The sequence below is a fragment of the Vicia villosa genome, linkage group LG1 (assembly GCF_029867415.1).
Source record: "Vicia villosa cultivar HV-30 ecotype Madison, WI linkage group LG1, Vvil1.0, whole genome shotgun sequence".
Taxonomy (NCBI): domain Eukaryota; kingdom Viridiplantae; phylum Streptophyta; class Magnoliopsida; order Fabales; family Fabaceae; genus Vicia; species Vicia villosa.
The window spans coordinates 45,823,199-45,886,911 of record NC_081180.1 but is presented as its reverse complement, the minus strand read 5'-3'; the positions used below and the strand labels follow the sequence as shown (position 1 = coordinate 45,886,911).

Here is a 63,713-nt window from a genome sequence, read left to right as displayed (position 1 = left end):
AAGAGTTCTTTGTGACAAGAGGATTTAAATTCAAATGCCAAGTAAAAATTTTGATGATGACACCTAATCAAGAAGATATCTCAAGTCTCATCAATTAGAAGATTCAAGTTCCATTTGAAGTGCCAAGTCATCGTTGTATCAAAGTAAGAGAACTTGAAGATCTGAAATTATGAAAGTGTGAAATTTTGACTAATCATGTGCGTGTCTTAGAGTGGTCAATTAAAATGTAAAAAATTAAGAGTAAGTTTTGAAGTACTATGACAATCACACGCACTCACAAAAGTTGTCAAAACCCTCTATGTTGTATAAAATCTCTTACAAACTTATCAAGACTTGTGTGAAATTGATTAATAAGTATTTTTTACCAATTAGGAAAGTTTTCACACTGCCTAATCAATTAAAGACTTGGTCCAATCAATTAAATCTAGGTGAAATACCTCTTAATCGATTAGAAAAGCTTTTAATTATTTAATGCATATAGCCGTATTAAGGTTTTCTTTTTCAGATTAAGGTTTATGCATTTTCAAAGGTTTTAATCGATTATTGACTAGGGTTAATCTATTAAAATATTAAAGTGGCTCACATATCATTTTCTTTTTGAGCCAATTTTTTTCTAAAAAAGAAAATTTCTCCTCTTTTTATTTGACACCAAATTTATGAATAGAAAAATTTGATATCCTTCTTCTACTTTCATTATTTTTAGATTTGTTTTTTTACGAAGATTGATGTAGTGCTAAAAAATCGAAAAAGCCTCTGTGGGTGGTTTCATTGTAATCCATGTTGTGGGTTAATTTTTTGTATCCAAGAGTGTAATTTTTTTGTAGAATTATTTTATAAAGGACTTAAAGGTTACAAGTTTGACCTTTGTAAAAGTTTGGTGGTAGGTTCTTGAGTTTGACATGTGTAAAAGCTTTGGTTTGTAGGTTCTTGAGCTTGACTTGTATAAAAGAATTTTCATGTTACTTATTTTTAAGTGTGTTTTGGAATTCTTTAAAATTAACTCGGACAAAATATTTTATAAATTATCATTATTTTAACAATTCTCCGTATTTTATTATCCAAACAATAAATTTTACTTGAGTCATTTTAAATTACTTTAAAAAAATACTTCCTCTCATTAAATTATTTCCACAAACACACTCATTTAAATATTAAGTGCATTTGAATGAGGTAATTAGGAATTTGGGGAATTTAAAATTTCAATTGAATCTTCTGAATTTTAAAATTATTTTGTTTTGATAAAATATTAAAATGGTTCATTATTAAATCTTTTTAGATTATTTTTTCTAAAAGTTTTGATAAAATTTAAATTAAATATAGAGTCTAATTTGAAAATTTGAAAAATCAAAAGAACAAATTTATAAAATTTGAAAATTATTTGAGATCAAATTATAATTTAAAAATTTCAAGGGTTAATTTGAAAAAAAAATTAAAATATATAAATCAACTTGTAAAGTTTATGAGATTAATAATAACTTAAATAAAATAGAGTGAGAGAAGAATTTTAGATTCTTTACTTATAATTGTCATTAAATAAAATATTTTATAAATTTTATTATTTTAATAATTTTTTATCAAAACAATAAATTTTAGTCCAATAATTTTTAAATTTTTAAAAAAATTATTTTCTATTATTAAAATTCTTAATCCAAACTATAAGATTTATGGATAAGTACTCTTGATTTTCTGTCGGTATGTCTTTTTCTTCATCCAAGATTTCCCTAGTCTATCTACTATCAAGCAATTAAAGTTAAAGTCCACCACACTACCAATTATGCCCTTTTCTTAAAAATAATTTTCAAAGCTAAAAGGTTATTTTTGTCATTTCATAATCAACTCATTTTATTCACCCCACATTCAACCCACTTTTGCCACCTATCTTCCATTCATTCTCTCTCCTTCAAATTTCATCCTCTTATAATATTACTTTTATTCTATCTCACTTCTCTCTCCACATTTATTTTTCATTTCATTTCTATTTACTTTTCTCTCTCTCTTACAATTTTCTCTCCAATATTTTCACTTTCATTTTAATTTTTTCTCTCAAAATTTTAATAAATTGAATTAATATAATTATTAAAAAAATTATTTTCAAATGTCAAAATTATTCATAATTTTTAAAAAAAATATTTTTACATGTTAAAATTTATATTTTTCCCACGGATCACTATGAACAAAATACCTATTTTATTTTAATTAAGATTATACTTATTTGAGACACAAAATTCTTATTTTCAAATGTCAAAATTTTCTATTTAACTCACGGGGCACTATCAATAAAATAACCATTTTATTTTAATTAATAATTGTCTTTATTTGAGATATGAAATTCTTATTTTCAAATATTCAAATTAAATTTAAATTATTATTATTATTCATTTTATAATTAAATAACTCATTTCAAATTTACATGTATATTTAAATCTAATCTATATCGTATTAAATAAATCTCATTTTATTCACCCCACATTCAACCCACTTTTGCCACCTATCTTCCATTCATTCTCTCTCCTTCAAATTTCATCCTCTTATAATATTACTTTTATTCTATCTCACTTCTCTCTCCACATTTATTTTTCATTTCATTTCTATTTACTTTTCTCTCTCTCTTACAATTTTCTCTCCAATATTTTCACTTTCATTTTAATTTTTTCTCTCAAAATTTTAATAAATTGAATTAATATAATTATTAAAAAAATTATTTTCAAATGTCAAAATTATTCATAATTTTAAAAAAAAATATTTTTACATGTTAAAATTTATATTTTTTCCACGGATCACTATGAACAAAATACCTATTTTATTTTAATTAAGATTATACTTATTTGAGACACAAAATTCTTATTTTCAAATGTCAAAATTTTCTATTTTTCTCACGGGGCACTATCAATAAAATAACCATTTTATTTTAATTAATAATTATCTTTATTTGAGATATGAAATTCTTATTTTCAAATATTCAAATTAAATTTAAATTATTATTATTATTCATTTTATAATTAAATAACTCATTTCAAATTTACATGTATATTTAAATCTAATCTATATCGTATTAAATAAATTTGTAACGGGATACGATTAGTTAAATTCACGCAAATTTGTTTTTGATAAAAATTGCTTTCAATACGATTTGAATACAAATTAACTATACAAAATTATTTTAACCTGTACAAATTCATAAATATCTAATTTTTTATATAATTATATTTATCATTCAATATTCTAAATATCTAAACAAATTATATATATAATATCAAATAAATGTACCCGTGCGGCAGCACGGGTAGTTTACTAGTATTTTTTTTAAGGTTTCATATTGAAAGAAGTTAAGTGAAAAAACCCTTGAAAGAAGATAATCTAGACAAATGTTAATATTAAATTTTAGTGGATGTCTTTTTCTCCATTTTTTTTTCTATAAGCAAGGAATAGATATAAGGGAGAACTAGGGGTTCTCCAACCCGAGTACAAAATCGACCCAAAGCCGACAAAAAGCAATATTACAACCAATTACAATTACTTCAAATAAGACCAAGGGTCTTTATAGAAATCGTAAAAGCTACAATTGGAATATGTAATATTGCCAAAAGTTGACCATCTCCAAGCCAAAAACTTGATGCTCCACACCATGTTATTTATGTTCCACACTTCATTCCTAAAACAAAAAGCATTCCTAGTCAACCAAATAATTCAAGTGGTGGCTAACCAAAACACCCCCAATTTGCCGCTTTTAACCTTATTCACACGGCTCAACAAGTGCCATTCCAAGAAAAACGGGATGCACTCTTCCTCCGACCAACCCAAAAAACCCACCCACATAGCAATTTCTATCCACACCAACTTAATCACAAAACATTTAGAAAACAAAGGATCCGCCTCTTCGACATTTTCTCCATTGCAGTTCACGTTCTCAAATGATTGATATATTTTGATGCCGTGATCATCTAGCATATGAAGAACGAATGTGCGAAGAAAATTCTTCTGGTTTTCTCATTGAATTATTTGGGGGAAATGATGATTACACACTTCCTTTCATTTTCCTAGTATGAACTTGTTTATTGCTCTCCCAAAGCTTCCGTAACTGTTACATCACACAAACTTGTTATTGGGTTTACAAATTTTATGGTAGGTGTATAATTGAGTTAAGATTTATTTGATACGTAATTTTAATCATAAATAAAATTGTAATAGGTTCTACACTTTTAAAAAGGGAAATGAGATTATTTTTTTTAAAGAAAGAGTATCTCATAATAAAGTAATAAATTGAAAATTGTTATGAATTTAAAAAAAAATAAAAGATTTCAGAAGACTAAAAGCTTCGTAAGATTTGGCTCTCATATTTTTTGCGTCAAATCTTCAACGATTTTGTAAGATTTTTGCACGCTTAAGCATTCAGAAAAATGTTATAAATAGGTATTCATATTCCCTTCTTTTGTATCTTATTCTTTTATCTCTTTCACTTGTTTTTGCGTGAGTACTACTCTCCGGCATACGTATCATCCTTTATGGCTCTAACAAGAAATCTTCAATCTAAAAATTCTTCATAAGAAAACATTCATGATATGGAAAGACGCTTAAGAAAACATTCATTTTAGAATCAATAGCGAAGAGGGTATTGAAAGATGAAGTGAATGATTCCTTGAAGGTTCTATAACTAATTGTAAAAACCAGTAAAATCAACATGAATCAAGAAAGCCTTCAAGTAAAATGACTTTATAAACCTGAGATTTGATAAAGCACTTATTAGCACAAAATTCAAACACAATTTTGCTGTCTTTGAAGAATTTAGAAAACTGATAATAAGTTCTTTGTAATGCAAGGCACAAGAAGGATATCAGTGTGAGATATACAAATTGAAGAAAAAGAAGGTGAAATTACACTAGCAAAGCCTACACATTGAATATGTAAAGATTGACCATTTTCTACATTGACTCGACTTAGATCATTATATGATTTCTTATAATGCAAGAAACAAGGGTTTAAGATAAGATGGTGTGAAGCACCTGAGTGAGCGAACTAAGTTTTGCTTTTAAGGTTTTTAGGTAATGAGTATTCATGAGCATGAGCCACCATGGCCAAGGCTTAAGGGTTCATTATCACATCAACATGTTTATCAGTGTAGTTAGTAGAGAACTCACGATCTTTCACCTGAGCAGGTGCAGGGGTAAATCTTTCATCTAACTTGTGCCAACAATTTATTACAGCATGCTCATATTGACCACACAATTGACAAGTAGGTCGAGTACCGGGCATGGTGCATCCTCTACCACGCCCGGTGCCACGAAACATGCAGCCCCTCCCACGAAAATTTGTGTTTTGATCACGTACATCATCTATTTAATGATTTGCGTGAGCCACATTTGCTGAGACAATTACTACGGACAATGTTTGCCAAAACTTGTCCAATTGTGTTTCTTGAACATAGATAAGCGTGCCAACATCATAGAGAGAAAGAAATTCCATCATACCATACATATGCATCACAAATGGATTATATTCTTCAGGTAATCTGTCAAGTATATAATCTATTTGATCTTGTTCTGAAACAGCTTCGCCAACAGAAAATTACGAATTTGCAATAGGTTTGTCACTAAGAACATGTTCAACGATTGAGTTGTTACCTTTTTTGACTAATTTTAGTTCAACTCGAAGTTGCCTCACACGAGCTTTCATGTGAGGATTGAAGTAATTTCGGATCTTATCCCAAACTTCAAACGCGTGTTTGGAGAAAATTACATGTGGTAGCATGGACTCTGAGATGGTGGATAAAAGCCGGATGAAGATCGCCTGATCCTGCATGATCCATGCTTCATATTCATGGGAAACCTTGCATTCAGCTTGATCTTGCACCGTTTTGAACTTTTGAGGAATGTGAGGATTGACTAGAACTTTATACACTCCTTGAGCAACTATGACACCCTCAACATGTTGATTCCACAACAAGTAATTGTTTTCTTGTAGTCTGATTGAAAGTTTTGGACCTTAGTGATGCGATGATGAAGAATGTGGCGTAGTGAATGCAAGGTTATGGAATTGTGTTTCCATTGTTGTCGGCGACATAGCTTGTGGTGGTTCTGGGAGCTCAACTATAACTGGTGCTCAAGGAGGAAGAAGCAGTTACACGAGTGGAGTGTAACTGAATTTGGTTTGAGCGATTAGAGTTGTTAGAGAGCATAAGGGATCAATGAGGGAAACGGTACCATAATGGAAAAACATTTTGTGAACTTCATTTCACTTTGGTTAATTGAAATTAGTTGTTTACATTGCTATCTTATATATATAGTCTCTCATGCATGCTTGATCACACTCCATAAACATGATAAATACTCTGCATATGCATGGCTTGCATGCATGCTAAACTATGTCATGCTTATAATGGTTATGTTATGGTGAATGGTACACTACACTATTATATGGCGAATAGATGAATTTTATTAGACATTATATAATATGTATCATCTGATTTGAGTATTAAAAATGTGCGTAATTGTATTGAGTTGTGTTATAATATTTTTATAAATAAAAAAATATTAATTTTTTATTTATTTGAAACACAATTTGCAAATTCAACCCAACCCAATCTATAAATGATCAGATCAGATTGATTCGATTTTTATAGTGAAAATACATATTTCACAGTGAACCTAACCCATTAAAATATGAATAGAATGAATAATAGATTAAATCAAATCTCATCCAACCGAACTCTCGTACTCCCTACTCACAAAGCTCTAAATGATGCCTTATATTTATTAAATAATTTAGAGCTTAATAGGTCACGTCTCATATATATATATATATATATATATATATATATATATATATATATATATATATATATATATATATATATATATATATATATATATATATATATGGATATAAGACATTCGAGACAGATAAATCAAACTAACCTGAATTAAATAATCATATACTCAAATGTGATCGTCTCACATCTTAGATATTTTACTCAATCTCATTTCCTCTTCTTCATCAAAGTAAATTTTGATACCACTTGGTAAATCCAATCCAAGAGAATACCCGAAGCAACAACTAGAATGAACTCTGATATATTAAAACCACAAAAATAATAATTGTTGAGACAATGACACCAAAAGAATAAAGATACTCCAGCATTGTCTGACTTATTCCTTTAGAATATATGGCACTAAAGAAAACAGTGAGCCCCCTATGTCTTCCTGATCTCATGACCTGGTCAATCATCAAAGTTGAAATATTAACATCAAACAAACATCCACCTTAACCTCACCATGTTTCATGTCTTTTATCTTCTTTTCTCCCTTTTCTTTTCCTAATTCTTAACACCACACGAAAATATAATTGAAAAATATAAATGTATATCATTGGGAGTCTATGTTGGTTACGACAACTGATAGTTAACTGAATCAAAATAGTGGTAAGACATTACATAACCACTCATTTCCGCAACCTTGGGCCATGTGGACCTGACATCGTGATCTTCTTAGTCTCTGTCATCTCATGGTGGTGCATGCATTACTGGTCACTAGTATACCACGCATGCATGAGTGTGGGTTTTCTTTCGTTTTAGTCTTCTCTATTCTTGACGCGTGTTGTTTAATGATTTTGTACATCCTCTGACTCAGATCGGTTTCATGTGCTGCTGTCTTGGAACATACCTCAAACTTCTTTTATCATTCATCAAATTCTAAGTTATGTACGCCACATCTCAAGATGTTGACTAGAGAACATATGGATAAATGGATAAACTATTCTCTACAAATTCTTATTCAGTAGTAGTACTAAAATATTGAACACCTTACAAACTACACCTATAATTTTTTTTATTATTATTCTTTAGCTTAAAGTATAAAGTATATTCCATAAGCATTTGCAAATAAAAAATATTATTATTTATGTCATTTTCACAAGTTTTTTTTTTATGATGATCAACCAGGCATGTGCACAACATATAATTTAATTAATCAAATTGAGAAAGAATACAATGAATGACACACAAAATTCTAAATTAATAAAATTGAGAAAGATTACAATGAGTGACACACAATTCAAATTGAGAAAGATTACAATAAGTGACACACAATTCTAATAGAGTTAGATTTTTTTTTTTTAATAAGCAATTATATAAGAAATCGCACTAGGGGTGCAACCCTTATAACAAGAACTCTATATAGAGTTGAAACAATTTAGAGGTAATTTATACCAATCATAATAGAGTTAGATTTAAACACAACATATTTAACTAAATTAAAAAAATATATATTTATCATCTTATAGATTGTTGTTCATCGTTTAGTTTGATAATATAATTACTATTTTATTGAATATTATTATAGATAAATAAATAGAAGTGATAACGAAATTATAAATTACTAAATACATTACAAATAAAAATTAATTAAATACTTATATATATATATATATATATATATATATATATATATATATATATATATATATATATATTTTCTGTGAAAATGAGTTTTTAAGTAAATTCGGTATTTGATTTAGGGAATTTTTTTTTTTGAATAACCAATTTTTTAAAAAAATTTTCAGAAATAACCAACTTTTCAAAATATTTCCCCAAATGTCCATTTTTTGCTAAAAAATACACGTTGTCGCCGGGGGGGGGGTGGCGACAACACTGGGCTTTAAGAGCAGTCGCCAGTGGGCCTGGCGCCCATGTGTAATTTTTAGGAGTTGTCGCCACCCCCCTGGCGACAACACCCCCCCTTTATTTTTTTTTTCTTTTTTTTTTTTGTAATTTTTTTTTCTTTAACATAATGTATTCTAAATTTTTTTTATGTTATATTTTGCAAATATTATTTCAACATGGATTTTTTAAATAATTATTTTTTTCAATATTAATGTAATTTTTTTCAATATTAATGTAATTTTCAATATTAATGTAATTTTTTTCATTATTTCCTCTTAATTTTTTTCATTATTTCCTCTTAATTTTTTTTTCAATATTAATGTAATTTTCAATATTTTTCAATCTTATTTTCATTATTTCCACTTAATTTTTTTCATTATTTCCTCTTAATTTTATTCATTGTTTCCTCTTAATTATTGTTTTCAATATTAATGTAATTTTTTTCATTATTTCCTCTTAATTTTTTTTCAATATTAATGTAATTTTTTTCATTATTTCCTCTTAATTTTTTTCATGGTATTATATTTTAGGTAATTTTTTACTTTCAATATTAATGTTTTCGGTACTATTTTCTCTTAAATCTTTGTAAATTTTATTGGTTCCAAATATTTTCTCCATGGTAATATTTGATAATTTCTTTCAATATGTACCATGAACTTTTTTTTATTTAGTAATTTTTTTTGTGTTGTAACCCATAAAATTTATAAAAAAAAAAGTTCATTTCATTGAAAAAGTAAATTACAAACATCATCGAAACTAATAACTATGTTGTGGAACTAGATCCACGATTGGGACATTTGGTCCTATTATGTCCTACCTCACGACATATACTACACTTCCTCTGCATTTTTTCAGTTACGTCCATCTCGGTTCTAATACGCCTGCTGTTTGGTCGTCCGCTTTTATTCCGACGCATTAAATCGTTATGCCAAACTGTTTCCCCCTCGTACACAGGCCAATATGCTTCCATTGCTACCACCGGGAAGTAATTGTCGTATACGTTGAGCAACGTTGAAACCTTGTAAATTTCTGATACCAAAGATAATGCATCAAAGTGAGTATGTGAACATGCTGCAAGGACATGGGAGCAAGGCATGCGATATGCTTGAAATTGGCCACAGTCGCACCAACGATCTGGGATATTGACGCGATACTGTTGTCGTGGAAGTCCCTGGTTGTGGTCAATTGTTTCCTTTACACTGAAGGTGTGGCCATGACGGTCGAACTCGGTCACCCGATGAGTGTTACCCTTGGCAGATTCCTGTTGTATATATTTCATGCAGACATCGCTATATACCTGTTGTGTTTGTAACACTGAATTCCACCTCTTACCTCGTGTGGCGAACAAAGTTGCCATCCGAAAATACGTAGCACTAACAATGGCAGTTACAGGTAGGTTTCGTATGCCTTTGAAAACCCCGTTCATTGATTCCACAAGATTTGTAGTCATGTGGCCCCACCTAGCCCCATCGTCGTATGACCTAGTCCATCTTGCTCTATCAATGCTGTCAATCCACCTCCCTGCATCTGGATTTGTCAACGCTATTTCTCGGCGGTAGTATTGAAATCCAGGTTGGTTTAAGGCATACCCCGCGTTCACCAAGTGGTTCTTCAAAAATTTATCCTTGATCTCTCTCATAAAATTCTGTGCTATGTGCCTAATACAGTAGACATGCTTAGACGGAGGGTTGTGCCAACCATTTGCCGGATTGTTGTATGCGCTGTCAATAGAAGCGTGCCTGTCAGAAATCAAACAAAGATTAGGTTGTGGAGCGACTCTAGCTCGGAGATTCTTCAGAAAGAAACCCCAAGCAGCAGCTGTTTTGCCTTCTACCAAAGCAAATGCTATTGGAAAAATGTTGCTATTTCCATCCTGCGCGACCGCCATCAACAAAGTTCCCTTGTATTTCCCATACAGCCACGTTCCATCAATTTGAATAATCGGCTTGCAAAAACCAAAACCGACGATGCATGGTTGAAACGCCCAGAATAGTCTATGGAAGATTCCATTACCTTCGAGAGGGGTTCCGTCCTGGGACTGTGCCGGCAGTGTCTCCAATATACTAACAGTCCCAGGTGAATACAATTGCAGTGCAGCCAGGTAGCGAGGAAGTTGTTGGTGCGATTCCTCCCAGTTGCCGTAGACTCTTTCAATTGCTTTCTGTTTCGCCAACCAAGCCTTTCTGTACGAAGGTCTGTATTTGAACACAGAAACACAATGAGAAATAATTGTCTTCACCTTCAGGGATGGGTCAGTTTCGACCAGAGGAATGATGGTATGACATATCATGTCATGACTGAGTTTTCGATGATCTTGCGCCATGTTAGTGGTGACGCAGGTGTGGGCTTGAGATATCGAACGTATCACCCACGTGTTAAACTTCTTTCTGAACGATGCCTTCAGCATGTATCCACATTCCGGGTTTTTGCATGCAATAGTGACTCTCTCTGGATTTGATCGATCGGCTTTAAAATCAACCCAATTTGCTAAGTGCCAATTTTTTATAGCCAACAGACAATCATCCTTCGAACGAAACGTGTCACCCTCTTTTAACTCCTCGCTTGACCTCATGTATGGATTGTAGAACATATCGGACGATGGCTCGTCCTCTCCTAAATTAAGCGTTGTGAAATGTGCCGGAGGTGAATATGCATGTGTATCCGGTACTGGATCCGGTACTGGAACTTCTTCGTCACCTTCATCTTCGGATTCACGATTCACCAACTCATCAACAACATCTTCTATATCAGTTTCTTCGTCAATGACATGTTCGGGTTGTTGTTCGTCATCAACAACAGGATCAATAACTTGTGACTGAATATTTTGCGAAGGAGCATTTTGTTCAACCACTACGTACAGTTCCAGATAATCATAACCAAAATACTCATGGGTGAGGAACATGTTTTGGACCTCTAAGTCAGTTGTTATCTCTGATTGACAAAACATGACTGAGTTGTTAGGTTGAAGAAGGGGTTGTCGGTAAAATATCTGAGACACTGGTTCTCTTATTTTGGATTCGATTTTCCTTTTTAGATAAGAGAAATCTGATTGTCTATTTAGAGCAAAACGTGCTGAGTTTGTGTTTTTAAATAGAAAACCGTTTGTGTCGCAGTGGTATGTCTCACCATTCATATGAACACGAACTTTGAACTGCGAGGTGGATGCCATAATTTTGATATGTGTTTGTGAAAGAAGAAATGTGAGAATTGTGTTGTGTTGTAAAAGGAAGAAATGTTTGGGAAAGTTGTGATGGTTGTAAAAAATAGTATGTGAAGTAGTTCCTATATATCATGCAAGAAATCTTACACAAGGGTAATGCATGCAAGAAATTAAGCAATAATTCTGCACAAGATAGTAACTTTGACATGACTAATGCATGCCACAAGAGAATCTCGTCCCCACCTCTTACACAAGGGTAATGCATGCAAGAAATGAAGCAATAATTCTGCACAAGATAGTAACTTTGACATGACTAATGCATGCCACAAAAGATAGGGCTGCATGCATGAAGATAGGGGGAATCGTTGCAGGAATCTATCAGGAATCGCTTCAGGAATCATTACAGGCGCATGCTAGGGTACAGGAACTCGTTTCGGACGCATGCGAAGGACAGAAAACAGATGGGGACCATGTGGGGCCCTAATTTGTATTCTTCAAAATTATTGTTTATGTTTTTCCCTTGTAAATGAAACCCTAATTGTCCCTCTATAAATTAGGGTTTCTTGTGTGCATCAGTACACACACGAAAAAATGAGATCTCGAATAAGGCCAGATAGCACGCACCGGACTACTGAGCCTCCACCACCTGTAAGGCGTTTGGACTATCAACCTCCCATAGTTCGAAGGAACGGATACGTTATTTTCTCTGCCGTCAAACCTCCCATGCAGGTAATGTTTTGGAACATTCAATCCATGGACCAGCTTAAGAGAACCCTTCTCAGGTTTTTGGAGGGAGAGTGGAGTCAAGGCGAACAAATCAGATCTATCAAGAGACTTAGAACAAGGGGAGGTGCTTTTCTTGAAAGACAGCGTTGGTGGGAGACAATGGAGGACGACATTCAATGCACTCGAATGATGGAGGACAGAGAAGATATTGTCCTAACCGTTGTAATATCCTAGATGTTGCAGTTTCTTTATCATTTCAGCTACTTCTGTACCGTCCAATTAAATGCTCTGAGCATATATTAATGAAATGTTTTTTTAACATTACAAAGTTTCCAATTAGTATTGAAGTTATTAATAATTAGCAAAATTATTTTCCGCGGTATTTCACCCACTATAAATAAAGGTGTGTGTGTGTGGAGTTGAAGTACCAACTCTTTCTTCATTCTTACTGCAAACACTAAAAATGAACTCAGTTTGGGCTGTCGTTTTTTTTGAGGAAGGTAGTCACATGCGTGTCTGCCTTAACCCCCATTGGAATTTCCAGAGAGGTTAACCGAGGCGTTGAAAGACGATGTGGACGTGGATCTAATGTTTTGGACACACAGTGGAGAGGTTAACCGAGGCGTTGAAAATCCACTTGTTCTTGCAGTGATACTCGAGTAGTTTAGATTAAGTGTTGTTGTGTTTGTTGCAATGATCGAGCGTGTACTACAAGTTGTTATGTGTTATTTTCTTAGATGTTTTAGTTTCTGTGTTGGTTATTGTCAATGTACCTTTTTAATGAATGAATGAATTAATGTTTTCCATAATATATATATCTGCGCTAGTTTAATATAAAAGTCTCAAAATCTATTATAATTGTATGTTTTAAATGAATTAAAAATTATGATAATGCATGTCACAAATTATGATAATGAATTAAAATCTATTATAATATAAAATTCTCAAAATCTAACATAAACATGACAAGACCATACTAATGCATGTCACAAAAGATTCTCGTCCCCACCTCTTACACAAGGCTAATGCATGCAAGAAATGAAGCAATAATTCTGCACAAGATTCAAATATGACATGACTAATGCATGTCACAAAAGATTCTCGTCCCCACCTCTTACACAAGGCTAATGCATGCAAGAAATGAAGCAATAATTCTGCACAAGATTCAAATATGACATGACTAATGCATGTCACAAAAGATTCTCGTCCCCACCTCTTACACAAGGCTAATGCATGCAAGAAATGAAGCAATAATTCTGCACAAGATTCAAATATGACATGACTAATGCATGTCACAAAAGATTCTCGTCCCCACCTCTTACACAAGGCTAATGCATGCAAGAAATGAAGCAATAATTCTGCACAAGATTCAAATATGACATGACTAATGCATGACACAAAAGATTCTCGTCCCCACCTCTTACACAAGGCTAATGCATGCAAGAAATGAAGCAATAATTCTGCACAAGATTCAAATAAGTATATGTGTTAAATGAATTAAAATAAAAATAAAAACATCTAAATAAAAAATAAAAGTATATGATAAATCGGTGCATGCAATGGTTTAACATAATTTAGCATGACAAGAATGCATGCCTCTATAGCAATCTAGTCCCCCCACCGCAGACATGACAAGACAAGACACTGCAGGGAATCTCGTCCCCACCACAGACATGACGGGACAAGACAATGCAGGGAATCTCGTCCCCACCACAGACATGACGGGACAAGACACTGCAGGGAATCTCGTCCCCACCACAGACTTGACGGGACAAGACACTGCAGGGAATCTCGTCCCCACCACAGACTTGACGGGACAAGACACTGCAGGGAATCTCGTAATAACCTATGCATTTTGGCTATAAATATGTTCCCAAACTTGTTCATTTTCTTCATCACCTCTTATACTTTCATCAGAGCAACTTATCATCAGAGCAACTTTGTGTTTCATCATCAACAAACATGTCTCTCCTAACTATGGGTCAAGAGCATCGAGGCACCATTGCAAACATTGCCACTTATGTAAGTTTGAGTAAATACTTAATTTTTTTTACTTAAATTTACTAATTTCAAATACTTATGGGAGGTGTTTTTTATAGGATGTCACGAGATTTAGGACCCGTGCTGGTAAGATGATTGCTCCTGACCCTTTGATTGTGGACTACGTTAAACGTGCGGGATTTGGTGAGGTAATGAACTTAACACATACCTCAGTTGATATGAAGTTTGTATTAGCATTGTGTGAGCGTTGGAGGCCTGAAACTCATACTTTTCACCTTCCAATGGGTGAATGTACCGTCACTCTAGAGGACGTGTACATGTTGTTGGGTCTCAAAACAAATGGAAAGGCAGTGTATGGAAATGTCCAACAACCAAACGCCCTATGCGTCGAATTGTTGGGTGTGGATTTAATAGAGGGTGAGGGGCAACAAAGGGGTAGGGGCCAAGGTATAAAGCTTGCTGGCCTTCAGGAAGCTTATGTTGGGCTTCAATTGGATCAGTTTTCTGACGAAGAAACTATACTGCGGAAAACTAGGATGTATATTATGTTGTTGTTTGGTAGGTTTCTATTTCCCGAAGGCACGGGAAATAGTGTTAATTTTATGTACTTGTGTTTACTTGGGGACATTGATGCAATAAAGACATATAGTTGGGGTTCGGCAGTGTTGGCATACCTATATAGTTCCTTATGCAAATGTGCAAAAAAGGATAGTTGTACATTTAGTGGATGTGCATTCTTGCTACAAGCATGGGCATGGTGGAGGATGCCGATATTGGCCCCTGCAAATCCAAACAGTTACGCCTTCCCTTACGCTTCAAGGTAACTTTTGGATCTTATTTTAATTATTGCTTTTTATTCTATTATTATTTGTAACTATATTGATTTATATCTTTTAATGTGTTTAGGTTCAATGCACTCGGAATGGATTGGTCCAAAACGCCTGATTCCAAAATCATTTTCTACCGCCAGCTATTAGATCGACTAGGACCCCAAGAAGTAATACCTCTAAAAATGTCCATTTTCTAAATATATTTTTAAAAATAACTATCTTCTATATTCTGAAATTAATATTATTTGCTTTGCAGTTTATTTGGCGTCCTTACTTGGAATTGGACCACGTACCCGACCTTGACGAGGCGGCTATTTGGACAGCAAAATCACCCATCATACGGTTCACCACTGTGGAGATGCACCCGAGTGACCGTGTGAAGCTCCAATTCGGCATGCATCAAGGTATCCCTGACCCACCTGAGCCTGACTGTTTGGGACGTTGGCATCTTGCGAAGGTTAGCGAACAGTGGTACGTACAAAATTACAAGTCCTTTGCCATAGAGCAGCGTAAAATATGGGCTCGTCGATCAAAAACGGTTCTAGAATTTCCTGTGGCGCCGGGAGAAATGAAGCCAACTGTTGAGTATGTAAACTGGTACAGGACCGTCACAAATCCTGAAATGATTGTGTCTGCCCCTTTCTATTTAGCTGACCCGCGAGCACAACCTCCATATTTTGGAGGACAACAACAACCACCACCAAATTACCACCAACAACAACAACACCCACCGCCACCAAATTACCAACAACAACAACAACCACCACCAAATTACCAACAACAACATTACCCACAACAACACCAACAACAACAACAACAAAGTTACCACCAACAACCAATGCAATCACAAACACCTTTTTACCAACAACATTCCCAACAACTCCACCCGTTTTTTTCATCCCAAACTCAACCACAAAATCAAGATTTCCATGCAGGGAGCTCTTCTAGATCACATTTCCAGGAATTCCATGCGGGGGGCTCTTCAAGATCACCACCAATGACCCCCGACATGGGCATAGAAGAAGAATACCCGCAATACACCACATTCGACCAACACACATCACAGTACCCCAGCCAACAATTTGACTTCAACACACCGCCACAACCATTGTATTTTAACCAAACCGGATCCACCACCAACTTCCAAAACTTCCAGGCCGCACCCACTAGGAGAAATTTTAACCCGCCTAGACACAGCTTCGACAGCGCCGCGGGCACCCGCCTATCCTATGGAGGGAATTCTATAGGTCAAGATGTTGAAGACCCAGGTTTCATTCAGGGACCGTCGACTATGGCACAAGACGAACCAAATAGAGGGGGCGTCGTCGCGGAAATAGGGGGGCATTACCAACTCGTGACCCGTCTACACGAACCATTCGGCAACCTCAATGTGGATCGTACCATGGTCCACGTGGCGCGCAATAAGATTTTTATTTGTATCTTCAATGTATTTTGTAATGTTTTTAATTATAATGTATTTGTATCGTTAATGTTTTTTGAAATGTCTTTAATTTTAATGTATTTCTATCGTCAATGTATCGTTATTGTATCTTAATATATAACTATTTTAACGAATGTCCAACTTATATTTTAATGTATTTAATATTTTTTAAAATAATATTATTTTTTTAAAAAAATATTTAATCTTAAAATTTATTTTATAATATAAATATAACATTGTTTTACTAACCAACTTCACAACTATATTAACCACAAAAATATAAGTTATTAATTAATTATTTTACTTATAATTCATTAACTACTTCCACTACTTCATTGACCAATAAAATATATATTATTAACCATGTTCAGACACTAAATTATAAATAAGTTAATTAACATTTATATTCCAAAAATAATTTTAACAAGATACATAAAAAAAACAATATAAAAAAATTATTGAAAAATTGTTGTTAAAAAAATTGTTGTTAGAAAAATTGTTGTTAAAAAAAAAACTAAAAAAAAAACTAACAAAAAATTATTACAAAATTGTAGTTATTAAAAAAAAAATACTGAAAAAAATTAAGAGAAATTAATGTTAAAGAAAAAATATTACAAAAAAAAAAAAGAAAAAAAAAATAAAGGGGGGGTGTTGTCGCCAGGGGTGTGGCGACAACTCCTAAAAATTACACATGGGCGCCAGGCCCACTGGCGACTGCTCTTAAAGCCCAGTGTTGTCGCCACCCCCCCTGGCGACAACGTGTATTTTTTAGCAAAAAATGGACATTTGGGGAAATATTTTGAAAAGTTGGTTATTTCTGAAATTTTTTTAAAAAAATTGGTTATTCAAAAAAAAAAAATTCACAACTTGTTAAGTCGGACTTTTCAACCGATTTGACAAAAATGTTTTAAATCTATTTGTTACTACCCGACCTAAGAAATTTGAGTTTTTGTTTCCAAATGTGACTTTTTTACCTAGACATACAGCAGAATTCACCCACCAGAGATATTTGTTTCATTTGGTATACCAAATAAAAAAGTTATTCAATTACTGAATATTGTATTAAATACATTTAAAGTTTTTTAAAAGTTATACATTTTTACTTTTATCTCTCTTAAAAATTTTAATTTTTGATCTCTCCTGAAATATAATAACGATTTACTACTTTGTGATTGAATTAGCGACGGTTTTAGCAATTTTAACAAGAAAGACTATTTGTCAAAAAAAAAAAAGGAAAGACTAAAAGTTAAAATTCTTAAGTTTAGAGAGACGATTCTTTAACAAAATTATTTAGAGGGACGAAAAATAAAAATACTTAACTTTAGAAAAACTTTAAACATATTTAACTCTTGAATATTTTCCTTTTAAAATCACATATTTATCACATAATTTTTAAGTGGCATTAAAATATTTAATTATGTATTATCAAAGAAAGAGATATAAGAGTCAAAATTGTGGCTTACTCACACAGAATCTTTTGTTGCACTTATTCATTTATCCTTTAAATATATTTCTTGATACACCAAGCATTCTCCTACACTAAATTAAATTGGAAATTTCTTTACCCACCTTCTTCTTTTCTTGGCCACCTCCAGTGAAAAACCCAAAATACCCTCACTTCGGAAATGCATTTCCGAAACGCTTATTTTTTTTTCAAAATTTGTCTTATTTCGGAAATGCACTTCCGAAAATACGAAAAAAAAAAGGTGTTTTCGGAGATGCATTTCCGAAAACACCTTTTTTTGGGTTTTCGGAAATGCATTTCCGAAAACACCTTTTTTTGGGAGGGGGTGTCTTCGGATATACACTTCCGAATTTTTTTGGGAGGGGGGTGTGTTCGGATATACACTTCCGAAATATTCCAAGACCAAATTGGTCTTGGAATGTTTCGGATATACACTTCCGAAAGAATTCAATAATTATTAAAAAATTAAAATCAAGGTGAATCAATACAATAAATCAAGGTGAATCAATACAATTAATAGGTATAAAATTTCTTAAACAATTTTAAAGTTAAAAATTATTTTACTAACTTATATAAATCAAAAACATCTTAATTTCATAAGTAAATTTTAAATTATTTAAAATTAAATATAATATAAATATAAATATAATATATATATATATATATATTATAAATTAAAACACTCATTGTTTTAATTTTTATAGTTATTATATAAATGTATAAATATATTTATAATGAATATATAATAATTATTATATAAATATATAATAATTTTTATAAATATATAATAATTATTATAATTATTATATAAATATATAAATTAAAACACTCATTTTTTTTAATTATTTTTGTAAATATATAAATATATAATAATTATTATAAATATATAAATAAAAAATTATAACTCATTTTGTAAGTGAAATTATTTTAATTTTTTTAATTAAAATTATTTTAAATTTTAAAATATGAATCAAAATAGAAATATATAATAATTATTATTCATAATTCATAAATTATAGCAAAATATATAATTATTATTATTCATTATTCATAAATTATATCAAATTTATGATAATTGAATTAATTAATATCCTAAAATTAATTTTTGGAATTTTTTTAGATTTTTTTTGTTGGTTCGGAGATGCATCTCCGAATTAGTCAAAATCTCAATTTTTGTGATTTTTTCGGAAATGCGCTTCCGAAGTCTGGAAAAATTTAGAAAAAAAAAATTTCGGAAATGCATTTTCGAAGCGGGATAAAATGGGGTTTTTGCTGGGGGTGACCCCATAGGTAGGTGGGTAAAGAAAAAATAAATTAGTATGATACAAAATATATTTTCAAATATCATGTCTGGGATGTGATCGCACATTACAAGTGTTCTAGCAAAGAAAAAATTTGATAACCTTCCAATGCTTGTCGGAAGAGGCCGCACTCTTAAACCCACCAACAAGGGTCAATAAGGACCTTTTATGGCGGTTTATACCCATATGTATTTTTTTTTCTAAAAATTTGTGGATCCCTTTATTATTTTGAGATTCTCCTTTTATTCTGCTAATGGTATTTATCGTGATTTATGTTGGTGATTTTAATATCATCAATATATTTTGGTAAGTAATGTGATTTATTATAGACCGATGCAATTATGCGTTAAGCTTGAAACGAGTTAGGGTATTGCGGAGTGCACGTTCGTAGAGTCAAACGTGCAATTGAATACAAATAATAGAAACGGGATTCCATGGGGTGGAGTCCCTGACGGGGTGCGGGGCAGCACCCCGTCGGGGTCCAAGGGGCAGAGCCCCTGGCTGGGGTTCCGCTGGCTCTACGAGACTTTTTTCTGAACAATTGTGTCTTTTCGATTTCTGTTATTGATCTCATATATAAGGAGTCATTTGGCATCGGTTTTGGTTACACAAAAAATCATACTTTCTCTCTACATTCCTGATCAATTTTCTTTTGCCAGAAACAGATTGTTCTTCGAGAATTATCCACACAAAGATTTCGTGAACCCAGTCAAGAATAGGTCGAAATACTTTGTTCGAAAAGTGTACGAACACGGTTCTTCGAAGTTATCCAGGATTATCATACCCGAATTTCTAACAAATTATGGTCATTATTACAGTGGTTTTCTTATTGCATCCAACCGCTTAAGGTATTTGGCTTCTTTGTGGATAATCCAAAATATATAACTAAGATATGTAGGCAATACCACCTTTTATTTTTCGGATGTACATAGCACCTCATGCGCGAGGCCTGAAGGATCAAAGCGCTTAAGGTATTCGGCGCCTTGGTTGATAATCCAGAATATATAGCTCGGATAGGTAGGCAAGATCGCCTTTCATATTCTGGATGTACATAGCCCTCAAGCGCGAGGACTGGAGGGTCGAAGCGCTTAAGTTAACTACCGTCTTTGTAAGGACTCATCGCTCGAGTTAGGACTCTTGAATCCATGTCCTTCATGTTCTCTCCAAATGCCCCTTGGTCAGCAGAGATATTTCCTAGGTTTAGAAATTTCTAGATCCAAAGAAGGCATTTTTCTCAACCAAAGAAAATATACTATTGAGCTGCTCCAAGATGTTGGTGTTCTTGCAGCCAAGCCATCTTCAGTGCCTTTTGATCCCAACATCTAACTTGCTCTCACTGAAGGCACACTCTTAGATAATCCTTCTTCCTATAGGCGGCTGATTGGAAGACTCATCTACCTTACAAATTCAAGGCCTGGTATTTCCTTTGCTGTTCAGCATTTGAATCAGTTCATGTCTTAACTTAGAGTTCCACACTTTCAGGCAGCAACTAGAGTTTTGAGATATCTAAAGTCTTTTCCTACTACTGGCATCTTATTTTCTGCCTCAAGTGCTTTAAGATTACTTGGCTTTACATATTTTGATTGGGCTCGATGCCCAGATACGCGCAAATCTATTACAGGCTTTTGCGTCTTCTTGGGTGACTCTTTACTTTGTTGGAAGTCAAAGAAACAACACACTGCATCAAGATCTTCCCTTGAGGCTGAGTATAGAGCTTTAGCCTCTATTACATGCAAAATTCATTGGCTGCAGTATTTGTTTCATGATCTTCTTGTGGATTTTTCTCAGCCAACCACGATCTATTGTGATAGTAAGTCAGCCATATATTTGGCACATAATCCCACTTTCCATGAATGCAATAAGCATATTGAATTGGACTCTCATTAATTTCCCAGCGTTCAAAGAAATAAACAACGGTATCTTGTTCCTCGTATGAAGCTAAATTCAGAGCACTAGCTTCTATAACTTGTGAATTTCAATGGCTTAGATACTTACTTCAAGATATACACATTCCATCCACAAAACTAACTATTTTATATTGTGACAATAGCTCTACTCGACATGTTACTATGAATCCAACATTCCATGAGGGAATCAAACACATCGATGTTGATTGTCAGATTGTCCGTCAACAACTTCAAATTTCTCGTTTTCATTTACTTTCAATTACTTCTAACAATCAACTAGAAGACTTTTTCACCAAACCGTGAAATCCCAACCATTTTATGCTATTTTTACTAAGTTGGGACGGTTAAACATACATTTTCCAGCTTAAAAAAAGAACTATTAGAATTTGATAACTTGTTATTTCTTTCATGTTTGCACAACAAGTTTCTTTTAAACTAAAAGGAGAAAGTTCAACGATAATCAGCTTTCCATTGGAAAAATCAAGCTTCCCTATCTGACACACTCTCATTGAATATTCAACGAACCCTTTCAAACCAAGACATTTATTTATTGACTTTTTCCAAACAAATCTTTAAACTATCCACACCCAACCATATAACACTAACTCATCATGTCACTTCAGTCGCCGGCTAACTAACTCCGGCATGGAAACCCCACTGTTCCACTTCCTCTACCTCCTCCTCCTCCACCTCCTTATCCCCTCCACTCTCGCCCTCAATTTCCTCTTCAACTCCTTCAACACCACCGCAAACCTCACACTCATCAACGACACCCGCGTCGAATCCTCCATCCTCCGCATGACCAACGACACCAACAAATTCTCTCTCGGAAGAGTTTTCTACCCCGTCAAACTCCCCATGAAACCATCTTCCAATTCCTCAAACATCACTTCTTTCTCCACTTCCTTCATCTTCTCCATCTTACCTGATATCCCCAATAGCCCCGGCTTCGGTCTCGCTTTCGTCCTCTGCAACACAACCTCCCCTCCCGGCGCATTATCCAGTCAATACTTCGGTTTATTCTCAAGCGGTAAAACCGCTACCGTTTTCCCTCTTCTCGTCGTCGAATTCGATACCGGACAAAACCCTGAGTTCAACGACGAGAACAACAACCATATCGGAATTGATCTCAATAGCATCTTATCCAAAACCCAAACATCTGCCGGATACTTCAATTCCACCGGAAGCTTCATACCGGTTCAAATGAACAGCGGCGAAAACATTCGAGCTTGGTTCGATTTCGACGGCAAGAATTTGGAGATAAACGTTACAGTTGCTCCGGTTGGTGTTTCACGACCTTCAAAGCCAACGCTTTCGTATAAAAATCCTGAAATAGCTAATTATATTTCTCCCGAAATGTTTGTTGGATTTTCTGCTTCAAAAACAAATTGGATTGAAGCACAGAGAGTTCTCGCGTGGAGCTTTAGCGATTCAGGGACTGCAAGGGAGTTAAACACGGTGAATTTACCGGTGTTTAAGCGAAAATCGTCGTCTTCGCTTTCTGGCAAAGCGATTGCAGGGATTGTAGTTGGTTGTTTTGTTTTTGTTTTGAGTTGTGCGAGTGTGTTTATATTATATTTTCGGTGGCGAAAAAACAAAAGAAAACAAGATGAAGATGATGTTGAAGATTGGGAAATGGAGTATTGGCCTCATAGATTCTCTTACGAGGAACTAAGCATAGCAACAAAGGGTTTTCAAAAGGTTATAGGTTATGGAGGATTTGGAAGTGTTTACCAAGGGACTCTAATGAACAAAACATTGGTTGCGGTTAAACGAGTTAAACATGATTCTAAACAAGGGTTAAAAGAATTCATGGCGGAAATTTCAAGTATGGGAAGACTTCAGCATAAGAATTTAGTACAGATGCGTGGATGGTGTAGAAAGGGTAATGAACTCATGTTGGTTTATGATTACATGCCTAATGGAAGCTTAAACAAATGGATTTTTGATAAACCCCTGCAAATTCTGGGATGGGATCAACGCCGTAGGATTCTTGTTGATGTTGCAGAGGGGCTAAACTATCTTCATCATGGTTGGGACCAAGTTGTTATTCATAGGGATGTTAAGTCTGGTAACATTTTGTTGGATGCCGATATGAGGGGAAGATTGGGAGATTTTGGTTTGGCAAAGCTATACCAACATGGACAAGTTCCGAATACGACACGTGTGGTGGGAACGTTGGGGTATTTGGCGCCAGAAGCTGCGACGGCTGCAGCGCCAACTTCAGCTAGTGATGTGTATAGTTTTGGTGTGGTGCTGTTGGAGGTGGCTTGTGGGAGAAGGCCGTTGGAGACGAATGTAGAGGTGGAGGAAATTGTGCTTGTTGATTGGGTGAGGGAATTGTATGCAGGAGGGGGTGTGGTTGAAGCTGCTGATTCTAGGATTAAGGGTGAGTATGATGTGGAGGATATGGAGATGGTATTGAAGCTTGGGTTGGCTTGTTGTCATCCCGACCCGAATAGGAGACCTACCATGAAGGAAGTTGTTGCGTTTCTTCTTGGAGAGGATGTGGCGGAGGCGCCGGGGAAAGTTTTGTCCGATTTGGCTAACGGTGATGACAATGATGGTGGTGGCGGCGGGGAATCGAATGAAGAGGCCCCTTTACATTCCTCTTCTCCTATTTGACTAGTGACTTCATTGCATCATATAGTTGGAATTTATTGATTGGATTTTTCTGGATTGTGTTTTGATAATGGCAACTTCCCTTGTATGGGGTTAGATTATTTCCACTTTCAATAGTGTCTTTTTAGATACACCAATTATGTTGGGAAAATTGGTGCCTGTATATGATAATTTGATTTAGTTGCTTTCCATTAAGGTACATTATCCATATTTTTATGGATGAATATGTATAATATATGTAAACATGAATAATGACAAATGGATAGATCATTATTCTTCCTACATGGATGACTGTTTCCTAAAGTGAACATATTTGTTAGTGATAATCTTTTAAACCACAATTACATCTTTTAAATCACAATTACATATTTTGAAAAAGGGTGCTCTGATAAGTGATGACTACATGTAAATTAAATATATATGATTCTACAAGTGAAGTACTGAGAAAGTTCATTGAAATCCATGGCTTATTGAACTACATAACTATGGGAATCTGAAAACTTGAGAATGAAGCCAAATTTAGAGTACTAAAGAGTGAAGTTGAGAGAGTGCAAAGTGAAGCATGGTTCTGCTTTCCTTATACCTAACTTGAAACACTCAGATTCCTGCTGACACGTGGCAGCCACTGATTCCTTCATGCTCTCAGGTCCACAAACCAAAACTCCAACATTAGATCCACATGTTTCATTCTTAAACTTGCCTAATATATCTGTTCAACTCAAATGTAATGTACTGAAGTTGTCAATTTTTCAGTCAATATAATATTTTTAGAAATGCAAGGATCGAAACAAATCAGATAACTAACTACCTTTAAAGTTAGGCCTTCCTCCAAAATGAACTTCATGTTCTTCAAGATCATTTTTACTTTCAGCTGAACTTAGATCAAATGGTTTGATTTCCTTCCGCGACATTGGCGGAATCCCTTTCTTCAACCTTCTCCATCTCAACACAATTGCTATCAATGCGCTGCAAGATAAAGCTACGACAAAAGCTGCTATCAGAAGTAAATCCATAATCCAAGACGGAGTTTTTTCCTTGGACAATTTGGACTTCTTTCTAAATGGAATTATAGGTTGAAACAAACTAGAAAAATAAGGAATTTGATGAAACAAAATCCAGTGATAGCAGCCATCCAAACTGGACTCTCAAGTCCATATGCTGCATAATACTTTGAGCTCTCACTGTCCAATTTCAGGGTTTTCACTTTCATGAACTCGTTTATCAGCTCCGTAATTCTCATATCTTGCTGCGTTTCTTGTGTTACAAAAAAATTTAGTTTCAAATGAAACTTTCGGCTTGCTTGGTTGAGTAGCAAATGCTTGATTGAATGTAACAGACAAACATCTTGTTCCCTCTTTATGACATGTACAAGTTGGATCTTTGAAGGAAATTTATTTTTGTTGGTGGTTTCATTGGCTTTGGAACTCGATATTATCCTGAACGAGTGCCATTGAAGATGTGATATAGTTGGTATCTTCATATATACAACACTTGTAGGGTTATGAAGAGAACTTTCGAGAAGACTTCACCTCATGTTGGATATGGTGGCTTACACCCCTAACAAACAAAGTGTTGGCGCCATGTATTGTAGCAAAAAATATCATTGTTGTTCCAATCCATGTATGATACCTAACCGAAGCTTCAAATTGAATGCCAAATATGCGAAATAGAGACAACCCTCATAAAATCAGAAGAAGAAGCAAAGCTAAACAAGCTGCTAATAATCCAAACCTTGTTGCTATTCTGAGTTACTTAAGTTGCCATCTGAAAGCAAATTATGATGATGCATATGTATTAAGTGAAATAATAAAAAAAAATTATTTTCAAACATGAAGAATGTCTAGATCCAAAAACAACACTTACAAGTTCAATTTGAGTGATTTGTCTTGCATCAACTTTTTGAAATCATTTGAAATTCGCGCATAATAAGTGCATCAAAAGAAGACTATAACAAGAAAAACTACCAGTATTTCAACACTGGTTAAGATTACAAATAGACTATTCACCACAAGTGGATTTGAGAACCCAGTTGATGAACTCCTTACATTTCTGCAGTATATAGTTTCAAGTAAATCAACTCTGAAGTGAAATGAAACTTCATTTTAAGTAAAGTTATCTATGGACTAGCGTAACACAGAAATTGTTAACAATTAACGGATTTCGAACTTGAGACTTTAAAAGGAGCACACGTTTACCAACAGGCCAACCTCTAGGCTTCTTTAATTCAAGTAATTGGTAATGAAAATATTATTATTATCCGGTTCTTTAATATGCTTAGATTTTATGATCATATTTATAAGGGAATTTTATGATAATATAATAAAGATTAGTTGCCATATAGGAGGTGGGAAGATCAAATCTAGCCTCACAATCGCCACTATCGTTGAGTGCGTGTCACTTACAAAAGCATTTCCTATAATTTACTAACAAACTAGTGTGACTTGTAACTAAAATTTATGTCCTTTCTTGTTTGTGTTCATTATTAACCGAGCACTTTTTAAGATAAAATTGTAAAAGAATTTAATAAATATATATTGTAGAGTATGTCTCAAGAAATTCAGTTTTTCAGCACTAAAATTGGAACCTGTAAAAGCCCCCGGAGGATACCCGAGGTGGGTGATTTGTTGTGTTTCAGAGCTTTTACTCCCTGCCAATTGCGGTAGGCGAGTGGTCGGGACGTGCGAGGCGCGTGCCTTGCTTTCTGGGTTAGTCTTAAGCAATTTTCTCTCATTTTTTATTTTGAGGAATTTTAGAAAGAGAAACTTAGAGATATATTTATATATATAGACAGAATTCGTAGGATTTATTATTCTAAAAACTTAATTTATTTTTGTTGTAATTTAAATTTGGAAAATACATTTTAACACTTTAAATAAGATTGTGTATGATTCATATATTAAAAGGAGGATAGATTAGATAAAAAGTTGGGTAGAAAATAGGAAATGTTCTTATGAATTTAGAGATATATTTTCTTGTAATTCTTTTATATTCTCTTATTGAAATTTCTTTATTGATAGTGGATCAGAGAGATGCTCTTTCTTTTGGAGAGTAGATCATTTTGGATTGATCTGAATAAATAATTTATGTGTGCTCTTGTTCTTTATCTTGTTCTTGCTATTGTGACTTTGTTTGTACTATCTGGTAGAATTTGTTTGCTTAAGAGTGTTTAGAGTGGTTGTCGTTGTTTTTTGTCTCACACATCATGTTCTAGTTGTGTTTGTTTTTTATCTTCATTTCACATGAAGTGGCATCCACAATGAGGTAAAGAGTTTAAGTTTAAAAGAGAGCACCATGAATTCTAAATAGGATGTCAAAAAGTTTAAAAAAAAAAGATTTTGAGTTGTGAAAAAGTAAAAATGCAAGCAATATTGATTTAAGAAAAATGTGTGAATGCGTTGAAAGGTGATGAATTGATGCATGTAAGATTAACACAAGCTGAGAATAGTGAAATGATGGATAAGGTTAGGAGTGTCAATATCTTGTGCCTTGGAAATAAAGCGTCGAGGGAAATTGCAAGGGAGATGACCGAAACAAATATGTGAGTCAAGCTTCAATTAATATATATGACTACATTCTTGACTCATAGGTTATGTCTGAAATATGGTGTATGCACTACTACAAATAATATTGTTTATGATTAGGGATGGCAATGGATACCCATGGGTACGGATAGTAGTCTCCCGCTACCCATCTGTTTAATAAAAATGATATCCATATCCGCCCCATACCCGTGTGGATATCTGCCAGGTGGGTATCCGTGATATTTTAAATATCCGCGGGTATTTACGGATACCCATGGTTTTTTTTAATTGAAATTTACTAATTTTTTATATATTGAATAAAAAATTTATCTTTTTATTAATAGAAAAGTATGTGTTATATATTTACTATATTAAATTCAAAAGCATCTTATAATGAATATTGATGTAGAATGTGAGAAAATGTTAAAAGAATATTTAAGTATACTAATTGATATAAAAAAGATATTCAAGTATACTAATTTTAAAAGGATATTTAAGTAATTTTAATCACTATTAACGGATATGGATACCCGCGGGTATGGATACCATCAAATTCGTATCCGTACCCGTAAGTAAACGGGTAACAAAATATCCATTTATAATACCCGTGGATACCCGTTAAGCTATCCAACCCGTGTCCGTGACGGATTTTATCCGCGGATATCCGCGGGTATGGGTTTTTTTGCCATCCCTATAATTATGATAACGTTTTCACATCACCCAACAATCTGCATTATAATGTTTGGACGCGCCACATTTTTTTTAATATCATTTATTCGCTCGGTTTGAGTATATAATCGAGGGGTGAACTAATTCAAGGGGCGTGCTTTGAATCCCTCCAACTGTTTATGTTTTTAATTCTTTAAAAGTGACGTCTTTCTTTTTATTTTATTTTTTATTTAAAAATTAAAGGATCTACTCCTTCGGTGTTTTCAATAACCAAGGGGTTAGATACCCAGATTTAACTATTAAAACACTCGTTCATTAAGTTGTACCCTAAACCTAACTCATCTTCATCCGCTTCAAACTCGTAAATATCATTCTTTAGGGGACATGTTTCAATCCCAACATCTATAGTTTATGTTTTTAATTCTTTAAAAGTGACGTCTTTCATTTTATTTTATCTTTATTTAAAAATTAAATGATCTATTCTTTCGGTGACTTCTATAACGAGGGATTAGATATCCATATTTACCAATAAACGCACTTGTGCATTATGGTGTACGCTAAACCTAACTCATCTTCAACCGCTTCAAACTTATAAACATCTTTTCTTAGGATAGATTACAAGATAGAAAAATCTTCGAGTTTTCTTAATTTGTTAAGAATTCTTTCAAAGTTATGTGTTGTTGTTCTTCTAACATCAACTTTGAACAAAATATTTTTTTGTTCTTGCAATATATCTTACATAATGGTGTTGTTGTCGTTATTTTCATCTTTTACAAGGTCATTTTTATATTTTGGAATAACATCCCAATATTGTCAGTAAAAAAAATTCTATAAATTGTTACTTTTTTGGCTCACGACATTGAGAAGTTTATTCATAATCATACTGATAATATATTGCAAGCAACACCTTGAAAAATTTGTTTTGAATATAGTCCTTTGTATGAATATTGCAACAACAAAAATTGTGAATGGTAAAAAATTGGAAAAAAAACAATACATGCTACTACTTTCAGTTTTTTATCATTCACTATTTTTTCAATAGAAATGATCTATTACCTTGGTCGATTTAGAAATCGAGGGGATTTTGCAAATGCTTCAATCCCATTTGCGCTGCTATTTGCTGGTTCGCCTGGGCATTTTGCAAATTCGTTTGGGTAGCATTCTGGATCAAAGGGGTGAATATTGCACTCATTTGTTGGGAAAGTACATCCATCGTTTCCCGGTCGCTCTCATCCATTTGTTGCCTTAAAACGACTGAGGATTTTGTTGCAAGTGCAGGAAATTGGGTGGCAAATCCAGTTGGTTGGATATTTCGAACCATATTATTGATGCCACCTTGCAATGGTGAAAATGTGGATATTAAAGGATTTGTGTATGTAGATATACTATTGTGTAAATCTGCATCAAGGATGTTGGCATGCCATACGAAGGATCTCACATTGACATTGAAAATCATGGGGCATATGGCCTGGATACATAAAATCCTGGGGGTTTCGGGGTTACAGGTTGACCCTGAGTTACTGCATCGGAGATATTTGGTCCGTTGTGAGAATTTGAATGTATGGCCATCAAAACTGTCGTCGAAGAAATGACCATTGTGGGTTGAATGGATGGTATGGCTTCAATCATATCCGTATCAACTGTGCCTTCTCCTATCAGAGGATGAATTTGTTCTACATTGTTATTGGGAGGGTTTTCCATCTTCCTATTGTATTTCCTTTTTGGTATTGGTTCGTTGGTATTGGCTAATTTCCCACTCCTCAGTCTCATGCAACAATGTTAAACAGATTTGAAAAGAAAAAGAAAAAACATAAAATAAATTTGTGACACAAAAACTAGACACGGTGTGGGCGTGTCAATTTGTTTACCCTGGAATTTGGTAAACAAGCGCCAGTATTCCAACAACAACTACCTTTTGCTTACTTATACGATCGACTAGATTGATTTTAGGACATATGTTTAGTTTTGGTGTTTTGATGTCTTTCTGATATGCGTTCTTATGATGGTTATGACTAATTTATAAGTAAATGCAATGTTTTAAAAAGAAATAAAGGCAGGAAAGTAAAAGACTTTGACTCGAAGATAAAATAAATCTTAAAGGACTTTGATAAAGGTAAAAACTGGTAATTGAAGTAAAACGTGGTGAATCATACGTACATTTTCAAAAAACTCGTTAGTCGATATATGTTGGTACTTTGAGTATTATTGAGTGTTTATACAAAATTGAACACACTAAAATCTAATGCTAAGATTCTAATTTATACTAATTTGACCATAACGGTCTTTTCCTAACAGAACGCCACATTTGCTGCTTGCATGCTTCTCGAATTCTAAGACTTTTACGTGTCCTTTTTGGATAAGATCGATAGTTTGAATTTGAATCTTCTTCCTTTCGATGTGCCAAACCAACCAACGTGACCGTCGAGGAAACCTCCTTTGAAACTTCCAAAAAATATTCTAAGTTTCATCTGCTTTTCGAGAATAACTCCTTTCGTCAATGTTTAGCAAGATAAAACCAATCATGAACTTGGCATTCGAACAACCTCCATAAGTTAAGCTTAAACTTCTCTTTGAAATAGCTTTATTTCAACACTCTTTATTTCAAATTAACACTTCTCAATCGTCGAAATTCCCATCTAACACTCGCGCAATGAATTTTGTTGGCAAGAGAAATGAGTGTTTAAAGAACCCACACATGTTTTAACCAGTAAAAAAGTGATTATTTGAGAGAGTGTTAAAAAAGATAGTATTGATAGGCAATGTCTAATTGAATGGACATAAAAAAAGAGAATATTTCATTACACCTTATGAATCTCTCAGCCACCTGGAGAAATTCCGATTATGGCCACTGCTTCCGTAGATGCACATCTGGAAGCACCTTTTTTTTTAAAAAAATGTTTCTTTCCGTATGTACATCTACATAAGCGTAAAAAACATAGTGAACCTTGGGAAAATTCAAAATATTTTAGTTCAGTGAATCTTCTGTAAATGTATCTATGGAACGTGTTTAAAACAGAGTGTTTCGTAGATGTACCTACGAAACATTATGTTATATTTTAAAAACTTTCAATTTCTGGAAAAATATATCATATCATAGTATTGTAATATAAATGTAATGGTATATATGATACACAAAAAGAAAACATCATATATATCTTCCAAATAGTGTCAAACATAATAAAAATAAAATTACATCAATCTAATAAAAATACAGACATCAAAAGTGTGTCAAACTGAGACTAATGAGACTAGTAGTTCTAATCCATATTCAAACAAAATAAAACCCCCAAAAAAGCCAAGCCAACAACAACAGTAAAACATAACTTCTTTGACATTATCCAAAATAACTGAACTCTCCCGGAGCATAGTCGACCAACACATTACCATGTGTTGTATGATGAAATTAGATTTAGTGCAGATCAGCTACAAAGTTTTACTAATGAAATTGCACCGCTGTAACCTTTCGACCTCCTCTTTAATCTTCGACAGAACTTCAGATGCAAAGCGCCACGGGGTATGCTTAAATGGCTTCTTTCCAGGCTTGATCTTCAACTTCAGTTCGACGAGGTCTCTGCTTAAACCATGCATTTCGTTGTAATCCCAAGCGAAACAGTCTTTGAAATCTTTCAGTAACTGAATCACTTCGACCTTGAGTTGAGGGTCGATGTTGGCGCTGATGTATGTTGTCCTTTTTACCACTCCCTCACCCAAGTCTATCTCTTCAAGGGGATCTTGCGCTAGCATCTTGGTGTTGTTCGCCAACAGATCCTTTTCGAAACCCAAAGGCTCGTCATCATAAATGGCGTCAAGCCTCTGGCCTTATACCTCATCTTGAATCTTATCATGTGGTTCAGGATCAAAGTCCTTGCCAGGACCTGTTAACTGTCTTTCATCATTTTTGGCTTCAACAAACATATATTTTACTTTGGCCTCTAAGGTCGCTTTTAGCTTGTTTTCAGCCACATAGGCCAAAATCTTTTTCCATGTCTGGGACTGGGACATCATCATCGAATTCACTCCCCTAACCAATTGGTAAGATGTCTTCAGTTCCCCTAAAACCCAAGTCTTCGGTTCCCATAACTTGTCTATCCCATTGGAAAACCTTGGTGGGGTGTAGATAGAGAGTGTGGGTCTACTGGGGGTCTGCGGTAGTTGAGGGAATATGAAAGTTATGTTTTACTGTTGATGTTGATGCATGTTGTGCAATCCTCCTAGTTATAATGGGGTCTGACTAATTGGCCATAATGTTTGCGTAATAAAAATAACGTCGAATTAGATACAATTAAATTCTAAAAACAAAAGGAAATAGGAAAAACAAAAAAAATGATTTTTCTTTATTCCGTAGATACATCTACGGAAGCATCTACGTTTACTTGTTAGATGCATCTACGGAACATTATGCGACATCTAGGGGTGGGAATAGGCCAGGCCGGCCTACAGAGGCCTATAGCCTAGCCTATTAAGGCCAGGTCAGGCCGGGCCTATTTAATAAAAAGGCCAGGCATAGGCTTTTTTAAAAGCCTATTTAATTAAATAGGCCAGACTTAGGCTTTTAGAAAAATCTATAAAGCCTTATATGGCGGCCTATATTTTCATAAATATTAAAAATAGTCTAAATACGATGGTCTATATATGCATATATATTAGAAAAAAAGGCTAAATAGATTGACCTATATATACATATATATTAGAAAAAAGGGCAAATAGATTGACCTATATATGTATATATATTTGAAAAAAATGCTAAATAGGTATATATATATATATATATATATATATATATATATATATATATATATATATATATATATATATACACACACACCGACCTATAAGATTTCTTAAGTAATATAGATTTATTGAAAACCTTAATGAGAAGCAAGCTTTTTAATAGGTTTTCAGGCCAAGTCAGACTTTTAAAAAGGCCAGGCCATGCCAAAAAAAGAGTCTATAGTATAGGTCATAGGTCAGGCTTGGACCATGTAAGTCTGTCTTAGGCCAGACTCAGGCCTTCTAAAGCCTAGCCTAACCTAGTCTATTTCCACCCCTAGCGACATCCAAAACTCAACAATGGCTTCTCTACAGTTCAAAATATTTCAAAACTTAACCAATAATGACTACAAATTAAATTGAGATTTTAACGAGTCAGAATTAGTTTTGAACTCGAAAATAACTCTATTACGGGACATACTCAAAAATTTACCGATTAAATTGAGTTTTGAACAAGACGGAATGTGTTGATCGTTCATGTTGATGTTCACTTCTGAATTAAAAAAGAAACAATGAAATTTGGTGAAAGTTTAATTTTTGAGGTTTAGAGAGAGTTGGAGTTTAAAAATAAAATGTTCAGAATGAGAGAGGAGAAAAATCTGGCTTTATTTTAACACCCAATTCTTTTGTAAATGCATCTCCTGAACAACACAACGTGAAAAAAAAAATGATTTCAGAGATATATTTACAGAAATAAAAAGACATTTTAGACAACCGCATGGTGTGTGTAAGATATTTAATCTAAAAAATTTGACTTAAGAACAAGGAAAAAATATTTTAACTAAAAGTAGGGAAGTTCAACGATAATGGAGCTTTCCATCGCAAAAGTCAAGCTTCCTATCTGTCACACTCTCGTTGAATATTCAAACCACGCCATTAACCAGGTAAGCATTGACTAACTTTGAGTCCAATACCTTTCATACCTGTCTTTATCTCTCTTCCTATTTGTCACACATTATTTTGTTAATTTATATATTATATTATACACATAAATTCTTAGTTTTAATATTAAAGGTACTAAAGTCATCAAACTTAAAAGGTGGCTAATCCTCAGCAGCCATTAACCTATTGATTTATTCTAGACAAATCTTTAAACTACCAACACCCGAGCCATGTAATAGTAACTCATCCTGACACTCACACTCGCCGGCTAACCAACACCGGCATGGATACGGATACCCCACCGTTCCACTTCCTCTTCTTTCTCATCCTCATCCACCTCCTTATCCCCTCCACTCTCGCCCTCGATTTCCTCTTCAACTCCTTCAACACCACCGCCAACCTCACTTTCATCAACGACGCCCGGGTCGAATCCCCCGTCATCCGCATAACCAACGACACCAGCAAATTCTCTTTCGGAAGAGTTTTCTACCCCACCAAACTCCCCATGAAACCATCTTCCAATTCCTCAAACATCACTTCTTTCTCCACTTCATTCATCTTCTCCATCTTACCAGATATACCCGATAACCCCGGCTTCGGTCTCGCTTTCGTCCTCTGCAACACAACCTCCCCTTCCGAAGCATTATCTAGCCAATACTTCGGTTTATTCTCAGGCGCTAAAACCGCTACCGTGTTTCTTCTTCTCGTCGTCGAATTTGATACCGGACAAAACCCTGAGTTCAACGACGCGGACAACAACCACATCGGAATTGATCTCAATAGCCTCATATCCAAAGACCAAACACCTGCAGGATACTACAACTCCACCGGAAGCTTCGTACCTGTCCAAATGAACAGCGGTGAAAACATCCGAGCTTGGATAGATTTTGACGGCATGAATTTGGAGATAAACCTTACTGTTGCTCCGGTTGGTGTTTCACGACCTTCAAAACCAACGCTTTCGTATAAAGATCCTGAAATAGCTGATTATATTTCTCCTGAAATGTTTGTTGGATTTTCAGCTTCGGAAACGAATTGGATCGAAGCACGGAGAGTTCTCGCGTGGAGCTTCAGCGATTCAGGGACTGCGAGGGAGTTAAACACAGCTAATTTACCAGTGTTTAAGCGAAACTCATCTGGTTCACTTTCGGGGAAAGCGATAGCAGGAATTGCAGTTGGTTGTTTTGTTTTTGTTTTGAGTTGTGCTAGTGTATTTATATTATATTATCGGCGGCGGAAAAACAAAATAAAAGAAGATGAAAATGATGTTGAAGATTGGGAAATGGAGTATTGGCCTCATAGATTCTCTTACGAGGAACTAAGCATAGCAACAAAGGGTTTTCAAGAGGTTATAGGTTATGGAGGATTTGGAAATGTTTACAAAGGGACTCTAATGAACAAAACATTGGTTGCGGTTAAACGAGTTAAACATGATTCTAAACAAGGGTTAAAAGAATTCATGGCGGAAATTTCAAGTATGGGAAGACTTCAGCATAAGAATTTAGTACAGATGCGTGGATGGTGTAGAATGGGTAATGAACTTCTGTTGGTGTATGATTACATGCCGAATGGAAGCTTAAACAAATGGATTTTTGATAAACCTGTGCAAATTCTGGGATGGGATCAGCGCCGTAGGATTCTTGTTGATGTTGCAGAGGGGATTAACTATCTTCATCATGGTTGGGACCAAGTTGTTATTCATAGGGATGTTAAATCTGGTAACATTTTGTTGGATGCTGATATGAGAGGAAGATTGGGAGATTTTGGTTTGGCTAGGCTTTACCAACACGGGCAAGTTCCGAATAGGACAACTGTGGTGGGAACGTTGGGGTATTTCGCGCCAGAAGTTGCGAGGGCTGCAGCGCCAGCTTCGGCTAGTGATGTGTATAGTTTTGGGGTGGTGCTGTTGGAGGTGACTTGTGGGAGAAGGCCGTTGTTGAAGACGGATGTAGAGGTGGAGGAAATTGTGCTTGTTGATTGGGTGAGGGAATTGTATGCAGAAGGGTGTGTTTTTGAAGCTGTGGATTCTAGGATTAATGGTGAGTATGATGTGGATGATATGGAGATGGTGTTGAAGCTTGGGTTGGCCTGTTGTCATCCTGACCCGAGTAGGAGACCTACCATGAAGGAAGTTGTTGCGTTTCTTCTTGTGGAGGATGTGGCAGAGGCGCCGGGGAAAGTTTTGTCAGATTTGGCTAATGGTGATGACAATGGTGGTGGTGGCAGCAGGGAATCGAATAAAGAGGCCCCTTTGCATTCCTCTTCTCCTATTTGACTAGTGACTTCATTGCATCATATAGTTGGAATTTATTGATTGGATTTTTCTGGATTGTGTTTTGATAATGGGCAACTTTCCTTGTATGGGGTTAGATTATTTCCACTTTCAATAAAGTCTTTAGATACACCAATTATGTTGGGAAATTTGGTGCCTGTATATGATAGTTTGATTTAGTTGATTTCCATTAAGGTACATTATCCTTATTTTGATGGATGGATATGTATAATATATGTATACATGAATAATGACAAATGGATAGATCATTATTCTTCCTACATGGATGACTGTTTCCTAAAGTGAACATATTTGTTAGTGATAATCTTTTAAACCACATTTTGTGCCCTCTTTATGACATGTACAAGTTGGATCTTTGAAGGAAATTTATTTTTGTTGGTGGTTGAATCAATCATAGCGCAAACGCTCAGAAATGGTGTTATTCCACTTCCCCCGGCAACCATAAGTACACTGTCATGTCTGCAGACAAATTTTTCTGTTATTCCGAATAATCTTATAAAAATGTCTTTTAGAAATTTAGAAGCATCCTGTGTAATGTTATATTTACTTTAAAAAGTCTAATGAAGCAGGTCCATAGAGTTCTTCAATTGCAACAGGTATACCCTTTCTTTTATCAGCACCTTTGTTCAGTTCAGTTTGTATCAAATCATAAAGAGTATTTGTCCACCACCCTTGACATTTAATCACCACAGACATGGTGTTTTCATCGGCTTTGGAACTCGATATTGTACTGAACGAGTGCCATTGAAGATGTGATATAGTTGGTATCTTCAAATACACAACACTTGTAGGGTTATACTTTAGACCTGCAAATAGCCGAAAACAAATCGTTGACATGGAAATATGCCTCCAAGTATAATTCAATTTTGATTTGGGTTAAATAAATTAAATACTTGGATCTTTGGGCAGAATTAACTCCAGAGCTTCACAGGGAAAAATTCTAGCTTAAACTATGCAAGTTTTTGGGCTCGATTGAATTATACAGAGCAGTTTATCGAGGCTAAAAAGAAAAACTCCTGGGAAAACCATATAGAAGTCGGTGGCGACTCTTGCTTACCGCGACATTTCAATAAAGTCGGTTCACCGTATAACAATATATACTATAAAGTATGTCTCAAGAAATTCAGTTTTTCAGCACTAAAATCGGAACCCACGAAGCGCACAGGAGGATACACGAGGCGGGTGATTTGTTGGGTTTCAAAGCTATTAGCCCCTGCCAATCGCGGGAGGCGAGTGATCGGGACGTGTGAGGCGCGTGTCTTGCTTTATGTGTTAGTCTTAAGCGATGTTCTCTCATTTTTTATTCTAAGGGAGGAATTTTAGAAAGAGAAACTTGGAGATATATTTATATAGAGGGAGAGAATTCCTAGGATTTATTATTCTAAAAACTTGATTTATTTTTGTTGTAATTTAAATTCTGGAAAATACTTTTTAACACTTTAAGATTGTTTATGATTCATATATTAAAAGGAGGATAAATTAGATAAAAAGTTGGGTAGAAAATAGGAAATATTCTTATGAATTTAGAAATATATTTTTTTGTAATTATTTTATAATCTCTTGTTGAAAATTCTTTATTGGTAGTGGATCTGAGAGATGCTCTTTCTTTCAGGGAGTAGATCATTTTGAATTTATCTGAATAAATAATTTATATGTGCTCTTGTTCTTTATTCTATTCTTGCTATTGTGACTTTGTTTGCACTAACTGATAGATTAATTTTGCTTAAGAGTGTTTAGAGTGGTTATCGTTGTTCTTTGTCTGACACATCACGTTCTAGTTGTGTCTGTTCTTGATTTTCATTTCACATGAAGTGGCGTCCATATTGAGGTAAAGAGTTCAAGTTTACAAAAGAGCACCATGAATTCTAAATAGGATATCAAAAAGTTTTCAAAAAACAATGATTTTGGATTGTGGAAAATAAAGATGCAAGCAATATTGATTTAAGAAAAATGTGCGGAAGCATTGAAAGATGATAAATTGATGCATGTAAGACTAACACAAGCTAAAAATACCGAAATGATGGATAAGGCTAGGAGTGTCAATATCTTGTGCCTCAGAAATAAAGTGTTGAGGGAAGTCGCAAGGGAGATGACCAAAACAAAAATGTGAGTCAAACTTCAATCAATATATATGACTATATTCTAGACTCATAGGTTTTGTCTGAAATATGGTAGTGACACTACTACAAACAATACTTTTTATGATAACGTTTTAACATCATCCAACAAAAATCCAAGTTATAATGTTTGGACGCGCCACATTTATTTATTTTTTTAAAATATCATTTATTCGCTCTGTTTGAGTATATAACCGAGGAGTGAACTAATTTAAGGGACATGCTTTGAATCTCACCAACTATTTATGTTTTTAATTCTTTAAAAGTGGTGTCTTTCTTTTTATTTAATTTTTTATTTAAAAATTAAGGGATCTATTCCTTCAGTCATAGGCGATGCCAGCGCCCGGCGACCTAGGGCAGGTTCCCGGGCTCTTCCTTATCTCGCCTGAACTTCAAAACCTCATTGCATTGGTCTCTCTCACTTAAGAAATCGAAAGATCATAGTTAATCGTCCCTCTTTCACTCAGAAACAGTGATCATGTTTAGATGCCAGATCGTCACGAATTCTCTTCTTCTTCTTCTTCTTCTTCTATTTCTTTCACTTTTAAGCTTGATTTTTGATGCGGAATCGTTGTTGTGATGTTATTCATTGTTGTTGCAGTTTGTGGTTTATGAATCGGTGAAGAATTGTTGTTGAATTTATCGTTTCGTGCTATGCACACCAAGTGTTCGGTGAAATGTCTGAACCATGTTCTTTTGTTTTTATGTCATAGATAAGAGATTCTCTTATCATTTAGGTCTTAAATTTTAATCTTCATTGGAAGTACACTTATTTATGAGCAATAGGTTATAATAAATGAAAAACGATTTGCGTTATGTATATTTGTCTGAAAATGGAGAGACTTTGATATATGATATTAAAAAAAGGCGAATGATTTCTAGAAATGGCATCACCTCCTTCTTCTATCACTACCAATAAAGTGAACATTTTATCTTTCCTTTCGTGTATCATTCATCTATCGCTAGCATCCTGCTGTTAATTGCACAATTTATGCACTCATTAACACTTAACAGTGATTTTCCTCAATGTATAAGATTGTTTGAAAGCATGCTTATGGGATTTAGCTTGGTCCTTGTGTAGCACTAGGAAAAGGAATGTCTTGTTGCATTTGGGGGATCGAAAAAAGAGGCATCAAATCATCTTTAACAAATGTTAAAGAACCTGTATGAGTATGAGTTTTCTTTTAGTTGAACTTCTAGGTTTCATTCTTTTTTCTTGGCTGTGACAGGTTGAAGTGTTGAAAACAGACTACCACCAAAGGTTCAAGTTCTATACTTGAAAAACATTCATCATCCACTCAACATAGAAATGACTCTTCCCGGCGTTTCATCGACTCTATTGTTAGAAAAAATCTAATTTCTGTAATAAAAGGTAAGGTTTACTTCAAAATGTTTGTAAGGTAACAGTCAATTTATAGTTTGTGCCCAGGCTGTATAATTTTTCTGGCTTCGCCACTGGCTTCAGTGTCTTCAATAACTAAGGTGTTAGATACCCAGATTTAACTATAAAAACACTTGTTCATTAAGTTTTTCCATAAACTTAACCCATCTTCATCCGCTTCAAACTCGTATACATCATTCTTTAGGGGACATGCTTCGAATTCCAACATATGTAGTTTATGTTTTTAATTCTTTAAAAGTGACGTCTTTCTTTTTATTTTATCTTTATTTAAAAATTAAATGATCTATTCTTCCGGTGACTTCAATAACGAGGGGTTAGATATCCATATTTACCAATAAACGCACTTGTGCATTATGTTGTACCCTAAACCTAACTCATCTTCAACCGCTCCAAACTCGTAAACATCTTTTCTTAGAATAGATTACAAGATTGAACAATCTTCGAGTTTTCTTAACTTGTTAAGAATTCTTTCAAAGTTATGTGTTGTTGTTCTTCTAACATCAACCTTGAACAAAATATTTTTTAATTTTTGTAATATATCTCACATAATGGTGTTGTTGTCGTTATTTCCATCTATGGAAAAGTCGTTGTCATATTTTGGAATAACTTTCCAATATTATCAGTAAAAAAATTCTATAATTTATTACTTTTTTTTTGCTTACAACATTGAGAAATTTATTGATAATCATACTGATAATATATAGCAAGCAACACCTTGAAAATTTTGTTTTGAATATAGTCCTTTGTATGAATATTTCAACACAAAAAAAATTGTGAATGGTAAAAAATTGAAAAAGAAAACAATACATGTTACTTTTAGTTTTTTATATTCACTATTTTTTCAATAGAAATAGTCTATTACCTTGGTCAATTTAGAAATCGAGGGGAAAAGTTCCATTACTACGGAAATGACAAACAACAAAGATTGAGAAATATATATAATCACACAGGCCCAAGCGTTATGTTGTGTGTGGTTGTATATATGATACTTACAATCACGGCCCAGTAACCGCTGTAATAAACTAGAAAGCGGGCGCCCAAAGGATGGTATGACTTCAGTCGCATTCGTAGCAAATGTGCCTTCTCCTACCGGAGGAGGAATTTGTTATACATTGTTATTGGGAGGGTTTGCCATCTTCCTATTGTATTTCCTTTTGGTATTGGTTAATTTCTCACTCAGTCTCATGCAACAATGTTAAACAGATTTGAAAAGAAAAAGAAAAAACACAAAACTTGTGACAAAAAAACTAGACACAATCCCACTGGGCGTGCCAATTTGTTTACCCTGAAATTTTGTAAACAAGCACTAGTCTTCCAACAACAACCATGTTTTGCTTACTTACAAGATCGGCTAGATTGATTCTAGGATATGTGTTTAGTTTATGTGTTTTATGTCTTTCTGATATGCATTATTATGATGGTTATGACTAATTTATAAGTAAATACAATGTTTTAAAAAGAAATAAAGGCAGGAAAGTAAAAGACTTTGACTCGAAGATAAAAGAAATCTAAAAGGACGTTGATAAAGGTAAAAACTGGTAATTGAAGTAAAATGTGGTGAACCATACGTACATTCTCAGAAAAGTCATTAGTCCATATATGTTGGTACTTTGAGTATTGTTGAGTGTTTGTACAAAATTGAACACACAAAAATCTAACGCTAAGATTTTAATTTATACTAATTCGACCATAACGGTCTTTTCCTAACGGAATGTCACATTGCTGCTTGCATGCTTCTCTGATTCTAAGGCTTTCAAGCGTCATTTTTGGATAAGATCGATAGTTTGAATTTGAATCTTCTTCGCCAAACCAACCAACGTGACCGTCAATGAAATCTCTTTCAAAACTTCCAAAAAATATTCTAAGTTTCATATGCTATTCGAGAATAACTCCTTTCGTCAATGCTTAGCAAGATAAAACCAATCATGAACTTGGTATTCGAACAACCTTCATAAGTTAAGCTTGAACTTCTCTTCGAAATAGCTTTATTACAACACTCTTTATTTCAACTTAACACTTCTTAATCGTCGAAATTCCCAGCTAACATCCGCGCAATAGATTTTGTTTACAAGAAAAATGAGTGTTTGAAAAACCCACACATATTTTAATCAATAAAAAAATAATTATTTGAAGGACGGTTAAAAAGATAGTCAATGTCTAATTGAATGGACATAAAAAAAAAGGGGGTGCTATATATACATTGAAGAGGTGTGCTATGTGTACACTATATTACGTACACCGTATCTGTACACCGTAATTTTTTTCAAACATTTCAGAAGTGGCACGGAAACCTAGGCAATGAAAAAATAATTAAAAAGCAAAAAGTACTCCCTCTGGTCCTATTTATAAGAAAAGATTCTTTTATTAGATACATTGAATAAATAATGTATCTGGACAACATACTGTTTAGATACATTATTTATTCAATGTATCTAAAAAGAGAATCTTTTCTTATAAATGGGACCGGAGGTAGTATATGAAATAGTATATAGTTACGGTGTAGTGTCATTTTAAGGTGTAACTCTATCATTTCTCTACATTGAAATGTATATACACCATATCTACACTTTAATATTTTCAAAATATTTTAACTCTAACACAAAAATCAAGGCAAAAAAAAATAATTAAAAAAAACAAAAGTGCATGTAACTATATGCATATACGATGTAGTGTAGCTTTTTGGTGTAATCATAATATTTCTCAAAAAATATTGACTTAAGAACAACGAAAAAAAATATTTTAACTAAAAGTAGGAAGTTCGACGATAATGGAGCTTTCCATCGTAAAAGTCAAGCTTCCTATCTGTCACACTCTTGTTGAATATTCAAACCACGCCATTAATCAGGTAAGGATTGGCTACCTTTGAGTCCAATACCTTTCATACCTTTGACTTTATCTCTCTCTAGCCAACTCTCTCTTATTAAACACATTATTTTATTAATTTATATATTTTACACATAAATTCTTAGTTTTAATATTAAAGGACCAACACCCGACCCATGTAATAGTAACTCATCCTGACTCTCACACTCGCCGGCTAACCAACACCGGCATGGATACGGATACCCCACCGTTCCACTTTCTCTACTTTCTCCTCCTCCTCCTCCACCTCCTTATCCCCTCCACTCTCGCCCTCGATTTCGTCTTCAACTCCTTCAACACCACCGCCAACCTCACTTTCATAAACGACGCCCGCGTCGATTCCCCCGTCATCCGCATAACCAACGACACCAGCAAATTCTCTTTCGGAAGAGTTTTCTACCCCACCAAACTCCCCATGAAACCATCTTCCAATTCCTCAAGCATCACTTCCTTCTCCACTTCATTCATTTTCTCCATCTTACCAGATATCCCCGATAACCCCGGCTTCGGTCTCGCTTTCGTCCTCTGCAACACAACCTCCCCTTCCGAAGCATTATCTAGCCAGTACTTCGGTTTATTCTCAGGCGCTAAAACCGCTACCGTTTTTCCTCTTCTCGTCGTCGAATTTGATACAGGACAAAACCCTGAGTTCAACGACGCGGACAACAACCACATCGGAATTGATCTCAATAGCCTCATATCCAAAGACCAAACACCTGCAGGATACTACAACTCCACCGGAAGCTTCGTACCTGTCCAAATGAACAGCGGCGAAGACATCCGAGCTTGGATCGATTTTGACGGCATGAATTTGGAGATAAACGTTACTGTTGCTCCGGTTGGTGTTTCACGACCTTCAAAACCAACGCTTTCGTATAAAGATCCTGAAATAGCTAATTATATTTCTCCTGAAATGTTTGTTGGATTTTCAGCTTCGGAAACGAGTTGGATCGAAGCACGGAGAGTTCTCGCGTGGAGCTTCAGCGATTCAGGGACTGCGAGGGAGTTAAACACAGCTAATTTACCAGTGTTTAAGCGAAATTCATCGGGTTCACTTTCGGGCAAAGCGATTGCAGGGGTTGTAGTTGGTTGTTTTGTTTTTGTTTTGAGTTGTGTGAGTGTATTTATATTATATTATCGGCGGCGGAAAAACAAAATAAAAGAAAATGAAGATGATGTTGAAGATTGGGAAATGGAGTATTGGCCTCATAGATTCTCTTACGAGGAACTAAGCATAGCAACAAAGGGTTTTCAAGAGGTTATAGGTTATGGAGGGTTTGGAAATGTTTACAAAGGGACTCTAATGAACAAAACATTGGTTGCGGTTAAACGAGTTAAACATGATTCTAAACAAGGGTTAAAAGAATTCATGGCAGAAATTTCAAGTATGGGAAGACTTCAGCATAAGAATTTAGTACAGATGCGTGGATGGTGTAGAATGGGTAATGAACTTATGTTGGTGTATGATTACATGCCGAATGGAAGCTTAAACAAATGGATTTTTAATAAACCCGTGCAAATTCTGGGATGGGATCAGCGCCGTAGGATTCTTGTTGATGTTGCAGAGGGGATTAACTATCTTCATCATGGTTGGGACCAAGTTGTTATTCATAGGGATGTTAAATCTGGTAACATTTTGTTGGATGCTGATATGAGAGGAAGATTGGGAGATTTTGGTTTGGCTAGGCTTTACCAACACGGGCAAGTTCCGAATAGGACAACTGTGGTGGGAACGTTGGGGTATTTCGCGCCAGAAGTTGCGAGGGCTGCAGCGCCAGCTTCGGCTAGTGATGTGTATAGTTTTGGGGTGGTGCTGTTGGAGGTGACTTGTGGGAGAAGGCCGTTGTTGAAGACGGATGTAGAGGTGGAGGAAATTGTGCTTGTTGATTGGGTGAGGGAATTGTATGCAGAAGGGTGTGTTTTTGAAGCTGTGGATTCTAGGATTAATGGTGAGTATGATGTGGATGATATGGAGATGGTGTTGAAGCTTGGGTTGGCCTGTTGTCATCCTGACCCGAGTAGGAGACCTACCATGAAGGAAGTTGTTGCGTTTCTTCTTGTGGAGGATGTGGCAGAGGCGCCGGGGAAAGTTTTGTCAGATTTGGCTAATGGTGATGACAATGGTGGTGGTGGCAGCAGGGAATCGAATAAAGAGGCCCCTTTGCATTCCTCTTCTCCTATTTGACTAGTGACTTCATTGCATCATATAGTTGGAATTTATTGATTGGATTTTTCTGGATTGTGTTTTGATAATGGGCAACTTTCCTTGTATGGGGTTAGATTATTTCCACTTTCAATAAAGTCTTTAGAGACACCAATTATGTTGGGAAATTTGGTGCCTGTATATTATAGTTTGATTTAGTTGATTTAGTTGCTTTCCATTAAGGTACATTATCCTTATTTTGATGGATGGATATGTATAATATATGTATACATGAATAATGACAAATGGATAGATCATTATGCTTCCTACATGGATGACTGTTTCCTAAAGTGAACATATTTGTTAGTGATAATCTTTTAAACCACATTTTGTGCCCTCTTTATGACATGTACAAGTTGGATCTTTGAAGGAAATTTATTTTTGTTGGTGGTTGAATCAATCATAGCCCAAACGCTCAGAAATGGTGTTATTCCACTTCCCCGGCAACCATAAGTACACTGTCATGTCTGCAGACAAATTTTTCTGTTATTTCGAATAATCTTATAAAAATGTCTTTTAGAAATTTAGAAGCATCCTGTGTAATGTTATATTTACTTTAAAAAGTCTAATGAAGCAGGTCCATAGAGTCCTTCAATTGCAACAGGTATACCCTTTCTTTTATCAGCACCTTTGTTCAGTTCAGTTTGTATCAAATCATAAAGAGTATTTGTCCACCACCCTTGACATTTAATCACCACAGACATGGTGTTTTCATCGGCTTTGGAACTCGATATTGTACTGAACGAGTGCCATTGAAGATGTGATATAGTTGGTATCTTCAAATACACAACACTTGTAGGGTTATACTTTAGACCTGCAAATAGCCGAAAACAAATCGTTGACATGGAAATATGCCTCCAAGTATAATTCAATTTTGATTTGGGTTAAATAAATTAAATACTTGGATCTTTGGGCAGAATTAACTCCAGAGCTTCACAGGGAAAAATTCTAGCTTAAACTATGCAAGTTTTTGGGCTCGATTGAATTATACAGAGCAATTTATCGAGGCTAAAAAGAAAAACTCCTGGGAAAACCATATAGAAGTCGGTGGCAACTCTTGCTTACCGCGACATTTCAATAAAGTCGGTTCACCGTATAACAATATATACTATAGAGTATGTCTCAAGAAATTCAGTTTTTCAGCACTAAAATCGGAACCCACGAAGCGCACAGGAGGATACACGAGGCGGGTGATTTGTTGGGTTTCAAAGCAATTAGCCCCTGCCAATCGCGGGAGGCGAGTGATCGGGACGTGTGAGGCGCGTGTCTTGCTTTATGTGTTAGTCTTAAGCGATGTTCTCTCATTTTTTATTCTAAGGGAGGAATTTTAGAAAGAGAAACTTGGAGATATATTTATATAGAGGGAGAGAATTCCTAGGATTTATTATTCTAAAAACTTGATTTATTTTTGTTGTAATTTAAATTCTGGAAAATACTTTTTAACACTTTAAGATTGTTTATGATTCATATATTAAAAGGAGGATAAATTAGATAAAAAGTTGGGTAGAAAATAGAAAATATTCTTATGAATTTAGAAATATATTTTTTTGTAATTATTTTATAATCTCTTGTTGAAAATTCTTTATTGGTAGTGGATCTGAGAGATGCTCTTTCTTTCAGGGAGTAGATCATTTTGAATTTATCTGAATAAATAATTTATATGTGCTCTTGTTCTTTATTCTATTCTTGCTATTGTGACTTTGTTTGCACTAACTGATAGATTAATTTTGCTTAAGAGTGTTTAGAGTGGTTATCGTTGTTCTTTGTCTGACACATCACGTTCTAGTTGTGTCTGTTCTTGATTTTCATTTCACATGAAGTGGCGTCCATATTGAGGTAAAGAGTTCAAGTTTACAAAAGAGCACCATGAATTCTAAATAGGATATCAAAAAGTTTTCAAAAAACAATGATTTTGGATTGTGGAAAATAAAGATGCAAGCAATATTGATTTAAGAAAAATGTGCGGAAGCATTGAAAGATGATAAATTGATGCATGTAAGACTAACACAAGCTAAAAATACCGAAATGATGGATAAGGCTAGGAGCGTCAATATCTTGTGCCTCAGAAATAAAGTGTTGAGGGAAGTCGCAAGGGAGATGACCAAAACAAAAATGTGAGTCAAACTTCAATCAATATATATGACTATATTCTAGACTCATAGGTTTTGTCTGAAATATGGTAGTGACACTACTACAAACAATACTTTTTATGATAACGTTTTAACATCATCCAACAAAAATCCAAGTTATAATGTTTGGACGCGCCACATTTATTTATTTTTTTAAAATATCATTTATTCGCTCTGTTTGAGTATATAACCGAGGAGTGAACTAATTTAAGGGACATGCTTTGAATCTCACCAACTATTTATGTTTTTAATTCTTTAAAAGTGGTGTCTTTTTTTTATTTAATTTTTTATTTAAAAATTAAGGGATCTATTCCTTCAGTCATAGGCGACGCCAACGCCCGGCGACCTAGGGTAGGTGCCTGGACTCTTCCTTATCTCGCCCGAACTTCAAAACCTCATTGCATTGGTCTCTCTCACTTAAGAAATCGAAAGATCATGGTTAATCGTCCCTCTTTCACTCAGAAACAGTGATCGTGTTTAGATGCCAGATCGTCACAAATTCTCTTCTTCTGCTTCTTCTTCTTCTATTTCTTTCACTTTTAAGCTTGATTTTTGATGCGGAATCGTTGTTGTGATGTTATTCATTGTTGTTGCAGTTTGTGGTTTATGAATCGGTGAAGAATTGTTGTTGAATTTATCGTTTCGTGCTATGCACACCAAGTGTTCGGTGAAATGTCTGAACCATGTTCTTTTGTTTTTATGTCATAGATAAGATATTCTCTTATCATTTAGGTCTTAAATTTAATCTTCATTGGAAGTACACTTATTTATGAGCAATAGGTTATAATAAATGAAAAGCGATTTGCGTTATGTATATTTATCTGAAAATGGAGAGACTTTGATATATGATATTAAAAAAAGGCGAATGATTTCTAGAAATGGCATCACCTCCTTCTTCTATCACTACCAATAAAGTGAACATTTTATCTTTCCTTTCGTGTATCATTCATCTATCGCTAGCATCCTGCTGTTAATTGCACAATTTATGCACTCATTAACACTTAACAGTGATTTTCCTCAATGTATAAGATTGTTTGAAAGCATGCTTATGGGATTTAGCTTGGTCCTTGTGTATCACTAGGAAAAGGAATGTCTTGTTGCATTTGGGGGATCGAAAAAAGAGGCATCAAATCATCTTTAACAAATGTTAAAGAACCTGTATGAGTATGAGTTTTCTTTTAGTTGAACTTCTAGGTTTCATTCTTTTTTCTTGGCTGTGACAGGTTGAAGTGTTGAAAACAGACTACCACCAAAGGTTCAAGTTCTATACTTGAAAAACATTCATCATCCACTCAACATAGAAATGACTCTTCCCGGCGTTTCATCGACTCTATTGTTAGAAAAAATCTAATTTCTGTAATAAAAGGTAAGGTTTACTTCAAAATATTTGTAAGGTAACAGTCAATTTATAGTTTGTGCCCAGGCTGTATAATTTTTCTGGCTTCGCCATTGGCTTCAGTGTCTTCAATAACCAAGGTGTTAGATACCCAGATTTAACTATAAAAACACTTGTTCATTAAGTTTTACCATAAACTTAACCCATCTTCATCCGCTTCAAACTCGTATACATCATTCTTTAGGGGACATGCTTCGAATTCCAACATATGTAGTTTATGTTTTTAATTCTTTAAAAGTGACGTCTTTCTTTTTATTTTATCTTTATTTAAAAATTAAATGATCTATTCTTCCGGTGACTTCAATAACGAGGGGTTAGATATCCATATTTACCAATAAACGCACTTGTGCATTATGTTGTACCCTAAACCTAACTCATCTTCAACCGCTCCAAACTCGTAAACATCTTTTCTTAGAATAGATTACAAGATTGAACAATCTTCGAGTTTTCTTAACTTGTTAAGGATTCTTTCAAAGTTATGTGTTGTTGTTCTTCTAACATCAACCTTGAACAAAATATTTTTTAATTTTTGTAATATATCTCACATAATGGTGTTGTTGTCGTTATTTCCATCTATGGAAAAGTCGTTGTCATATTTTGGAATAACTTTCCAATATTATCAGTAAAAAAACATTCTATAATTTATTACTTTTTTTTTGCTTACAACATTGAGAAATTTATTGATAATCATACTGATAATATATAGCAAGCAACACCTTGAAAATTTTCTTTTGAATATAGTCCTATGTATGAATATTTCAACACAAAAAAAAAATTGTGAATGGTAAAAAATTGAAAAAGAAAACAATACATGTTACTTTTAGTTTTTTTATATTCACTATTTTTTCAATAGGAATAGTCTATTACCTTGGTCAATTTAGAAATCGAGGGGAAAAGTTCCATTACTACGGAAATGACAAACAACAAAGATTGAGAAATATATATAATCACACAGGCCCAAGCGTTATGTTGTGTGTGGTTGTATATATGATACTTACAATCACGGCCCAGTAACCGCTGTAATAAACTAGAAAGCGGGCGCCCAAAGGATGGTATGACTTCAGTCGCATTCGTAGCAAATGTGCCTTCTCCTACCGGAGGAGGAATTTGTTATACATTGTTATTGGGAGGGTTTGCCATCTTCCTATTGTATTTCCTTTTGGTATTGGTTAATTTCTCACTTAGTCTCATGCAACAATGTTAAACAGATTTGAAAAGAAAAAGAAAAAACACAAAACTTGTGACAAAAAAACTAGACACGGTCCCACTGGGCGTGCCAATTTGTTTACCCTGGAATTTTGTAAACAAGCACTAGTCTTCCAACAACAACCATGTTTTGCTTACTTACAAGATCGGCTAGATTGATTCTAGGATATGTGTTTAGTTTATGTGTTTTATGTCTTTCTGATATGCATTATTATGATGGTTATGACTAATTTATAAGTAAATTCAATGTTTTAAAAAGAAATAAAGGCAGGAAAGTAAAAGACTTTGACTCGAAGATAAAAGAAATCTAAAAGGACGTTGATAAAGGTAAAAACTGGTAATTGAAGTAAAATGTGGTGAATCATACGTACATTCTCAGAAAACTCATTAGTCCATATATGTTGGTACTTTGAGTATTGTTGAGTGTTTGTACAGAATTGAACACACAAAAATCTAACGCTAAGATTCTAATTTATACTAATTCGACCATAACGGTCTTTTCCTAACGGAATGTCACATTGTTGCTTGCATGCTTCTCTGATTCTAAGAGTGTGTTTGGATGAAGTAATTTGAAATTTTCAAAGAATTTAAAATTCAAAGCAATTCAAATGATTCAATTGAAATTCATTCATTTTTAAATTATTTTGTTTGGATGGAGTATTAAGATAATTCATTGTTAGATTTTTGGAGTCATTTTTATTAAATTTTAATTTTTTGGATCAAAATAAAAAATTAAAAGTAGGGACCAATTTGCAATTTTTAAAAATTTGAAGGACCAAATTGTAAATTTAAAAATTATTAAGGACTAATTTGCAATTTTTTAAAAAATTTTGGGGTCAATTTTATAATTTTGGAAAATATGAGGACCAATTTGCAAATTTTGAAGAAATAATAGTAACAAATACATTTTATGGAACATGAGAGGAATTTCAAATTCTTTGGTTTTTGGTGTCATTTCAAAATGATTAAATTTAACTTAGATGAAATACTCCATAAATTTCCATCATTTTAACAATTCTTCAATTTTGTATCCAAACAATGGATTTTGGTCAAATCATTTTAAATTCCCTCAAAACATTACTTTCCCTCATTAAAATGCTTCATCCAAACACACTCTCATGACCGTCATTTTTGGATAAGATCGATAGTTTGAATTTGAATCTTCTTCGCCAAACCAACCAACGTGACCGTCAATGAAATCTCTTTCAAAACTTCCAAAAAATATTCTAAGTTTCATATGCTATTCGAGAATAACTCCTTTCGTCAATGCTTAGCAAGATAAAACCAATCATGAACTTGGTATTCGAACAACCTTCATAAGTTAAGCTTGAACTTCTCTTCGAAATAGCTTTATTACAACACTCCTTATTTCAACTTAACACTTCTTAATCGTCGAAATTCCCAGCTAACACCCGCGCAATAGATTTTGTTTACAAGAAAAATGAGTGTTTGAAAAACCCACACATATTTTAATCAATAAAAAATAATTATTTGAGAGACGGTTAAAAAGATAGTATTACTAAGCAATGTCTAATTGAATGGACATAAAAAAAAAAAAAAAGAGGGGTGCTATATATACATTGAAATGTATATACACCATATCTACACTTTAATATTTTCAAAATATTTTAACTCTAACACAAAAATCAAGGCAAAAAAAAATAATTAAAAAAAACAAAAGTGCATGTAACAGTATGCATATACGATGTAGTGTAGCTTTTTGGTGTAATCATAATATTTCTCAAAAAATATTGACTTAAGAACAACGAAATTTTTTTTTTAACTAAAAGTAGGAAGTTCGACGATAATGGAGCTTTCCATCGTAAAAGTCAAGCTTCCTATCTGTCACACTCTCGTTGAATATTCAAACCACGCCATTAATCAGGTAAGGATTGGCTACCTTTGAGTCCAATACCTTTCATACCTTTGACTTTATCTCTCTCTAGCCAACTCTCTCTTATTAAACACATTATTTTATTAATTTATATATTTTACACATAAATTCTTAGTTTTAATATTAAAGGTACCAACACCCGACCCATGTAATAGTAACTCATCCTGACTCTCACAATCGCCGGCTAACCAACACCGGCATGGATACGGATACCCCACCGTTCCACTTCCTCTTCTTTCTCATCCTCATCCACCTCCTTATCCCCTCCACTCTCGCCCTCGATTTCCTCTTCAACTCCTTCAACACCACCGCCAACCTCACTTTCATCAACGACGCCCGGGTCGAATCCCCCGTCATCCGCATAACCAACGACACCAGCAAATTCTCTTTCGGAAGAGTTTTCTACCCCACCAAACTCCCCATGAAACCATCTTCCAATTCCTCAAACATCACTTCCTTCTCCACTTCATTCATCTTCTCCATCTTACCAGATATCCCCGATAACCCCGGCTTCGGTCTCGCTTTCGTCCTCTGCAACACAACCTCCCCTTCCGAAGCATTATCTAGCCAGTACTTCGGTTTATTCTCAGGCGCTAAAACCGCTACCGTTTTTCCTCTTCTCGTCGTCGAATTTGATACAGGACAAAACCCTGAGTTCAACGACGCGGACAACAACCACATCGGAATTGATCTCAATAGCCTCATATCCAAAGACCAAACACCTGCAGGATACTACAACTCCACCGGAAGCTTCGTACCTGTCCAAATGAACAGCGGCGAAAACATCCGAGCTTGGATCGATTTTGACGGCATGAATTTGGAGATAAACGTTACTGTTGCTCCGGCTGGTGTTTCACGACCTTCAAAGCCAACGCTTTCGTATAAAGATCCTGAAATAGCTAATTATATTTCTCCTGAAATGTTTGTTGGATTTTCAGCTTCGGAAACGAGTTGGATCGAAGCACGGAGAGTTCTCGCGTGGAGCTTCAGTGATACAGGGACTGCGAGGGAGTTAAACACAGCTAATTTACCAGTGTTTAAGCGAAATTCATCGGGTTCACTTTCGGGCAAAGCGATTGCAGGGATTGTAGTTGGTTGTTTTGTTTTTGTTTTGAGTTGTACGAGTGTATTTATATTATATTATCGGCGGCGGAAAAACAAAATAAAAGAAAATGAAGATGATGTTGAAGATTGGGAAATGGAGTACTGGCCTCATAGATTCTCTTACGAGGAACTAAGCATAGCAACAGAGGGTTTTCAAGAGGTTATAGGTTATGGAGGGTTTGGAAATGTTTACAAAGGGACTCTAATGAACAAAACATTGGTTGCGGTTAAACGAGTTAAACATGATTCTAAACAAGGGTTAAAAGAATTCATGGCAGAAATTTCAAGTATGGGAAGACTTCAGCATAAGAATTTAGTACAGATGCGTGGATGGTGTAGAATGGGTAATGAACTTATGTTGGTGTATGATTACATGCCGAATGGAAGCTTAAACAAATGGATTTTTAATAAACCCGTGCAAATTCTGGGATGGGATCAGCGGCGCAGGATTCTTGTTGATGTTGCAGAGGGGATTAACTATCTTCATCATGGTTGGGACCAAGTTGTTATTCATAGGGATGTTAAATCTGGTAACATTTTGTTGGATGCTGATATGAGAGGAAGATTGGGAGATTTTGGTTTGGCTAAGCTTTACCAACACGGACAAGTTCCGAATACGACACGTGTGGTGGGAACGTTGGGGTATTTGGCGCCAGAAGTTGCGACGGATGCAACGCCAACTTCGGCTAGTGATGTGTACAGTTTTGGGGTGGTGCTGTTGGAGGTGGCTTGTGGGAAAAGGCCGTTGTTGGAGTCGGATGTAGAGATGGAGGAAATTGTGCTTGTTGATTGGGTGAGGGAATTGTATGCAGAAGGGTGTGTGGTTGAAGCTGCAGATTCTAGGATTAAGGGGGAGTATGATGTGGATGATATGGAGATGGTGCTGAAGCTTGGGTTGGCCTGTTGTCATCCTGACCCGAGTAGGAGACCAACCATGAAGGAAGTTGTTGCGTTTCTTCTTGGGGAGGATGTGGCAGAGGCGCGGAGGAAAGCTTTGTCCGATTTGGCTCAAGGTGATGACAAATATGGTTGGGGCGGCGGGGAATTGATTGAAGAGGCTCCTTCGCATTCCTCTTCTCCATTTTGACTAGTGACTTCACTGCATCATATAGTTGGAATTTTGTGATTGAATTTTTCTGGATTGTGTTTTGATAATGGGCAACTTTCCTTGTATGGGGTTAGATTATTTCCACTTTCAATAAAGTGTTTAGATACACCAATTATGTTGGGAAATTTGGTGCCTGTATATGATAGTTTGATTTAGTTGCTTTCCATTAAGGTACATTATCCTTATTTTGATGGATGGATATGTATAATATATGTATACATGAATAATGACAAATGGATAGATCATTATTCTTCCTACATGGATGACTGTTTTCTAAAGTGAACATATTTGTTAGCGATAATCTTTTAAACCACATTGAAGAATAAAAGAGGGATGCTTTTGATTACGTTCATATGTGAACTTTTGTGAGATGTGAGACATCACAATTACATATTTTGAAAAGGGGTGCTCTGATGAGTGATGAAATCCATGGCTTATTGAACTATATAACTATGGTAATATGAAAACTTGAGAATGAAGCCAAATTTAGAGTACTAAAGAGTGAAGTTGAGAGAGTGTAAAGTGAAGCATGGTTCTGCTTTCTTTACACCTAACTTCAAGCACTCAAATTCCTGCTGACACGCAGCCGCCACTGATTCCTTCATGCTTTCAGGTCCACAAACCAAAACTCCAACATTAGATCCACACGTTTCATTCTTGAACTTGCCTAATATATCTGTTCAACTCAAATGTAATATACTAAAGTTGTCAATTTTTTGGTCAATATAATACTTTTAGAAATGAAAGGAAAGAAAATAGATAACTGACTACCTTTAAAGTTAGGCCTTCCTCCGAAATGAACTTCATGTTCTTCAAGATCATTTTTACTTTCAGCTGAACTTAGATCAAAGGGTTTGATTTCCTTCCGCGACGTTGGCGGAATCCCTTTCTTCAACCTTCTCCATCTCAACACAATTGCTATCAATGCGCTGCAAGATAAAGCTACGACAAAAGCAGCTATCAGAAGTAAATCCACAATCCAAGACGAAGTTTTTTCCTTGGACTTTTTCCTGTGTGGAATTATAGTATGGTTGAAACAAATTAGAAAAATAAGGAAAGTGATGGAACAAAATCCAGTGATAGCAGCCATCCAAACTGGACTCTCAAGTCCATATGCTGCATAATATTTTGAGTTCACACTGTCCAATTTCATGGTTTTCACTTTCACGAAGTCATTTAGCAGCTCCGTAATTCCCATGTCTAGCTGCGTTTCTTGTGTAACAAACAATTTCAGTTTCAAATGAAACTTTCTGCTTGCTTGGTTGAGTAGCAAATGCATGATCGAATGTAACAAACAAACATCTTGTGCCCTCTTTATGACATGTACAAGTTGGATCTTTGAAGGAAATTTATTTTTGTTGGTGGTAGAAGCAATCTCGGCCAAAACACTCAGAAATGGTGTTATTCCACTTCCTCCGGCAACCATAAGTACACTGTCATGTCTGCAGACAAATTTTTCTGTTATTTCGAATAATCTTATAAAAAAGTATAATAGAAATTTAGAAGCATCTTGTGTAATGTTATATTTACTTTAAAAATTCTAATGAAGCAGGTCCATAGGGTCCTTCAATTGCAACAGGTATACCATTTCTTTTATCTTCACCTTTGTTTAGTTCAGTTTGTATCAAATCATAAAGAGTATTAGTCCACCACCCTTGACATTTAATCACCACAGACATAGTGTTTTCGTCGGCTTTGGAACTCGATATTATACTGAATGAGTGCCATTGAAGACGCGATATAGTTGGTATCTTCATATATACAACACTTGTAGGGTTATACTTTAGCCCTGCAAATAGTCGAAAACAAACCGTTTACGATGAAAATTCTGTCTCAAAATATAATTCAATCTCAGATAGGTGTACAGAAATTAAATACTCGGATCTTTGGGAAGAATTAACTCCAGAGCTTCACAGGGAAAAATTCTAGCCGAAACTATGAAAGTTTTCGGGCTTGATTGAATTATACGGAGCAGTTTATCAAGGCTAAAAAGAAATACTCCTGGAAAGACCATGTAAAAGTGCTTATCTCCGGCATGAAACAAGAAAAATACTAGAAAGAGTATATACAAGTGATGTGTGTAATAGAAAATCTCAAACTTTCTTCTTCTAATTTGAGGAAGTGAAGTAACGAAGATAACTAGCCCGATAACAAGTGCGATCTCCCCGGCTAGGTATATACGTCCGGTCTTTTGCCACTTCCAAATCTGTTTTCAAAAATATGATTTCAGATTATATTTATTAGTTCTCTAAGATAGTTTACGAAGACAATTTTCGAAAAGACTTAACCTCATCTTGGATATGGTGGCTTACACCCCAAACAAACAAAGTGCTGGCACCATGTATTGTAGCAAAAAGTATCATTGCTGTTCCAATCCATGTATGATACTTAACCGATGCTTCGAATTGAATACCAAATATGCGAAATAGAGACAAGCCTCTTAAAATCGGAAGAAGAAGCAAAGCTAAACAAGCTTCTGCTAACAATCCAAACCTTGTCGCTATTCTGAGATACTTGAGTTGCCATCTGAAAGCAAATTATGATGATGCATTCAGTGAAATAGTAACAAATTTTCTATTACTCAACCATAAAAAAATGTCAAGATCCGAAAACACTTACAGGTTCAATTTCAGTGATTTGTCTTGCATCAACTTTTTGAAATCCTTAGAAATTCGAGCGTAATAAGTCCATCCCAAGAAGACTATAACAAGGATAACTACCAGTATTTCAATACTGGTTAAGATTCCGAATAGACTATTCACCACAAGTGGATTCGAGAACACAGTTGATGGACTCCTTGCACTTCTGCAGTATATAGTTTCAAGGAAATCAAATTTTAAGTGAAATGAAACTTCATTTTAAGTAATATTACGTATGGACTAGCCTAACACTGAAATTGTTAACCACCAGTGGAATTCGAACTTGAAACCTTAAGAGGGACACACTCAACCGGCCAACCCCTCGGCTTCTCTAATTCAAATAATTGATAATGATAATACTATTATTACCTGGTTCTTTGATATCCAGCTTTCAAATCCAAGAAAAGAAGTCCAATTATTGCAATAGCAATTATAGGAAATGTATACACAGCAAAGTTTAGACCTGTAAAAAAATCTTCTATTTAGCATTTGACTGAAATTATTGAAATTTCATGTTCCTTTATATATATAAAGTTAGAAAAAGTGACATGCTAGAGATATTTTGGTGTGTACCATAGTATCCAAAAATTGTATTATTGGCACTTTGTTCTGCATGTTTCCATATTCTTGTCCATGCTTGAGTTGGCTTCAGAATCCAGAGAGAAATCCAAACTGCACATATGAAAATAATCAAGAGTTTGAGAATTGCAAGTAAAGTAGAGCTTGTCATCTCTCACTTTACTACTTTGCCACACTTGAGGGTCTTTTTCTTTTCTTTTCTCTATACTTGGTTTATAATATGCTTAGATTTTATGATGACATTTATAAGGGAATTTTATGATAATATAATAAAGATTGGTTGCCATATGGGAGGTGGGAAGATCAAATCTAGCCTCACATTGCCACTATCGTTGAGTGCCTGTCACTTACAAAAGCATTTCCTATAATTTACTAACAAACTAGTGTGACAATGACTAAATTGGTTATGCATAATCAATTAGTCTTTCCATAATTATTATGATCCGATTTTGGTTTTTTTATTGTTTATTTTTCTATGAAAATTTATGACAACTCAACTATATATAGAGCACGAGTGATCATTAAAAAATCACACAAGTAATTTGGAAACATTTCAAAAAATTTCTCTTCTCATCTCACTCGGTTTTATTATTTTTATACACTTCATAAATTTTAGTGTTTAGAGAAAAATTACTATATAGAAACTTTTGTAAATTGTTGTTATTGTTTTAATCTAAATTGTAAAACTAACATAAGTGTTATTGTCTTGAACTTGAAAGATACAAAGACCCCAAGCTAAACCAGTGGAAAAACTTTAGTGTAAAAAGTTGTAAGTTGAATTCATAATAAAAATTTGGTGTAAAAAGGTTGTAATTTGAACTTGTGTTAAAATCTTGGTTAAACTAAAATAAATCTAGCGTATTTTTTCTTCTATCTCTAAACTCTTTTATTTAATTTTTCCTTTTGTATGTTATTTTCTTCTTTACCATATTCTATAAACTCTACTTAAAAATCTATTTTAATATTTATGTTTTCAAAAAACTTTTTAAATCATAATTCAACCCCTTTTGTATTTAAAGTCACTTAAAAATCTATCATCACTACCACTTTAAGTATGAATGAATTTTTTTCCGGTATCACACTCTAATATTGCTAAAGAAATGGGAGACACCTTTCAAGTTATCTATGAGGGTACTACCAAGATAAAAAAAAAGGGTTGAATGGCCATATTAACCCCAGACTATGAATTATTTACAATGAAACTTGAAGAAAACAACTAAGATATACAAAAATATTTTATTCATAGAGTAAATCACTTAAAAACTCTAGCAAAAACTTTTCAAAATAAAGATTTGATTCACAAAAACCTTAAATATCTAAAGTCACTGCAATTTACAAATCAAAAGACTTGTCTACTGTGGATTTGACAACTATACAAAATTGCAGGAACACAAAGTTGAACTAAATTGTCATGCTGAAAGCGAAGAAGGCGTTGAGAAAAAGAAGAGACTTGCACTAAAAGCTACATATGTGAAACATAGGGAGTTATAAGATGAAAGCTGACAAAACAAAAGTGGTGAAGATATAGATCTTCTAGTTCAAAATTCAATAAACTCATAAGGCACGAAAAAAAACAACATGCAAACTTTCAGAAGCAAAATAAAGAAATACCATCCTTCATTCCAACATGCTTCTAGTGTGGAAAAATGGTCACTTAAAGTCAAATTATTCGCAAAATCAAAGGAAAATTAAAATATACAAAAGATTACAAAAAGAATTGAAAAGAGCTTACATTGCATGGGATGACAGCGTCATGAAAGCATTCGATGAATCTGAAAAAAGATGAAGAAGTCAACTTATGTTCCATGAAAAACAAGAAGAAAATGAGTTACACACCTTTAAAACAATTTACCTATAATGAACTTTTTTTCTATCTATAGGGAGTTATATGATAAATCAAGTAAATTAAAAAAATGTTGTTTCAATATTTAAGAAAAATATTTTCACTTTTGAAACAAAAAATGAAAGTATAGTCAAGGAAATATAATTTCTTAAGGAAAAAAGACTTTCTTAAGTAAAAACTCGAAAAAAAAATTTAAATAACCAGGTTTGATAAAAAAAATACGAAAAAAACCATGTTTTCGGGGTATTTACCAAAGTGTCTAGGTTTGGGATATCAGAATACTGAATGCGCCAAAGGAAATGGCGTATAAGTGTAAATTTTGGGTGCATGCGCCAAATGAATTGGCATGCCCTAAAATCCAATATGTTTGCGCCAAATGGAATGGCGCATAAGTCTAGGGTTTTTGCCCTAGAAGCCAAACCATTTGGCGCCTTAGTTCTAGGGCTTTTTTTTTTTTAATTTTTTTTTTCATTTTTTTTTAATTCATTTTAGTTGAATATATTAAACTTAAATTTTTTTTTTTATTTTATTTGTTATGATATTTACAGAAATAAATTTGTAAAATATTTTTTTCGCCTTATAAATGTAATGCAGAAAACGAAAATCAAAATTGTAACATCGATTACAATATAATTTAAGAACTAAACATCGATTACAATATAATTTAAAAACTAAACATCGGTTACAATTAATTTCAGAAACGATACCAAAGATTAATGAAAAATACAACAACATGATCAATGACGTCCATCACCAAGATAGCCATCCGTTCCGCAACCTGGTCTTGTAATGACACGTTTACCGCGATCGTTGATTCCGCCGCGAATATTGACACCGCCTCTTTCCCTAGCTCTACCCCTACCCCTGCCCCTTTGTGCTTCTTGTTGGGTTTGTGTCACGGGGGCTGGTACTGGGATGTCGCGTGGATCGCTGTCTATGAATTCGTCGACGCCCCCATAATTATCCGGAAAACCGCTGTTGTAAAGTCGGCTACCCATTCCCTCAAATGTGTTTATTCGTGGTGGTGGAGTGGGGTGGGAAAAGACCTCCGGTTCATAGCATCCCGCAGCACTAGAACTACCTTGGTTAAAGCCGAATTGGTTTGTAGGTGTTGCGTAGCCGGAGGGGGCGCCACGGTGAGAGGATTCACCATGAGGACCATCGTCGGGACTAAGATGAAGGCTAGATGAACCGGGAGTTAGGTTTTGGCCGAATCCCCTTGAGGACCCAACAAATGTTGCAAATCCGAATGGTTGTGAGTGGGTCTGATATTGGTCCGAGGAAGGATGGCGGTCTTCATACCCTTGTAATGGTTGAGATTGGGATTGGAACATATTTGATTGGCGGATGTTGCGTGCGGAACGGGATGGAGTACTGAAAATATTTTGTTGTTGTTGCTGGATTTGTTGTTGTTCCTGGAGTTGTTGTTGTCGTTGCTGTTGTAGGAGTTGTTGTTGGCGGTGTTGCAGGCTTTGTTGTTGTCGCTGCTGAAGTCGCTGTTGTTGCCGGAGTTGTTGTTGTTCTTGTTGTTGTTGTTGTGGTTCTTCTTCCGGTTGTTGTTGTTGTGGCAAGATGTAGTTCTGTGCACGGGGATCATTCAAATAGAATGGAGCTGCAAGAAACAGGTTAGGGGTTGTGGCTGTACGATACCAACTCATGTACTCAGGAGAAAGTTTCATTTCATGGTCACTAACGGGGAAGTTTAGGACATACTGGCGACGGTTCTTCCACATCTGGCGATGATCGGGTGCAAAATCCTTCCAGTTTTGGTGTGTCCATTGATGGTTCACTCTTTTTAGGTGCCACACTCCCAAGTCAACAGGAGGGTCGGGTATCCGTTGACGCATCCCAAATTGAAGCATCACCCGGTCACTTTGATGCATTTCTATTATGTTGTACCGGATTAAGCAGCATTTTGTCGTCCAGATTTCTGCATCCTGAGCTCTAGGCTCATACTCACACTCGAGATACGGTCGCCATATGAACTGGATGCATGAGATTTATACATTACTTTGGGAAATTTTTTTTAAGGAAAATACTTATAAAAAAGAAGAAAAGAATTAGAGATAATACTTGATGGGGTCCAAGGTGATCAATTAGCGAGCGGTACATTGTGATATTTGACCGCGGATTACGTGTGAAGTCCATTTTTTTCACACAATATCTACAACAAAAAAATAATGATTTAGTTAGAATGGAGTAGAATGTGTAAGGAGAAAATGGTATAGTAAAAAATTACCTCAAGGCATACGGAAAGTCCCAACTTCCGTTGTTAACCGGGGCCAGTATGGGCATCCTCCACCACCCCCACACCTGCACCAACAGGGCGCATCCATAGAATGTGCAGGACTCAGCAACCGCGTTTTTGCATAGTGACTGGTACAAGGTAGCCAGTACCGCAGACCCCCAGCTGTACAGACCTACTCTACTAAAATCCATTAGCAAACGAAGATACATAAAGTTAACCGTGTTACCCGTGCTATCCGGGAACAAAACGTTTCCAATAAGCAACAATACATAACACCTAGTTTTCTGCAGTATGGTCTCTTGGGGAGACGCATCATTCAAGTGAAAATTTTTATAATGCTCCTTTAACCTCTTGAGGTTAACACCTTGCCCCCTAGCACCAACGGCTCCTTCTATCAAGTCTATTCCAATTGCCTCTTGGCATAAGCTATTCGCCTGCATAACACAACCATTAATTGCCTTACCATCAACAGGAAGGCCGAGTAGCATATGAACATCTTCAAGGGTGATGGTGCACTCCCCTGTTGGAAGATGGAAGGTGTGTGTCTCGGGCCTCCAGCGTTCTAGCAAAGCAAGAACAAACTTGTGGTCAATAGAAGACTCGGCGATCCTGCTAATCGGACCGAAACCAGCAATGTTCAGGTATGGTATAATGCGGTCGTCCGGAGCGATGGTATGTTTACTACGAGTGCGAAAACGTTGAACGTTCTGAAAAGAGTAAGCATGCCCAAAAAAATCAGTTAGTTTATCAGGGACAGTTGCATGATTTTAAAGTAATACTGATACACTTACGAAGGTTGCGATGTTCTGGGGGGTTCCTCTGTGTGTTTCGCCCATGGTTAGGAGAGACATGGTTGAAGGCTGAAAATTCGTAAGCTGATTGCAAAAGGATTGTTCTAAGAGTAGATGAGTGATAATGGTGATGTATCTCCAGAATCCCAAGTGCTTTATATATTGATGAGGAAAAAAACGGTAACATCATGCATGCTTGACATGTCAACACAGCCATAAGTGTTTGGTGTTGCTTCTGCAGGATGTGTTGGCGTGCATGCAGTCAAACTATCGGTGACAAGGCATGGTGGGATGCATGCAGCTCAGGTCTAGGTGACAGCTCGAGTAGCATGCATGCAGGAGTAGGAGGAATCCTGGCAGGAAGCTGATCAGGAATCTTATCAGAAATTTTTGCAGTCGCATGCTTGTTAACAGTAACTCCATGCTGGTTTACAGTAACTCCTGGAATCGTTTCAGAACATGCAGGTGGGACCATGTGGGACCAGGTGGGCCCCTGGGGGTCCACACATAATACATATGCGCCAAATGATTTGGCTTATTCTCCTAAAATTCCTTCTTATGCGCCAAACCATTTGGCGACTTGCAGTTGAATTTTTTAACTAATGCGCCATTCCATTTGGCGCATTAGAAGGCCCTATTTTTTTTTTTCAAAATTATGGTTTACGTGTATGCCTTGTATACGAAACCCTAATTGTGATCCAGACCTAAGGCAAGACTTCAGACCCTCTATAAATTAGGGTTTACTGTGTGCATTAGTACACACAAGCAAAAAATGAGATCTCGAATAAGGCCAGATAGCTCGCACCGGACTACAGAGCCTCCACCCCCTGTGAGGCGTTTCGACTATCAACCGGACTATCGTCGAAGGACTGGATACGTCATTTTCTCTGCCGTCAAACCTCCTATGCAGGTGTTGTTTTGGAACATTCAAACCATGGACCAGCTTAAGAGAACCCTCTTAAGGTTTTTGGACGGAGAGTGGAGTCCAGGCGAACAAATCAGATCTATCAAGAGACTTAGAACAAGGGGCGGTGTTTTTCTTGAAAGACAGCGTTGGTGGGAGACTATGGAGGACGACATTCAATGCACTCGAATGATGGAGGACAGAGAAGACATTGTCCTAACCGTTGTAATTTCCTAGATGTCGCAATTTCTTTACCCTTTAAATTACTTCTGTACCGTCCAATTAAATGCTCTGAGCATATATTAATGAAATGTTTTTTTAACATTACCAAGTTTCCTATTAGTGTTTAAGTTATTAATAATTAACAAAGTTATTTTCCTCTGTATTTCACCCCCTATAAATATAGGTATGAGTGTGTGGAGTTGAAGTACCAACTCTTTCTTCATTCTTACTGCAAACACTAAAAAATGAACTCAGTTTGGGCTGTCGTTTTTTTTAGGAAGGTAGGCACATGCGTGTCTGCCTTAACCCCCACTGGAATTTCCAGAGAATTGTTAGAGCCATCAACACTGGGTTTCGTCAACTAGATGGTCCAACCAGAAAAGTTAAACAGATAGATTACCGTTGTCCATACATTACGTTGACGGATAATAATCCAGAAGGCACCTACATGTATTATTGGGACCGTGTGAAAGACGATGTGGACGTGGATCTAATGTTTTGGACATACAGTGGAGAGGTTAACCGAGGCGTTGAAGATCCACTTGTTCTTGCAGTGATACTTGAGTAGTTTAGATTAAGTGTTGTTTTCTTTGTTGCAACGATCGAGCGTGTACTACAAGTTTTTATTTGTTATTTTGCAATGTAATATTGTGATATACCGGTTGTTTTGGGTTGCCAAAACCGGATCGTTCAATTAAAATTAATGTGGTCGTTGTGTTAATTATGGTTTTTTGAAGATTAATTACGCTATATAAATAAATAAATAAATAAACATATATATTTATATATATATATATATATATAAATATATATATATATATATAT

The 63,713-nt window shown here is 35.0% G+C and overlaps 5 protein-coding genes and 1 pseudogene across 5 annotated transcripts; 4 read left to right on the top strand and 2 right to left on the bottom strand.

The window, feature by feature from the left end:
* Window positions 1–21,948: 21,948 nt before the first annotated feature.
* Window positions 21,949–24,388, top strand: LOC131636478 (L-type lectin-domain containing receptor kinase S.1-like). Its single transcript, XM_058907084.1, has one exon. The coding sequence runs from the start codon at window positions 22,130–22,132 to the stop codon at window positions 24,107–24,109; it is 1,980 nt and encodes a 659-aa protein (XP_058763067.1). The 5' UTR covers window positions 21,949–22,129; the 3' UTR covers window positions 24,110–24,388.
* A 79-nt stretch (window positions 24,389–24,467) lies between these two features.
* LOC131636483 (ferric reduction oxidase 8, mitochondrial-like) lies at window positions 24,468–26,297 on the bottom strand (annotated as a pseudogene).
* Window positions 26,298–34,124: 7,827 nt separating this feature from the next.
* Window positions 34,125–36,584, top strand: LOC131605337 (L-type lectin-domain containing receptor kinase S.1-like). The gene has a single exon (XM_058877712.1). It carries the CDS (start codon window positions 34,232–34,234, stop codon window positions 36,221–36,223), a length of 1,992 nt encoding a protein of 663 aa, XP_058733695.1. The 5' UTR covers window positions 34,125–34,231; the 3' UTR covers window positions 36,224–36,584.
* A 6,133-nt stretch (window positions 36,585–42,717) lies between these two features.
* On the top strand, window positions 42,718–45,064 carry LOC131636471 (L-type lectin-domain containing receptor kinase S.1-like). Its single transcript, XM_058907076.1, has one exon. It carries the CDS (start codon window positions 42,813–42,815, stop codon window positions 44,805–44,807), a length of 1,995 nt encoding a protein of 664 aa, XP_058763059.1. The 5' UTR covers window positions 42,718–42,812; the 3' UTR covers window positions 44,808–45,064.
* A 6,484-nt stretch (window positions 45,065–51,548) lies between these two features.
* On the top strand, window positions 51,549–53,919 carry LOC131636464 (L-type lectin-domain containing receptor kinase S.1-like). The gene has a single exon (XM_058907071.1). The coding sequence runs from the start codon at window positions 51,650–51,652 to the stop codon at window positions 53,639–53,641; it is 1,992 nt and encodes a 663-aa protein (XP_058763054.1). The 5' UTR covers window positions 51,549–51,649; the 3' UTR covers window positions 53,642–53,919.
* Window positions 53,920–53,977: 58 nt separating this feature from the next.
* LOC131636457 (ferric reduction oxidase 8, mitochondrial) lies at window positions 53,978–57,111 on the bottom strand. The gene is made up of 8 exons (XM_058907064.1): window positions 56,875–57,111; window positions 56,671–56,764; window positions 56,282–56,467; window positions 55,951–56,188; window positions 55,541–55,868; window positions 55,193–55,451; window positions 54,434–55,104; window positions 53,978–54,338 (listed from the first exon to the last, which is right to left on the bottom strand). Exons 1-8 carry the CDS (start codon window positions 57,029–57,031, stop codon window positions 54,157–54,159), a joined length of 2,115 nt encoding a protein of 704 aa, XP_058763047.1. The 5' UTR covers window positions 57,032–57,111; the 3' UTR covers window positions 53,978–54,156.
* Between the last annotated feature and the right edge of the window lie 6,602 nt (window positions 57,112–63,713).

Coding starts and splice junctions, on each gene's coding strand:
- LOC131636457 (XM_058907064.1), bottom strand. CDS start 57,031: ATGACAAGCTCTACTTTACTTGCAATTCTCAAACTCTTGATTATTTTC. Junction 55,452..55,540: donor AATTCTTCCCAAAGATCCGA/GTATTTAATTTC, acceptor GACTATTTGCAG/GGCTAAAGTATAACCCTACA. Junction 55,105..55,192: donor GCTTCATTAGAATTTTTAAA/GTAAATATAACA, acceptor ATTTGTCTGCAG/ACATGACAGTGTACTTATGG.
- LOC131636478 (XM_058907084.1), top strand. CDS start 22,130: ATGGAAACCCCACTGTTCCACTTCCTCTACCTCCTCCTCCTCCACCTC.
- LOC131605337 (XM_058877712.1), top strand. CDS start 34,232: ATGGATACGGATACCCCACCGTTCCACTTCCTCTTCTTTCTCATCCTC.
- LOC131636471 (XM_058907076.1), top strand. CDS start 42,813: ATGGATACGGATACCCCACCGTTCCACTTTCTCTACTTTCTCCTCCTC.
- LOC131636464 (XM_058907071.1), top strand. CDS start 51,650: ATGGATACGGATACCCCACCGTTCCACTTCCTCTTCTTTCTCATCCTC.